Here is a 72,089-nt window from a genome sequence, read left to right on the forward strand (position 1 = left end):
TTTTTTTTTTAAGAAAAAGAGGTCCTGTGTTGCTTTTCTGATCTGGAGGGGCGGTGATGTCATTGGCTGGTGGAAGCCATGGGAAGCTGACCTCTCGAGCCCGGGGCTTGAAGTGGCCCCCTGGCACAGCACCTTCCGCACGCAAAGCCAACCAGTGCTAGACCAGTGGTTTTGAACATGGCTTTTTTCCAAGCCAGGAAATCATTTCGTTAAATAAAACATTGCCCAGGTGCCCAGAAACTGCAAAGAACTGGAGAAAAAGGAGCTACAGGCACCTTTTAAAGGTGTCGCAGGCACCTCTAAAAACTCCTGGAGGTCCTCAGAGCACAGTTTTAGAGACAACAAAACCTGCAGGAAAGCTTCACCGTATTGTGAGAGAGGCAGGGAAAGAAGGACAGGGCAGAGAGGAGATGGAAGAGAATGGAGGAGGAAGAAGAAAGCAGAATTTAGAGTTGGTAATGGGACAAGCTGACACAGAATTGGTGACTATAGGAACAGGGAGGTGAGCAGGTGACCCGAAGCACCCAGCTCAGGGGCTGAGGCTCCTCGCTCCAGCTTAAGACCCCCAAGGCCAAGGCTGTGTTTATCAGCTGCTATTTATTGAACATGTACTATGTGCTTCAGTTCAGTTTAGTCACTTAGTCGTGTCTGACTCTTTGCGACCCCATGGACTGCAGCATGCCAGGCCTCCCTGTCCATCCATCACCAACGCCTAGAGCTTGCTCAAACTCATGTCCATTGAGTCGGTGATGCCATCCAACCATCTCATCCTCTGTCGCCCCCTTTTCCCCTGCCTTCAATCTTTCCCAGCATCAGGGTCTTTTCCAATGAGTCTTTTCAATGTGCTTAGCTGCCCCTAATACATCAGAGTGCCCTCACAGTAACCCCGAGGGCTACAGAGGAGGAATCTGTAATGCTGAGAAGCTAAGTTTCTTCTGCGCTCCTGGGGTCATTGAGCACCACGTGGTGGGATCCCAGGAGCCTGATTCCAGAGCACCACGGTACAGTGGTGTCCATAGCGGTCACCCAGATCACTGAGCTGGCTGGTTTATTCACGTTCCATTTCTTTAAAAGAGACACCTGCATGACCCAGTTCAGAAATCTTGGCCTCAGATATTGTTTGACATGAAGAATAAAGTTGTAGAAGGGATCAGTGCGCCTCGGAGCTGGATGGGGCCTGACGGGCATGCACGCCAGGGCCTTTGGGTTGAGCCTCCTCAGGCAGGGTTGCGGCTTCGTCTGCAGTGCTGTTGCTGTGGTTACTGTCTAGTTGCCAAGTCACGTCTGACTGTTTGCGACCCCATGCTTAAAGCTAGAGCCCTGGGTTCTAGTTCCGATGCTCCAAGTATGCTGTTTGATCTTGAGCAAGTCACCCTGCCGTTCTGAATTTCCATGCTCTCATCTCAAGACCTAAGGATGTGGATGTCATCTTGGCCAAAGTGGTTTGGTTTCGGTCACAATCAGCCAAATAAAGTGACAGAAAGGATGGTAGGGGGATAGTATAGATTGGAAGTCTTCAGAAAATTCCCCTTGGGGTTGGAATATGGGGATGAGCATCTCGGTACTCTGACATATTCATATTATCTGGAATTGAGACCTTTAGATGTAGCAGATGGTAACTTTTTTAGATGCTGCTTCCTGATACCTAAAACAAATATTAAAAGCTGCTGTTTAAAAGGGCAATTTAAAAGAGTGTCAAATCACTGTAGAAGTTGACTGTCTTGGAGAATAGTTCCTATCCTAAAAAGTTATGGCTTTAAGGATCGTCCTTTTCTCCTTTTTCCTGCATAATAGTAAGTTTTCTCCCCACTGTGAAGTGATAGAATTACACTGGACTCTGACATATAGGAAGTATCTGTAGTGGGCCCCACTGAATCATTGGTGCCCCCAGTCATTCATAATGAAGGGTGACTGCAGGCATCTCGTTCCATCGGTGCCCACTGTGTGCTTTTCAAATAGAACCTCATCCAGTGATGGATCTGCATGCTGCCTTCGTGGGTGTGACGCACGTGACTCTTACCTGGAAGAGTGATAACATCACGGACACCTGCTGGATGCTCCTTGAAGGAAGCCAGGAGTCAACTGAAAACTTAATGGTCAATATTTCTGACCTGAAGCTGGGGAGTCAGTACACGGTCACCCTGTATCCTTTAGGATCAAATGAAACACAGGGAAGCCCCCTGTCGACAGAAAATGGCTTGGGTGAGTCACAGAGGTGGGCTTCTGACCCACAAGGCCTTGAAGGAAGAGTTGAGGTGACTCTGGTCTCTCTTCCTGCTTCTTTTAACCGGCCTTCCCCCTGGTCCAGCAGTTCTGCCTTTTACCCTCTCTCCGCAGGGATCTGGTCCAGGGAAAGAATGCCTTGAGTGGGGCTCTGCTTAGCCCAGTATGAATCATAGGGTTGTCCCTGGAAATCCATGTTTGGAGTTGGGTGGGAGAAGATGGGTTCTTGGAAGAAGTTGGAGGGCAATGCAAGTAGCTGCTTTGGAGAGAAAAGCACGTGTATCTGTGGTGCTACCTGGTCTTCCCTGGTGGCTCAGATGATAGAGTCTGCCTGCAATGCAGGAGAAGACCCGGGTTCAATCCCTGGGTTGGGACGATCCCCTGGAGAAGGAAATGGAAACCCACTCTTGCCCGGAGAATCCCATAGACAGAGGAGCCTGGTGGGCTACAGTCCATAGAGTCACAAAGACACAAGTGAGTGACTTAACACACCTGTGCTAAAAGTACAATGCAAAATACCTGCCAAAAAACGAGGCTCCTGGGACTGCCCCGGCAGGTCAGTGGTTAAGAAGCCACCTTGCAACCCTGGGGAGCGTGGGTTCAGTTCCTGACCGTTAAACTAGGATCTCACGTGTGTCACACAATCAATGAATCAGTCAGTACACACATACACACCCCCCTAATCCATTGCTTAAAAATATCAGGCTTCTTCCAGGAGCGTGGATCTCTTTCTGGGGAGAAAGGGAACAGGTGTTCGTGGAATGCCAGCTGTGGGCCCTGTCTAATGTGGCATCCTTCGCTGGGGAGGGCAGCGGCGCCAAAAGCAGGCAGGATGCACTCTGTCTCAGGTCGTGTCTTCACCTTTTGTGTTTCAAACAGATGCCGGCAACACAGACAGCTTGCCTGGGGGTCCCGCGACCCCTGGGTCCAAATACCGACTGGAACTTGCAGGCCCGTCCTCTGACCCTTCTCTGGCCCAGGACACCGTGAAAGTCTTGCTTCTCAGGTTAAAGCCTGACACACAGTACAAGGCCACGGTCTATCCCCGAGCTGTTAACGGTGCCGAAGGACAGCCCCAGGCTACAGAGTTCAAAACAAGTATGTGGAGTTTTGTGAAATGGCTTCAGCCAGAGTTTCCTAGCGCAAAGTCTGTCTCCTGTGATTCTGGTCCTGAGTTCTCTTGCTTCATAAGTCAGTTTGTGGTTGGCGAGAATTTTCTGGAAGAGATTTTGGACAGAGCAGGTCACTGGAGTTTCTTCTGAGCTCTGTGGCCGAGGCTCTACTTTCCTTGACCTCATCACAGCGTATTGAGCAGCTACTGTGTGCGGATGTGAGGGGCTCCCTTGCTCATTCTTTTATAGCTCTGCATACTGGCCAGGGAAGCACACTGGCGTAAGGTTTTTCTCTTGAAAGTTGTTATTCATTTTGTCCATGTTGGTTAAGTATTTTCACCCTGAGAGGAGAAAATGAGTTTTCTTTTTTGACCTAAACTTGAAAGGCATGCTGACCTTCCTGTGTCACTTGCTGACATGCACGCTGCTGCTTTTTTAACCTAGAATCTGTCAGCATTCTTACTCTGTAAATTGAACAGTTTTGGAGACTTTTTGGATTAGCGCGAATGAGGGCATAAAGAAATGCATGGTTCCCAGGCTCAGGAAATTTCAGAACAGAAGGGGAGTTGAGGTAAAATACATGGAAAATCACACAGCCATGCTCAGTGGGTTCAGAAACGAATGCTGTAGCCTGTAGCCTTCGGGGGCTTGCTTGCAGGCGATACAGACCGATTTGGGTTATCTTATCAAAAAATATATCTATTTTGCATGGCAGTCTCTCTGCTGCACAGCAGAAACTAACACGTTATAGATCAAATATATTCCAATAAAAACTAAAACAAACAAACACACACCCCCTCTCCTCCAGATATATCTATTCTGGAAGGCTGTCATAGATCCGTAGAACAGAGGGAGGAGGGTGGAGGCTGGAGGACCAAGGTCAGAACACCGAGTAGCAGGCAGGAAACTGGTGGGCTGGACCACGCTGGACCTGGTGACCCGGAACAGGAGGTGGTCAGGAGAAGGCTCCAGTGGCTTTCTCCTTCAGCCCCCACTAGCCTGCCCGTTTCACTCACTGGTGGAACCTGGCTCCAGCTCGCCCGGCAGAGTGCCCCAGTGATGCAGTGTGTGTGGGTCAGCATTGCGGGGACACAGAGCAGGCGGGAGAAGCCCAGAGGGTGGATCGGGAGGGTGGGGCAGATAACGGACGAATGGCTAGCGCTCCTGTGTTTTCTTTCCTGGAGTTACGGCTGTTATCTTGATTTTTTTTAATAGATGAGGAAACTGAGCTCAGTGATTTTCCTCAGATCTACTAGGCTCTTCAGTAGAGCTCACCTTGAAACCCAAACCTGCCTCGTGCGAAAGTCTGTGATCTTTACTTGATTGTGTAGATAGTGTTAATTCTTGGATGGATCTGTGCCTGAGAACTTTTGGGGCCACCCAGCACTTAGACGGGCACGTGTAGAGTCCGTATTGTGGTCTGAGGCATCTATTGCATCTCTAGGATTAGTCAGCTTAACAGGGAGAATGAAGGGTAAATCAAATATGCAGTTGCAATTAGCCAGGCTGTTTCTTCACTGAAGATGCTGTCTGACTTTTGCTGGGACCCTGTCTACACTTGGGTCTGCTGTGTTAAATGGTGTCGAACAGGAAGAAGAATTGCTGAGAGTGTTTCTTGGATGAGATGCCTTGATGACAGCATCTCTCTCTCTGACTTGGCCACCCTGGTGGTGGTGAACCCCTCTTGTGTCTTCACAGATCCCAGTCAGGTTTTTGACATCAAATTTGTGAACATCAGTGCCACCAGCTCGACCATGACCTGGAAGATCAATGATAACGAGTCATCTTCAGTCTACACCTACAAGATACAAGTTGTGGGCGAGACAGATTCCTTCAGTCTCACAGTCAATGAGACTTACGCCGTCATCACTGAGCTCAGCTCAGGCACCTTGTACAACATCACGGTGTACCCTTTCCTCGATGACGGTTCCGAGGGCACACCAGGCTTCATCCAGGTTTACACCCGTGAGTCCACTCATGGCTTTGCTAACCTTTCTTCCTGCCGGCCATGTGCCCGGCCCAGATACGAGACAAACCCCGATCCTTTTTCGAGGAACGCACAGTGCAGCGTGTGGGTCCACAGGGACTCTTAGCACCTTCAAGATTTTCAGTCCTACAATGGTGACTGTTGACTGACCCTGCCCACACGCCCAGCATCGTGTGACATGTCTTCCTTTAATGTTCACACATCTGTGACGTGGTTGGCATTGGCCTCATTTTGTGGATGAGGAATTCCAGGCTGAGAGAGATGCTGTGGGCAGGTATCACATCTTGTAAGTGTCTGAGGTGGGATCAGACAGCTGGGCTCTCTGAGCCCCAGTCTGTGCTGGTGGCAACCATCCTAGCAAGGTGGAGACGGGGAGCAAATTGGTATGTGGAGATGAAAAGAACCTGGCTGTTCACATGCCTTTGTCCTTTGAATGTTGACAAAATAATGAAGCAGGAAGCAGCTATCTCTCTTTTTTTTTTTCTTCTCATTCGAATCTCTCTTAAAGATAAGGTGATTGGCAGCAATGAAAACCTTTCTGTTCCAAAGAAGGGCCAATAATTAAAACAAAAATGGTCTGCCAGTAATGTAATAATACAGTGTATTAATATTACACAATGGTATTGGTGTCACATTGTGCCAGGAGCTTTGCATATATCACAGGGGTCTTCATGGTAGCTGTTAGGATCCCTGTTTTTTTTTTAAATTTAATTTAATTTTTTAACTTTTTATTTTGTATTGGGGTATAGCTGATTGGAAATGGCAACCCACTCCAGTGTTCTTGCCTGGAGAATCCCAGGGACGGGAGAGCCTGGTGGGCAGCCGTCTTATGGGGTCGCACAGAGTGGGACACGACTGAAGCGACTTAGCAGCAGAGCTGATTAACAATGCTCTGATTGTTTCAGGTGAACAGCGAAGGGACTCAGCCATACCTATATGTGCATCCATTCTTCCCCAAACAGGATCCCTGTTTTACAGATGAAAAACCTGCAGCCCAACATGGCTGAAGAACTTGCCTAAGACCAGAGAGCTGGCAAGCGGCAGGGCAGGGACTTGAATCCAGGGGTGCCTGGCTCTGGACCCAGGGCTCATCCCATCAGAATGCGTTATTCGCGTGTCTGATGCTTCCTGCAAGGCACCTTAGGCATTCTTACAAATGTCTTCTGACTGGGTCTTTGGACTAAATGAAATCTGCTTCCTTTTTTTTCACCTTCTACTTTTTAAAAAAAATATTTAATCTCTCTGTTAAGATTAGGTTCACTGTAAGTAACAAACTCCCCAAGTATCTGAGACAGGAGTTTGTTTCTCTCTCACTGTAAAAGAAGCCCAGTGCTAAGCCCAGGGCTAAGGATGGGATGGTAGAGTCTTAGCTACGGCTCAGAGCAAGAAACAGGAACCGTGAGCTCACTGCAGTGTTTTTGTTTTTTATTTTAACTTGTGGAAAATTGCTTTCCAGTGTTGCGTTGGTTTCTGCCGTACGACGACAAGAGTCAGTCGTAGTTCTCTATATATATCCCTTACCTCTTGAGCCCCCCTCTCCTCCCCTCATCGCACCCTTCTAGGCCATCCCTGAGTGCCAGGCTGGCTGGGCTCCCTGTGTCATATAACGGTTCCCCACTAACTGTTTTACACCTGATAGTATATATATGGCAACGCTACTTTCTCAGTCTGTCCCAGCCTCACCTCCCCCACTGTGCACACAAGCCCGTTTCTACTGGGTTCATCAGTGCCGTTTCTCTAGAGGCCATATACATGTGTTAACGTATGATCCTTGCTTTCCTGACTTCACTTCAGCCTATATAACAGACTCTAGGTTCCCTCACAGCACTACAACTGACTCAAATTCATTCCTTTTTGTGGCTGAGAGACTGTGAGCTATTTGAGGCTGAGAAGGATCTAATCTTGGGAATTGAGAGTTTATAGAATCATTGGAAGGGCTGATGTGTTAATTTGCTAGGGCTGCCGTAACAAGCACCACAGATTGGGAGGCTTTAGCAGCAGAAATCTGCTCTCTCACAGTCTGGAGGCAAATAGTCTGAGATCAAGTGATTCAGGGCTGGTTTCTTCCGAGATCTGCCTTCTTGGTTTTGTAATGGCCAGCTCCTCCCTGTGTCTTCACATGACTGCCCTTTTGTCTGTGCGTGCCTGTGTCCCAATCACCTCTTTATTTTATTTTACTGAAACACTGTTGATTTACCATGTTGTATTTCTGCTGTATAGCAAAGTGACTCAGTTAAACATATTTATATTCCTTTCCATTATGGTTTATCACAGGATATTGAATATAGTCCCTTCCAATTTCTTCTTATAAGGATACTAATTGTTGTGATTTAGGACCTACCTTAATGGCCTCATTTTACCTTAAACACTTCTTTAAAAACCTTATCTCCAAGTATAGTCAGATTCTGAGGTGCTATAGGTTGGGACTTTAATATAAGAATTTTGAGGGGACATAATTCAGCTCATAACACGTGAGGTGCAGGGTCTAGCCTGGGACCCAGAAGTGACCCCCAGTCTAAGGGTGCAGAACTCCCCACCCAGGGAGTCCCCAGCAGTGTCACAGTCAGTACCAGGCTGTAGTTGTTGGCTCTTAGAATGTATACATTTGCTTGCTGGGCATCACGAGGCTGCAGCCACTGCCACGTTGTTGGTTCTAGAGCCAGGTAGCCTGAGTCCAGGGATCACACCCACAGTTCAGCTACAAGGAGGAGAAAGGATAGAAAATAGTGCTCCCCCCTTTAAGGTTGCTTCTTAGGAGCCATATTGTTCTTATACTCACATCCCATTGGCCAAAACTTAGTCAACATGGCTAGTTTCAAGGGAGGCCGGGAAATGTAGTTTTTTAAATCTCCAAGAGTCATGTGCTGCTGCTGCTGCTGCTAAGTCACTTCAGTCGTGTCCGACTCTGTGCGACCCCATAGACGGCAGCCCACCAGGCTCCTCTGTCCCTGGGATTCTCCAGGCAAGAATATTGGAGTGGGTTGCCATGTCCTTCTCCAATGCATGAAAGTGAAGAGTGAAAGTGAAGTCGCTCAGTCATGTTGGACTCTTAGCGACCCCATGGTCTGCAGCCTATCAGGCTCTTCCACCCATGGGATTTTTCCAGGCAAGAATACTGGAGTGGGTCGCCATTGCCTTCCCCGCCAAGAGTCATGTACATTGCTAAAAATCTGGGAGTGTATGTTTAAAGAAAATGGAGGGGGATGAATTTTGGGAGTCAACAGCACCTTCTGCTCTACATCGTTAAAAAAAGACTCTGGGCGGCTAAGTGTTGTATGCAAGATAAAACTGCTGGCAGTGGCCAAGGACCCACTCCAGGGTCCGAGCCCCGAACCCTCGGGAATTCACGCCTCTTCTCATTTCCTTTGAATGACTTTGTACAACTTAACTGGTGTCTGAACTCCTGTGGCCAATTGTTCTCCTGATGGTTAGAAACATGAGTTCCTAAGGGGCTTATGTTGCAGATGATGATAAAAAGAAGAGAAAAAGAGAGGTCAGGTGTTACCAAGTGTACATTTAATCTCTGTGTAAATATTTTGTGAGATTCAGTCACCCTTGTCTTCTGGAGAAATAGATTCTTAATCTAGTCATTTGCTTTCTGCACACAGCCCCCCGTCCAGTTTCTGACTTTAGAGTGACAAGCGTCAGCACAAAGGAAGTTGGCTTAGCATGGAACAGCAATGACTCTCATTCTTTTGAGATACATATCACACCTCATGAAGCTGGAAAACCTCAAATCATCACCACCACCAAACAAAGTATTGTCATTGTTGACTTATACCCTGGAACCAAGTATCATTTTGACATATATCCACAAGGACCAAATGGGACTAAAGGGGATTCCCAAACAGTTTCCACTACAACTGGTAAGCAAATAGGCTGTATTTTCTGTGAATTAGTTATGTTTCTCAAGGGAAATCAGTATTAACCTTACATGTCAAAATTTCCAAATGCTGCTCTTCGTTTAATTATCTAAGAAAGACCTTTTAAAAAATTGTTAATGACAGCAATGCATATTCATTATCTAAAATACAGATAAACAAAAAGAAAAATCGCCTGTAAACCAACAGCCAGAAATAATCACTAACAGCTTTTGATGCATGATGTTTTAGAACAGGGGTCCCCATCCCCCGGGCCACAGACTGGTACTGATCTGTGTCCTGTTAGGAACCAGGCTGCACAGCAGCAGGTGAGTGGTGGGTGAAGGAGTCACTCCCCATCGCTCGCATTTACTGCCTGACCTCCACCTCCTGTCAGATCGGCCATGGCATTAGATTCTCATAGGAGTGTGAACCCTCGTGTGAACTGCGCACGCGAGGGGTGTACGTTGTGTGCTCTTTATGAAAATCATCCCCAAACCACCCCTCTATGGAAAGCACCCCTGTCTGTGGAAAAATGTCTTCCATGAAACCAGTCCATGGTGCCAAAAAGGCTGTGGACTGCTCTTCTAGAATGTTAAGATATATAAAGGTGTATGTATGTATGTGTGCGTGTGTGTTTTACAAGTATTAAAATCCTCTACACGTGTTTTTTAAAATCTGCTTTTTTTTCTATTCAAGTTTATTATGACTGTTCTTCCCTATCAGCATAAATATTCCTGCAGATTAATGTTAATATCTGCCTGACATTCCATTGTCCAAATCAGGAGTCAGCAGACAATAGTGGTCCATGGGTCAAATCTGGCTCACTGCCTGTTTTTTTTTATATGGTGAAGTCGCTCAGTCATGTCCGACTCTTTGCGACCCCATGGACTATAGCCTACCAGGCCCTTCCATGGGATTTTCCAGGCAATAGTCCTGGAGTGGATTGCCATTTCCTTCCCGACCCAGGGATGGAACCCAGGCCTTCTGCATTGTAGACAGACACTTTACCATCTGAGCCACCAGGGAAGTCATGAGCATGAAGCCATAGTCACTTCTTTATATAAAGTCTCTGACTTATTTCATGCTAGAAACGAATAGTCGCAACAGAGAATACATGGCCTGCAAAGCCTAGGATATTTGTTCTGTGGTCCATATAGAAAAAGTTTGCTGACCCTTGGTTAGATCAGTGGTTCTCAAAGTGTGGTCTGGGGACCTCTGGGGTGGTCCCCTAGACTCTTTCAAGGGGGTCTGTGAAGTATTAGTATTATCATAATACTACTAGAATACTCTGTGGCTTTTTCACTCTCATTCTCTCATGATAAGTGTACAGTGGAATTTTCCAGATGGAGTGTGACATGGGATGGCATCATCCTTCTGTTGGCTCATGGAATGTATGATTTGTATTCTTACATTTTAAGCATTTCCTCATTAAAGATGTTCTGTTATAGCATACATAAATATAACCTAAATAAATAAAAATTCTCTGAGAGCCTCAATATTTTTTCAGAAGGTGAAGAGGTTCAGACTGCTGGTCTGGATGTATTATAAATTGCTTGACCATTTGCCTGTTGTTGGACAGGCAGATCATTACAGTCTTTTATGAACAATATTGTGATGCAGTGGTCTTGTTAGTTTTATGAGGCTGATTGATGTTGATAAAAGTATTTCATGAAACCAATTCATTGTTCATTATTGTTACCTTTGAAATTTGAAATGAAATTTTTGGGGAAAGCTTAGAGAACATCCAGTATGCTTGCTCTTTGATTGAAGGGACTTGAAATCCTTTCTACAGAAGGAAAGAGTAAAGAAATGGGGCTGATTCCTTGAGCCATGTGTGAAGTCAGTTGGGCTCTTGAGATTCTCCTTGTGTGGGTTTTCTCAACTCTGTTGGTTGGATTAAGCATTGATGGTTATTTGGAAGATCTGCTTCCAAAATAAGGGAACTGCTAAAATGCATGCCTCAGATGAAGTGCATAATTCCTTTTCAAGTCTGATTTTCAGATTAGACTTTTGAGATCAGGTTATAGTATCAACATATATATTTTTTCTCTCTTTTTGAGAATGTAGTTGATGGTAAGGGGATCACAATTTGGGTCCCTTTGATGTTGTGTGACTTGCCAATTCCCAGGGTTTAATCCAATAATAACATTATGTAGTGGGGGTCTACAAAGTGCTGGGCTCTCAGCCTTTGTATTTAAACATTTTGAACACAACTCTATGAGGTAGGTACTATTATCATCTCTATTTTATAGAGTAGGAAACGGGAGTCTGTGAACTTAAGTAACTGACCCAGGGTGACAAGGGAGTGAACTGGCCTCTGTCTGACTTTGAAGACTGAGGTCTTAACCATGGTGTGGACTGCACTTCGATATGGAGCAACTGCAGAAGTAATTTAGGACTATTTGTAAGGAGAAGGCATCTCTTGTACTATTGCTTATAATCGTCCCAATGAATGGAAATCAAGAGCTGTTACTGGGGGAGAATCAATGTAACAGCATTAAAGGTGATCTTGAAAAAGGGAAGCAAGTACTGGATGACCCAGCAATTCCACTCTTACATGTATACATATTTCTAAAAGAATTGAAATCAGGGACTTGAACCTATTTCTCTACACCAACATTCATAGTAGCATGATTCACAATAGCTAAAAGGTGGAGGCAGCCAAGTGTCCATCAGCAGATGAAATGTGTTATATCCATATAATAGAATAGTTGTTGTTATTTAGTTGCTAAGTCGTGCCTGACTCGTGAGCCCTGTGGACTGTAGTCCACCAGCCTCCTCTGTCCATGGGATTCTGCAGGCAAGAATCCTACAGTGGGTTGCCCTTTCCTCCCGCAGGGTAGCTTCCAGTCCGAGGGACTGAACCCGTGTCTCCTGCATTGCAGGTGGATTCTTTACCATTGAGCCACCAGGGAAGCCCCACAATAGAATGTTATTTAGCCACACAGGAATGATGTACCAAGACATGCTACAGTGGCAATAAGCCTTGAAAGCATTATGCTAGGCGAAAAAAGCCCGACGTGGAAAAACAACTACCACGTAAATCCACTTATGTGAGGCGCCTGGAACTGGCACATTCATGGAGACGGAAGATAGAGGAGCGGGGAGAAGGGAGGAACGAGTTCTTATTTCATGGGAACAGAGTTTGTGTTGGGCATCATGAAACGCTTTGTGTTTAGACAGTGATGATGGTGTTACCACACTGTGAATGTATTTAACGCTGCTGAGTTGTACACTTACAAATGGTTCAGATGCTAACTATTGCACCCTTTTTATTTTACTACCACAAAATTCAATAAAGACTTTAAAGATGGTCCTTGTTAAAAAAAAATCTTAAAAAAAAAGATTCTGTGCAATTATATTGCGGCTGGTTCAGTGTGTAGAGGTGAGACGGTGAGTGCAGAGCCCAGAGCACTCTGGGTAGTTTCGCTTCTGACTCCCTGCTGTGAGGATGCGGCCCCGTGGCTTCTCCGCCTTCCGCACTCCAGCCTCAACTGATCCCACACAGTGTCAACTCTCCATTTCAGTTTTTCTCTTCAGTATGCCTGCCTATGTTATAGAAAGATGTTTTCTTCCGAGGGAGTGGTTTTTAAAAAACTTTGCTGAGATATAATACACACTTTGAAACGCACACACATCCTAAGTGCATAATTTGATGCATCTTTACAAACCGAACCCATCTGGTCACTAGCACTCAGATTAAGAAAAACTGAGCATGGTTTCCACTCTAGAAGACCCCCTCCCAACCACCCCCAAACCAAGGGGATGTCTCTATGACAAAAGCAAAAGGCCAGAGAACTGATAGGATAGGTTGGTAAATTCATTGGTGTTGCAGAAGAGCCAAGATTCTTGAAAGAAACTGTTTCTCGCCTAAGTGTTAAGAGGTTGCCCTTTGTGAACTCATTTGATGACAGAAGAGCAGGTTCTCTGGGCAGATACTTTAGAATAAAGCTGGACATTACGATGGTCATTGACAGACTTCCCTTTTTCTTCCTTTCCTCTGCCCAGACCCCAGTGCAGTGTTTGACATCCGTGTTGTTAACGTCACCACAACCGACATGCAGCTGCAGTGGCAGAACACAGACAACGCTACCGGGTACATCTACAGCGTAGAAATATGGTCTGAACACGGCTCTGATTTGAAAAACAGTTCTCACACAGGGATCACCTTCCACGGCCTGACCCCGGGCACCTTATATACAATCACAGTCACCCCCAAGATGAACTTGGTCCAGGGGGTGGCCAACTCCACTCTGCAGTACACACGTGAGTGTTTTAGGACACCCTCCTGAGGAAGCATTTTCCCAGCCTTTCACCTGGAGGAGGGGAAATAAGCACAGGTTCAGTGATGAGGCAAGAGGCCCTTATGTTTCTGGGCTCCAGGTACAGTGTGAAACCAAGTAAGCTGAAGACATTGGGCTCAGCCAACGTTCTGCCCTGCCCTGGCGGCACTGGTGCTAAGCCATGTGAACTTGGAATTGTCTTCCGAAGCAGAGGGGCATCCCATAAGCATGGGAAGCATCACTATTCATTCATTCCTTGGGAATACAGACTGGAGGAGGGGTCACCCGGTCATGTTGGCATGGAAGATGCTGCCCAAAGGAAGCAGTTTCGCATGCACCAGTGAGGGACATGCTTTGCTAATATTTGACCTAAATATATGGTAGAGATGGAAGTTGATAATGTCTTTTTTGTATATTTTTGTTTCATTAATCATATTTTAAAAACAAGTGGGAAATTACATCTTGAAAATAGATTTCAGATAAAGTATTAAAAGAAGTTTGAAAAGCTTCAGTTCTTTTGAGATTTAATCTGCATAATTATTTTCTAAATGTCTTTTTGGGGAAGCCTCCTCTTTTTTGATCCCAGCAAGTATTAGCTTTATTTATTCTTTACCCAAAGGACCAGTCTATTTTTATTTTAAATTTAATGAAAAAAAAAAGAAAAAAAATTTCCAGGCTATTTTTAGATGCAGTCAATAAAATGGCTCAAGTTAATCCATCCTTTTTTTTTTTCCCCTAAAACTTAAGGGCCCAACAAGGTGTCCAGCATTGAGATAATGACCAATACCACAGCAGCAACCTTAAACTGGCAGAATGTTGATAAAGCCTCTTCAAACTACACCTACTGCCTTCTTATTGGGCAGAATGGAAGTTCCAGCAATGCCACGCCAGTAGTCACAGGCATCGGCGTTACCCATGCTACAGTCACCAAGTTAATACCTGGTTCCTCCTACACCGTAGAGATCTTCACGCAGGTGGGGGATGTCAAGTCACCTGCACCCGGCAGGCAGTCATTCTGTACAGGTGAGTAGTCCTCAGGGGCCTCTTGGATTCCTTCTTGTATCATGCTGACCTTGCACATAGGTCCTTGCAATAAACTCTAGTTGATTAGTTTTCTTGCCGACCACCATGGCATCTTAGTTTTCCAACCAGGGGTAGAACCTTCACCCCGCTGCAGTGGCCCACCAGGGAAGCCCCTCGAGTTCGTTAGCTTCTGTGGGGTGTGTGAGCATCCTATTATCTCATTAGTGCTGTCTTGCTGCCCTCGTTGTTCATTCATTCAGCAGATATGTCCTGAGCATTTACTGTGTGTCAGGTACTGTCAAAGGTCACAGATGAGTCCCTGCCTTTCTGAAATTTTCATTCTGGTGGCAGAAGACCTAATAAGCGAGAAACGTAGGTTATTAGGTGACGATTACTGCTGAGGAAAGAGAAGTAGAAAGGATAGGAGAAATGAGATGTTTATCTTGGGGAAGGCTTTGTCGAAAAGGTGACTTTTGAGCAAAGACTTGCAGGAAGTGAAGCCAGTCACGTGGACGGGAGAGACGGGCAGCCCCAGTGCGGAGGTCCTGGGCCTGGAGTGTGCCTGCTGTGCTGGAGGAAGAGCAGGAGGTCAGGATGGCAGAGGTGGAGCCACGGCAGCAAGAGGGGGAGGTGGAGGAGGTGAGGCCCACGGGGTGAGGGGCCAGGGCACAGCTGATGTCAGGCCTTGCAGCTGAATAGTTTGGCTTTTACCCTGAAGAAGACAGAAAGGATATAGTTAAAAAGGGATGCTCAGAGTCTTCACTTTTCTTGATCCTTATCTCTCAATGCAAAAAGTGTGATTGTTTGAAGAGAAGAGCCCTGTGTTTAACTGAAGGAGCTTTCAGAGAGTGAGTGGCGGGATTTTTGGTGAACGGCTGTGAGTCCTGCTCACAGTTCTGATGGCGGGACCTTTACCCCTCTGGACCTGTGGGCCATCTTATCCCCTACCCACTTTGCACTTGCTGCCTTTCTTCCTTAGACTAAGCCCTTCAGGTGTCTTCAGGCTGATCTGGAAGTGGGGCAGGGATCTCAGCAGATCAGCCTCCCTGGTAGTGTAGGGGCTGGGACCTCGATGACCTCTGACCTTTCACGTGGAGTGGCATGAGATGCTGGCAGCTCTGAGCCCCCTGTGTTAACTCGAACTCTGTTCACTGGGTCTAGACTCTGACCTTCGGCGTGTGGGTGGCTTCCACTGCTAATATTTATCATAGCTGCAGTCATGGTTCCCTGTAGCAAGAGAAAGATATCTGTGAGCATTTATGAGTCGGGGGGTGGATGGACAGGACTGTGGGAGGGGGATTGTATTGGGCAGGTGGTCCTTCCAGGCCTCAGGTGGAGAATGTGGGCGCTGTGCTTGGGTGACGCTTTAAAACTTTTTCTGCTTTAAAACACTGCAATGTTCAAGTCGTGATAATATCCCCACCCCCAGTACATTAACACAGAGTTTTCCATTTATTTATTTTTGGAGACACCACTGGGATCTGAAAGAGTTTTCCATTTATGTCAGCTTTCTGTGGATACTTAATAAAATCCTGATGCTGCTGCTTAGCGGAGTCGGTCGTGTCTGAGTCTGAGACCCCATGGACTGGAGCCCGCCAGGCTCCTCTGTCCCTGGGGTTCTCTTGGCAAGGGTACTGGAGCGGGTGGCCATGTCCTCCTCCGGGGGATCTTCCTGGCCCTGGGATTGAACCTGGGTCTCCTGCGTTGCAGGCAGATTCTTCACCGCAGAGCCACCAGGGAAGCCGTTCAAATGGATAGAGACAAATAACACCCCATGTTAAAGATGAAGAAACGGGTGCCGTTTACCATTGATTATTCAGCCTGTTGTGTATGTAGAAAACACCCTGGACTTGGATTTAGAAAAGCCAAGATCTGTTTTGGCTTTGCCACTGGCCAGCCATGTCATTTGAGCAAATTACTTAATCTAAGTCTCAGTTGATTCAGCTGCAAAATGGGACAGTATTAACCGTGCCTGTTCCAGAACGATGGTCAAGAGGGTGCCCAGATGAGGGGACGCAGGTGGAGAAATTGCTACCACTCCCAGCGTAAGGTAGCTACGTCTCATGGGCCCTTGTGCTCTCCCAGCCTGGAGCCTGATGGCCACCGTTTCATTTAATCCTCAGATAGTCCTGCAGCTGGGGCTGACCCAAGGTCACAAAGTTCAGTAAGGCCTGATTCAAGGTCAGTCTCTGCCTCTTCTGCCTTTCCCCACTGCTGTCTCCTCATCACCAACGGGCCAGGCATCCCAAGCTTAAGTGTTTGCAAAGGCAAACGTCCAAGAATCTCATGATGTGCTGTGCTTGCCTTGCAGACCCTGAGCCGGTAGCCTCCTTCGAGTGTGAAGCAGTCCCCAAGAAGGCCACTTTGGTCCTTAGGTGGGCCTGCCCTTTAGGCACCAACACAGGCTTTGAGCTGGAGGTCAGCCATGGATACTGGAAAAATACAACAACCGTGGAGGGCTGCTCCTCAAAGAACGGCTCTGAGTTCACGATGGAAGTCACGCATTTGAATTTTTCTACCTTGTACGACATCAGCATTGCTACCTGGTCCTGTAACAAGAAGGCACCGCCCGCCCGAAACACCTGCCTCTCTGGCATCACAGGTGGGCTTCCCGGAGGGCAGGGTAGCCAGCAGGTCATTTGATTACTCCTGGAAAGCTGACCCAGAGGCTCTGCCAAGTGTTGTTGGAAACCTGTTTCTAAAAAAAATTTATCCAAAATATTTGTTTTTGTTAACCCAGTTCTGTAGAAATCTAGTCTATATAGTCTACAGAAACTATAGTGAGTGAGTGAAAGTTGCTCAGTCGTGTCCGATTCTTTGCGACCCCATGGACTATACAGTCCATAGAATTCTCCAGGCCACAATACTGGAGTGGGTAGCCTTTCCCTTCTCCAGAGGATCTTCCCAACCCCGAGATCGAACTCAGGTCTCCCACATTAAAGGCCGATTCTTTACCAGCCTAATCACAAGGGAGGCATAGAAACTATAATCTATAGAAATTTAGTGAGAATTATCTTTTACATTCCAAAAGTTGCCTTTGTTTTATGCAACAATTTGTTGCCACATATTCTTTTAAGTGGTAAGTTCCTCTACTGCATTAAAACAAAGAATTTTTATAGAAATGTTCAAATAGACACGAAAGCACAGGACAGTGTAATGGGACCCATGTACCATCATCACTCAGTTGACCATTTGTGGGCATTTGACCAATCTTGTTTCATTTATATCCCCTCCACTCTTATTGGATCTCTTTGAGACCAGTCCTGGTTATTCTATAATTTTATTTGTATATTTTCCACATGTATTGATGCAACAGAGGGACTCCTTTCCGCCCCTTTTCAAACATAACTACATTACTATTCAGTTCAGTTCAGTTGCTCAGTTGTGTCTGACTCTTTGTGACCCCATGGACTACAGCACGCCAGGCCTCCCTGTCCATCACCAACTCCCGGAGTTTACCCAAACTCATGTCCATTGAGTCAGTGATGCCATCCAACCATCTCATCCTCTGTTGTCCCCTTCTCCTCCTGCCTTCAATCTTTCCCAGCATCATGGTCTTTTCCAATGAGTCAGTTCTTCGCATCAGGTGGCCAAAGTACTGGAGTTTCAGCCTCAGTCCTTCCAATGAATATTCAGGACTGACTTCCTTTAGGATGAGCTGGTTGGATCTCCTTGCTGTCCCAGGGACTCTCAGGAGTCTTCTCCAACACCACAGCTCAAAAGCATCAATTCTTTGGCATTCCTATTACCATTACATTAAAAAATTTAACAATCCTTTTTTTTTTGGGCCAAGCTGCACAACTTGTGGGATCTCAGTTCCCTGACTAAGATTTGAACCCCGGTTACAGCAGCGAAAGCACTAAATCCTAACCACTAGGTCACCAGGGAACTCCCAACAATCTTTTTTTTTTTTTAAACTATTATGAGAAACTCAGTCAAGATTCATATTTCGCTAGAATCTGGGTCAACAAATTCCCCAGCTGTTTTGGGGTCATTCACAAGAGATTCCTCCTAGTGAATGTTCTCATGTTGCTGCTTAGTTGCTCAGTCGCGTCTGACTCTTTTGCAGCCCCCTGGACCGTAGCGCTACAGGCTTCTCTGTCCATGGGATTTCCCAGGCAAGAATCCTGGAGTGGGTTGTCATGTCCTTCTCCAGGGGATTTTCCCAGTGCAGGCAGGCAGGGCCCCTTGAGTGTAGGACTGAGAAAGGCATTGAGAAGGAAAGAATTTCCAGGCTTGGAGGTGAATGCTGTCTTGGGGCAGGGAGCTGGGGACTCCCAGCTGGCGGGCTAGAAGGCAAAGAGCTACCGGGGGTGTGGGAGTGGGTGTTGCAGTGTCTGATGAGGCAGTTGACACCAAGACGTGGGAACAGCGCCTCCAAGTTGCCACTGCTGTCAGTTACTTGAGAGGTTGCCAGAGGATGGTTTAGAGCTGTGCCTTCCAGTAGTAAATCATATGAGCCTCTTGTATAATAAAAAATTTCCTAGGCACCACATTAGGCAACTGAAAAGAGCAGCTGAAATGAAGTGTTTATTTCTTTTTTCTGCTCTATGTGGCATATGGGGTCTTAGTTCCCCGACCAGGGATTGAACCCTTGCATTGGAAGTGTGGACCACTGGACTGCCAGGGAAGTCTCTGAAATGAGTTTTGAGCATATTTTATTTAACCCAGTATATTAAAAATGTTATCATTTCAGCATTTAATTTCATTTAATTTGTATAATGTAAGTTATTAATGGGGCTTCCCTGGTAGCTCAGCTGGTAAAGAAGCTACCTGCAATGCAGGAGACCCAGGTTTGATCCCTGGGTTGGGAAAGATCCCCTGGAGGAGGGCATGGCAACCCAGTCCAGTATTCTTGCCTAGAGAATCCCCATGGACAGAAGACCCTGGTGGGCTACAGTCCATGGGGTTGCAGAGTTGGACATGAGTGAGCGTGCATACACACACACACACACACGTTATTAATGAGATACTCTACGTCCAGAGTTGGACTAGTTACTTTTCAGAGTGATTTATTGTTGCTTAGTTGCTCAGTCACGTCCGACTCTTGCCACCCCGTGGACTGTAGTCTGCCCGGCTCCCCTGCCTATGGGATTTCCCCAGCAAGAATACTGGACAGCATGTGTTTGGAGAATTGGGCTGTGGGCTTTGTCTTTTTGGAGTTCACTTTTCTGAGTCTCTCTTGATTATAATAGCGAAGACACTCACACTGTACATGGGAGACAAGTTAGGTAGAGTGTGTATGAGGAGAGGGATCATCTTTATTCAGCTTTTCTTTCCTTTTGTGTCTTAAGTGGCTTAAGGCCACTCAGAATGTTTCTGTGTGGGCTCTTCTGATTTCCAGGAAGAGGGTCAGCTGGGTTTCTCTAGCGGAGTTTTAGACCATCCCTAGCGAACAAATGATGGAGAAGGCGACGGCACCCCACTCCAGTGCTCTTGCCTGGAAAATCCCAGGGACGGAGGAGCCTGGTGGGCTGCAGTCCATGGGATTGCTAAGTCAGACACTACTGAGCGACTTCACTTTCACTTTTCACTGTCATGCATTGGAGAAGAAAATGGCAACCCACTCCAGTGTTCTTGCCTGGAGAATCCCAGGGATGGGGGAGCCTGGTGAGCAGCCATCTATGGGGTTGCACAGAGTTGGAGACGACTGAAGCGGCTTAGCAGCAGCAGGGAACAATCAGGACTTTGGTATGAAGGGCAGAGTAGGACTGCAGTCAGGTCTCAGGAGGAAGTGTGTTCTCTCCACGTGGTCCTTGCTTCCCTCTGGGTACCTGCTCCGTCATTGTTCTCAGCTGACCGACCAGTCCTGGGGCCAAGTCCAGCTCCCAGGTCCCCAACTGGACGTTCCACCTACACAGCCTCTGTCTCGCTCTCCTCCTTCTGCCCCCCTTCTCAGGGTAAGCAACCTGGCCTTTCTGGGTCAGGAAGGACCAGCGGAAAACAGGAAAGACACATTACCTTCTAGAAACGAGGTTGCCAGGAGGCCCCCTTGGGAATGTGGCTGGACCCACTGAAGGGGTGCTTGTCAGCTAGGCAGGCTCCCCGAGGACCCCCCACCTCTGTCCCCACCAGTTCGCTCCCTCGCCCTTCGCTTCTGGATTTGCTTTGTGTGAGCCCAACACACAGCATGCAGAACCAGGGGGGATCTTGAGGGGGGCACTACAGCAAATCCTCTCCTGAATACTTTTGTTCCTTCTTTGGTTTTAAGTGTTTTGTGTTGTTCTGTTTCAGACCCCCCTCTTCCAGATGGGTCCCCCAATATCACATCTGTCAGTCACAATTCAGTGAAGGTCAAGTTCACCGGGTTTGAAGCCAGCCATGGACCTATCAAAGCCTACGCGCTTGTTCTCACCAGTGTGGATGGTAAGGAGGGGTCCTGATGGGTTCTGTAGCTGGTGGGTGATGGCGTGACCAGGCGCCACTTCATGCTCACCGAGGCACATTAGTGAGACCGACACATGTCGGGTTTGACACCGCGGCCCACACTTTGGCACTCACCCGGGGATGAGTGGGTGTAATTCTGACGAGTGCAGTCAGAGGTTGATAGACTTCCTGCGAAGGGCCAGACGGCAAACCGTTTTAAACTTCGCAGGCTCTGCAGTCTTCTCAGCTGCTCAACTTTGCGGCTGTCGCGTGAAAGAAACAATAGAAGATACAGAAAGAGTGAGAGTGACTATTCCAGAATTGACCAAAAATGGGTGGCTGGCTGGCTGTGGCCCTTGGATTTGAATTGCTTACCTCTAAGCTAGGTTTTTCATCTCTTTTGCAACACAGAGTCTTTTAGGTAGCAGATTAGTAGCTTTAACCAACTTTGTCTCTTGCACATGTGCATACATATGCACGCATGCACACACACACACACACGCACACACACGCCCAAATGATCCTCAAAGGGTGACTTTTTCTTGGGAGAAAACAACAAAAAAATTGCATTTGCAGTGGGAACTGGCAAAGAGCATCGCCACAGCTGAGAGAGGAGGTGGATTAAATGCCGCCTGTCCTTCAAGGGCGCTGTTACATTCCTTGGAAGTAAGAAGGGAAGGCTTCAAGGCTGGGTGGGTGGGACTAGGTGCTTTGTTCAAGGCTTGGTTCAAGGCTCTGAGTTTTGGAACTTCCCTGAGGGTCCAGCGGTTAGGACTCTGAGCTTTCAAGGCCATGTACCTGGGTTCAATCCTGGTTAGGGAACTAAGCTCCGCAAATTACGTGGCATGGCCAAAACACAAAAAAGGGCCGGGCTTTGCTTTTTGGTGATTCTTTAACTGTGAACAATGCCGTGCCGTCCCTGCCCAGCCGTGCGGCCTGTGATTCCGTCCTCATCTCCCTGAGGAAGACAGAGATCAAACCCACTGTCAGGGCAGTGCACATCCAGGAAGACAAGGAATTCGCTGGTGTCGTCAACCTGTGGCTTAATTTCAAAAAGAGACGTTGAGATCTCGGTCGCTCTCTTTCTTTCTGTCTTTTGTTTTGACTGTTTCAGACACCTGGTCATTTTGCTGTGAAGGTTTTCAGCAAATCCCAAGCTCAGATCTTTGCTGAATGGGGGAGATGAGGTTGCATACTGACCAGCCTGATCAGGACCAGTCTGGGATGGGTGAGGTCACACACACTCCCCGTCGGATGGTCTGGGTTAGAAATACAACTCCACCACCTTTGGGCCCAGGTCTCTTTTAGCCTACATGGCCTTGAAAGCTCAGAGTCCTAACCACTGGACCCCCAGGGAAGTTCCAAAGCTCAGACCTTCTTACTGTACAGATGTATCCCCGTCTGCACAGTGGGGATAGTCAGCCTGTGCAATGAGATTATTGTGGGGATTAAATAGGTAAGTAAAGCTCTTAGAACTTAATAGAAGGAAAACCTGGCAGAGAGAGCATACGTAAGAGATGGCAGGGGTCACCACCAACATTCACTGTCAAGGTCATTGTTTAGAAACGCTGGAGACACAGTGAACCTCTGGGAACCTCACTTTCTTTCTCTTTAAAAAAGATGTATACAGTGTTTAAAGGTTACACTCCGTTTACAGCTGTTACACAGTACTGGGTGCATCCTCTGTGCTGTATAAGGCATCCCGGAGCCTGTCTTACACCAGCAGTTTGTACCCGCCTCCCCACCCGACGTGCGATCCCTTTCTCACTTTCTTATGCCTTCCCTTCTGTGTGCCTTTCTTAGCTGTTGCGCCATCGGCAGATATTTTGAGATTCACATATGATGACTTCAAAAGGAGGGCCTCGAATACATATGTGACGTACCTCATAATGACAGAAGCAAAGAGACGTGCTCAGGGCTTGTCTGAAGTCTTGAAATACGAAGTTGATGTTGGCAACGAGTCCATCACACACGGCTACTACAACGGGAAGCTGGAACCCCTGGGCTCCTATCGGTAATGCCTCGTGGTTCTTTCTCCGCGGGCCGGGCCTCTGAGTGCGGAGCTCTCTGTGCCTGGGACGGCAGGCCCTCTCTGTGCCTGGGCCTCTGAGCGCGGAGCTCTCTGTGCCTGGGACGTCACGTCTCAGTCACCTCTTTTTTTCCCTTGTCACTCCACAGGGCTTGTGTGGCCGGATTCACCAGTATTGCCTTCAGCCCTCACAGCAAGAGACTCATAGACGGGAACGAGAGCTACGTGTCCTTCGGTCCCTGGTCAGAGGCCGTTTTCTTGCCCCAGGATCCAGGTAGAGGGGCAAGAATGCTGTTAGCAATTCACTGAGGCTTTGCTTCCAGTATCCACAGAAGGACGGGCATCTGCACCCCTCCCTGGGTCCCCAGGAGGCTTGGAAAGCCTGGTCTCTTTTCGCAGAAGCTGAGATGTCACTTGGCCATCAGGACCCAGCTCAGCTTCCTCTTCTGGGGTCCCCCCAGCCCCTGCTGGCCACGTCCCTCCTCCGAAGGCCCGTTGCACTTCCAGTCGGCACGCTCTATTTGCTCCTTTCTCTCCAGTGCAGTGGTTTGTGTGCCCGTGTGCCAGACACACGTGCCCCTTGCAGTGAATGGAACTCTTGACTATTAGGATCAGAAGGAGCCATGGAAATCATCTTGTCGGATGCGCATTTTATTTTTAAAAAGTTTTATTGAAGTACAGTTGATGTACAATGTTGTGTTGTCTCTGGAGTATGGCAGAGTGATTCAGACACACACACAGACGCACACACACATACTCTTTCTTACGTTCTTTTCCTTTACGGTTTATCACAGGGTGGGGATGCAGCTCCCCGTGCCGTGTGCAGTAGGCCTTGCTGTTCATCCGCCCTGGACATGATACTCTGCCTCTGCTGGTCCCAAACTCAGTCCTTTCCTCCCCCCCGCCCGCCATCCCCTTGGCAACCGGAAGTCTGCTCTCTATCTGTGTAATCCCCGCTTTAGAAATGAGGGTGTTAAGGCCCAGAGAGGGGCAGTGACTGGCCCCAGGTTGCACGGTGCCTTTGGGGGCCGGCCCGACATTCTGGGCTTGGACTCCCTGTCGAGTGCTCCTGTCCTTTATCACAGAGTGAAGTGACTTAGGAGCTTCAAGGGCTGAAGCGGGCAGGGTGCATCCCCTCTGCTCAGGCCAGAGGCCGACTGGCCAGCCAGTTTATTTGTCTGGTCTCTGTACTTGGTAGCCGTTGGCTTCAGCAAAGAAGCCCAGGAGCCAAGTTCAGGGATCCCCAAAGCCTCCCCCGCAAGCACACGGGTTTGATGTCACCCAGGCGTGTGGGCGTTCGTGTCGAAAAGTCAACGGTGGAACTGCGTGTCCAGGAATTTTCAAACTGTGGCTGCTCCCGCACCCCCACACCCCCCACAGCCCATTCCCTGGGAGCTCCCGCCCGGCTCCGAGCTCACCAAGAGCATCTCTGCCCGCTTGGCATCGTGCATGTGGGGGCTGCACACCCCTCTGTGGGAGGGAAGGAAGTGGCAGGTGAGGACCCCCCGAAAGCCGCCGGTGGCTGAGCTGCCTCAGTCGCAGGTGGAGGGAGTAGCGCCTTTCCCAGAGCAGCCAGGCAGCCGCGGCCGGGAGCCCAGGACTGCTCCCAGACACCTAGGCTAGGTCACATCCAGAGCTGCCTACCTGCCCTGTGCCACACACACACACACGCACACACACACGTGCACACACAGACACAGACAGACACACAGACACCGCACAGACCGCACACACACAGACAGACACAGACACACACATAGACACCACACACACACAGAGACACACACACGTGCATACACAGACACAGACAGACACACAGACACCACATACACACACACACAGACACAGACACACACAAAGACACACACATAGACACCACACACACACAGACACACAGACACACAGATACACACAACACACGCAGACGCACACCATGGACACACAGACCATACACACACAGATACACGCAGACACACACAGACACACATACAGACAGACACACACACAGGTGCACACATAGACACAGACACAGACATACACATAGATATACCACACGCAGACACAAACCACAGACACACACAGAGACACATACACAGACACACACAGAGACACAGACACACACATAGATACACACACCACATACACACACACACGCACACACATAGACACACACAAGACACCACATACACACACAGACACAGACAGATACACACACACACACCACACACAGGCAGGATACACACAGACATACATAGACATACTACACACAAACACACATCACACACATAGACACACACACCACACACACACAGTCATACCCGTTTTGTGCCCAGAGCTATTTACCTGTCCTCTGCCACACACACACACACCGACACACACACCACACACACACACACACACTACACACACACACACTACACAGACATACACACAGACATACCACACACATACACACCCCTAACACACACACACAGACACACACACGTTTTATGTCCAGAGCTATTACCCGCCCTCTGCCACCCCCCCCCCCCCCCCCCCCCGCCACACGAGCTGTCTGTGAGCACCTCCCGACGTGCCTCCCGTGTGGACTCTCCCCAGGCGTCATCTGTGGAGCCGTGTTCGGATGTATCTTTGGTGCCCTGGTTATCGTGGCTGTGGGAGGCTTCATCTTCTGGAGGAAGAAAAGGTGACCGCTGCTTATGCTAATCATGATATGCTACACGTATTATCAGTTGATTGAGCAAGAGCCTGCGTGAGTGCGTTGCGGTGCGTCTGTGCCCTGGGCTTCCTCCTGGCCCGGAACTTCTGATGCGTCCTGTACCTGGTTTTCTCTGACGCCCTGCCCTCCTGGGTTGATAGGCAGTGCCTCTGGTCTAGCTTTTTGCATTAGATTCTATTTTTTTTTTTTTTTTGAGGGTGAGGTCAAAAACAGCTTTATCATTTCTTGTTAAAGTAAACTTATACATACCTATGACAAAAGCAACAATAAAAAACAGAAAGACAAGAAATAGCCCATACTTACACGGTGGAAAACTGCTCTTAACATGGATGTGACTACAAAACTCATAAATACACATACCCACAAACAATCATATTATACATGTTATTTTCTGGCTTGCTTTTGTTCTTAAGACATTGTGGACAGCTCCAGGTCTTCATTTTAAGTGGCTATCGAGTGTTCAGCTATATGGAAATTATTCAACCAATTTTCTGATGTTTTTGTGTCGTTATTTGCCACTGTTACTTATCCTTGTGTGTAAATCTGGCACAATCGTAGTTATTCCCTTAGGCCAAATTCCAAGCTGGGTAATTGCTGGGCCAGTAGGTATGCATATTTTAAATTTTAATACATACTGCAAAATTGCCTTCCAGAGTTTTATCTTTTTTTTAAAAAAATACCAGTATGGAGCTTAGTCAGCAATACAGAAGAGCTCCAGGTCCCTCCCTCCAGCCCCCCCACCCCCCCTGGTCCCTGGTCCCTCACCAACACTGGTTATGTTCTCTGGTTTATTACAGTAACTTTTTCAGAAAGGCTCACTCAAAAAACAAAACAAAAACGAAAATCAGAGCACGAACTAGTGAGCTTGACTGTATAATAGGGTGATGCTGCTGATCTGTATTTACTCAGAGAAATTCCTACAAGTTGCTTGAGCAGGATCCTGTGATACTTTTAGATGGTATAAAAGCGAGTAACTTCACGGGTTTAGACCGTTAAGCTTCAGTGTTTGTGAACAGGATCTGACGTGCTGTATAATCTAAGGCTAGGGAAGAAGCGTCTTGGAGATACACGCAGGGAACAAAGCACAGTATTGAGCCGTTTTGATCTAATGAGTCTGTTTTTCTTTCAAAATAGGAAAGATGCAAAGAACAATGAGGTGACCTTTTCTCAAATTAAGTAAGTCTCTACATTTATGAGCCTTAAGACATTTAACCCCCCAATCTGTTCAGTGACTATTTTGAGATTTTTTTTTTTTGATGGGAACCGCTGCCATTTTTCCAGATTGACACGTTTGGACCTGATCGTGCAGAAGTTCTTATTAGCGTTGTTATCCTGCAAGGACCCATGTTTACTTGTCTCCCGAAGCTGGCTTCCTTGCCACGTTCTACCATGCCAAGTAGAACTATACTTGCCGTATTCTACCAATAAATATATATTTTGTGATTAAAAACATGGTTATTCAAGGTCTAGGAGGAGAGAACTTGCTCAGAGTCAGGAAGCCACTCAGTTATATAACAGGGTCTAGAAGTCAGATTTCCTGATTCACATTTCAGTGTTTTGTGAATTACGTGACAGTGAACCTCCCCCAAACACCCCCTGCCCTTATCCTATAGGTTTTCTTCTTTGGGGAAAATCTCTGGAGTTATGGTTGAGTCATTTTTTTTTTTTCCTAATTGTCTTTTTTTTTTTTTTTTCCTTTGCTTTTCTACGGTGAAGACCTAAAAGGTGAGTACACAGTTTGCTTTTTAAAAAATAAGTTGCACGTTTCTATCTTGAGTGTGAACTTGATTGAATGCAGCCAATTCTGACACGTTGCTTTTTCCCCTAGATCCAAGTTAATCAAAGTGGAGAATTTTGAGGCCTACTTCAAGAAACAGCAAGCTGACTCCAACTGTGGGTTTGCAGAAGAATATGAAGTATGTGCCTGTTGAGTGTCGTAGTTTTATTTGCTTTATGTTTTTCCTGAAAGTTGGGAAGCTGCCTGTTTCTGTTTTATGGTGGAGCTTTGGGTAAGAGGTAGCCCTCTTCGAGGAAAGAGAGAAGGTTTTTTTTTTTTGCCATGCTGCATGGCATACGGGACCTTAGTTCCCCAATCAGGGATTGAACCCATGGCTCCTGCAGTGGAAGCGCCGGAGTCTTAACCACTGGACTGCCGGGGAAGTCTCCTGCCTCCATCTTTACGTGTCTTCCTTATGTGACTCTATCTCAGTGTCTTTTCTCTTCTTATAAAGGTATCAGGGATTTCCCTGGTGGTCCAGTGGCTAGGACTCTGTTCTCCCGGTGCGGGGGGCCCAGGTTCAATCCCTGAGCAGGGAAGTGGGTCCCACATGCTGCCGCTAGGAGTTTACATGCCGCAACTAAAGATCCTTCATGCCGCAAATAAAAACAGACCCTGCGTGCTGCAACTAAGACCTGGAATAACCAAAAAAAAAAAAAAAAAAAAAAAGACATCAGTGATACTGGATTAAGGGCCCCGCTCTCTACAGTATGACCTCATCTTATCTTGATTTACATCCACAAAAGCTGTAATTTCCAGCCAGGCTGTGTTCACAGGTACCAGGGCTGAGAGCTGCTATGTCTTTCTGGGGATGCAGTGTTACCCGTAACATCTCTGCATCCCTGCTTTATTCTGCTCTGCTCTTTGTGCTGTGTGAGTACTGTCTGGACACGGAGTGAATGAGCGGTTCTTATGGTCTGCCTTCAGGATCTGAAGCTTGTTGGAATTAACCTGCCTAAGTATGCAGCTGAACTGGCTGAGAACAGAGGAAAGAATCGCTATAACAACGTTCTGCCCTGTAAGTTGTGTTTCCCACATCTTCCCTTTTTCACCCTATCTTAGACATCACGTCTCTTAAGAGCAGGGGGCAGAGGAGTCAGGATACTAACCAGCCACTCCCACAGCCATCCATCAGTCACCTACTGTGTGCTCAGCACCGTGTTTAGGGGTAAGCCGTTGGATTCAGCCTCACAATAGCCTTACAGAATAGGTAGTAAGATAGTCTGCAAAAAAAAAAAAAAAAAAAAGCAGCACAGAGTGGCTGAGTGATTTGTCTGAAGTCCCACTGAGAGCCATGGTGGGACCAGACTTGGACTGGATCTGGCCGTTTCCTGCAGGGAAAGGGCCACACTCCGTGCTTTGAGCCCCTTTGCTCTCAGAGCTCGTCTATGCCCCTTTATTCCGACATAAACACAGTTCTGGAACCAAAGGGGAGCCGGTGGAGGACAAGCGGGGAGCGACACTTTCTGCTTGTCCAGACATGTCTCTGGCTGGCTGAGTACACTCCGTGGCTAGATGTGAATTATATTTGGATTCATCCCTGTTTTTGAGGATTGACAATGTCTGTAGCCTCACAGGAACAACAACACATCAGTTTACTCTGTGAGTTTGTTTCTGTTTTGTAAATAAGTTCATTTGCGTCATATTTGAGATTCCACACATACCACTTATAGTAGTCTTAGGCACTCAATTTATTTTTGCATTTGGGACTATCTTTTTATAACAACTTTTAAATGAGAATAGGGAAAGCGTGAAAGGCTTAACTTTCTACCCTGAGGATCTACCCTGCCGTAGTGGAAAGGGCACTGGATTTGAATTCTGGCTGCCACTCACCAGATGAAAGAGCTTGGAAAAAAAATCACTTAACCTCTCTGACCTCAGTTTTCTCATCTGTAAAATGGGCACAGAAGCTCATAGGATGGTTATGAGGGATAAATAACTATGCAGGGCCTTCCCTGGCTTGTGGCATACACCCAAGGAAGAAAGTAGTTGGTTTCATCTAGAAGGTGGTCTGGAGTGGTTCAGAGCTTGGGCGGTGCCAGACTGTCAAGGTTAGAACCCTGGCTCTGACACTTACTAGCTCTGCCCAGGAATCATGCAACTTCTCTGTGCCACGGTCATATCTGCTGACGGCGGGAATGCAGTAAGGCTGTGGATCTAAAATGCTGAGCCACGTAGCGTCAAGGTGTGATGGAGCCCCTGCGTTGCCGTTTTGCACTTGTTTCTCGGTTCTGAGATGAAATATTCTCTTCCGTATCCTAACGTGGAAATCTTCTCTTTGAATGTCACAGATGACATTTCCCGCGTCAAACTTTCAGTTCAGACCCATTCGACTGACGACTACATCAACGCCAACTACATGCCTGTGAGTGGGGAGCGGGGCTCGCGTGCTGGAGGAGGTCCTCGGGCTCCTCCTCCATCTCTTTGAGATCGACCCTGTGCTGCTCTCCGTTTTCTAGGGCTACCATTCCAAAGAAGATTTCATCGCCACGCAAGGACCTCTGCCCAACACTCTGAAAGATTTTTGGCGTATGGTTTGGGAGAAAAATGTCTATGCCATTGTCATGCTGACCAAATGTGTTGAACAGGGAAGGGTACGTAATTTTTGCTGTGATTCAGCTCAGTTCATTCATTCATAGTTACTGTGGTGGAGGGTGTTTTAAAACCTATTTTTTAAAAAAAGACACTCCCCCAAGCATTAGCACTTCTATTCTTAGAAATGTGTTTTTTGTCTTTTTTTCCTCTAAAAGTTTTAAAAAAAGGCTAAAAAAAAAATCTGTGTTATTGTTACCTTCTGTATGGAGAGAAGAATGTTCTCTATACATTAAGTCATTGCTGCTGGAGTTAATAGACATCAAGATTTGGGTTAGTGCCGCAAAAGAACTTTGTGCGACTCCATCCTTCATCAGCTCCGTGTTAATGCATTGTTTTGGTCATGCCCCGTGGCTTGTGGCATCTTAGTTCCCTGACCAGGGATTGAACCCATGCCTCCTGCATTGGAAGCACAGCGGCATAACCCCTGTGCCACAGGGAAGTCCCCATCAGCTCTGTGAATGGGTGCAAGCCTGTCTTGTCCCCGAGCAACCAGCTGCACCTGTGAGATGACCAATATGAATGATTCAGTGATTTTCAAACTGAGTTTTTAACATCGGAACCCTTTCTTTCTGCAAAATTTCCAACTTATCTCCCGATAAGTCTCAGCAGTTCCCTCTCCCCTGTGTTGGCCTGGAATCCCCCCATCAAACACAAGATTTCTTCTAGTGATAAAATCCCTCGGCTTCCCTAGTGGCTCAGATGGTGAAGAATCTGCCTGAAATGCAGCGGACCTAGGTTCAATTCCTGGATTGGGAAGACTCCCTGGAGAAGGGCATGGCAACCTACTCCAGTATCCTCCTTGGAAAATCCCATGGATAGAGGAGCCTGGCAGGCTGCAGTCCATGGGGTTGCAAAGAGTCGGACACCACTGAATGACTTTCACTTTCACCTTTCCACAAATAAACCAAGGGGAATTGAAAACCTTGGGCTAAATTCAGAAAAGTCCGTGCCTGAGGAATAGGACCTCGTGTGCTCTGTGAGTCTTTTCATGTAGGTCTGTTACTTGAAGAATAGGGTGGGAGTCAAGTCCCTAAGCCCATGGTTCCCATTAACGTGCCTCGGAGTCACCTGGAGGGTTTCCAGGTTTCCTGGAGGGTTTCCGCCTGCAGTGTCTCTGGTGGACCCCAGAGCTGCGTTTCTGCCAGTTCCTGGTGCTCCTGCTCCAGGGTGCTCGCACTATCCTGGGGAGAGTGGGAACCTGACAGGCATCATTTCTCTCCGTGTTCTTTTCTTTCACTTTAATTGAGCAGATGTGTGTCCGGCCCCAAGTGTGTATGTAAGGCTCTGTGCTGGGGGTTGGGGATGGAGGAGGCAGAGGTAACAAAGAGCAATTAGAGATAGTTCCCACCTTCGCTTTATTTGTGATGCAGAAGGTTGGGTTCTGTACCTGCTTCTGACGTTAGAGCAGGTTATTATGCAAATGAAAGGCCACTGCTTATTTGTGTGCAAATAAGCTTTATGGTGCTGTTGAACCCAAGGCTTCACACGTGGAACATTCTCCTAAATATCTGTTGGATAAATGAAAACAGCATAGTTAATGGAGAGCAAGACAAATTTAAATGGGCCCTTGTTCATTTTTAAAGAAAAAATTAATTAACTTTTGTCTGTGCTGGGTCTTCGTTGTGGCTCATGGGCTCAGTCGTTGCGGCTCGAGGGCCCCCGTTCATCTTACATTGGGAGGGAAGTGGATGTTAATGACTAAGTGAGAGAAGGGAGCCTATATTATTGTTGTTCAGATGCTAGGTTGTGCCTGACTCTTTGCGACCCCATGAACTGCAGCACGCCTGGCTTCCCCTGTCCTTCACTATCTCCCAGAGTTTGCTCAAATTCATGCCCATTGAGTCGGTGTGTGAAAAGTGTGAAAGTGAAAGTCGCTCAGTTGTGTCCGACTCTTTGGCAACCGCATGGACTGTAGCCCACCAGGCTCCTCTGTGGATGGAATTCTCCAGCCCAGAATGCTAGAGAGAGTAGCCTCTCCCTTTTCCAAGGGATCTTCCCAACCCACGAATTGAACTGGGGTCTCCTGCACTGCAGGTGAATTCTTTACCAGCTGAACGAGTTGATGATACCATCCAACCATCTCATCCTCTCTCGCCCACTCTCTTCCTGTTCTCAATCTTTCCCAGCGTTAGGGTCTTTTCCAGTGAGTTGGCTCTTCACATTAGGTGGCCAAAGTTTTGGAGCTTCAGCATCAGTCCTTCCAGTGAATATTCAGGGTTGATTTCCTTTAGAAATGACTGGTACTAGATTCTCCATATATGTTATTTTTCCCTCTAACAACCCTGGGAGATGTTACTATTTTATAGACGGGGAAACTAAAGCTTAGAGTTTAAGAACTTGCCCACAAGTTAGCAATGTAAATCTAGCTGGAAAGAGACCAACTTAGGCAAAAACTCCACGCCAGTGTATTCCCCAGTCCCGTGTTCTTTCTTGGAGCAGTGGTCCAGAAGCCGGGATTTTTTTTTTGGCATCAACCAATAAAATTTATTTAGTGTATCATTTGGCAAAGTTACTAATATCATGAACAACTTAAATTATTGGTTTTCAATTGGTTTCAACAAAGAGAAAAATTACATCAAAATCAATATGTCTTTTAACATGAATTAACTCAAAAAATGTCAGCAGTGAACCTTACTCTTTCATGAAGAAAATGAAATGGCATAGTTTAGTGTTTCCTTCTCAGCTTTCACCAAGTGCTGACATCAGGTACCATTTAAGTCAGTTTCTTATCTGAGTATGAGGTGTTATGTACTGTGCTTAGTTGCTCAGTCGTGTCCGACTCTGTGTGACCCCGTGGACTGCAGCCCGCTAGGCTCCTCTGGGGGGATTCTCCAGGCAAGAACACTGGAGTGGGTTGCCATGCCCTCCTCCAGGGGATCTTTCCGGCCCAGAGATCGAACCCAGGTCTCCTGCATTGCAGGCGGATGTTTTACTGTCTGAGCCAGCAGGGAAGCCCATGAGGTATTTCTGATTTTCTACAAATTAAGCGTTTTTAAAAAGCAGAAGCTGGGATTGTTTAATAAATACAGACCTCTGGGCCAGAGTTAGCATCTCTGGAGTTGAGAAGCAGGCATCAGGTTTTAAAGCAAAACAAACCTCTCATTTAAAAAAAAGTCAGTTACCAAGTAGGGATTCAGATACTTTCAGAGAGTGGTTGTTTCTTGATTTTTATTTCTGTTCACATTTTGACAGCCAGTGGACTGTCAAAGACCCCAGAATGATTTAATTTGATTTTTTTTTTTTTTTGGTGTCCATATTTGTGTTGGAGTTAGTGTATATCTAAAAGTCTTGAGAAAAGCTCTCATTTCTTCTGCATGTGGAGAAGTTTAGTTTAGTGAACAGCTGGTGGAAGGGCTGCTGTAGGGCTGGGGAACCAGGGGGGCACAGGGTGCCCTGTGAAGGAACAGTGGCTGCTCAGCTGTAAGTCAGTTTCTGTGTAGAAACGGGGGCTCAGTGTTGGCTAGGTCTTCTGATTTCTCAAGAGAGACCAGAAATCTAGATTTTTATAGGAAGACTCCCAAATTTATAAAGTTGGTAGGAATTGAAAACTAAAATACAAAATTTCAAGGGTCAGGCAGAACCCGCAAAAGGCTTGGATTCAGACTCTGATGCCTGGTTTTAATATCTCATCTCCTGTGAGGTTTCAGTGATGGCAGACAGTGTGATCTGAGTGTTTGCATTTTATTCTAGACCAAATGTGAGGAGTACTGGCCCTCCAAGCAGGCTCAGGATTACGGGGACATAGCTGTGGCAATGACGTCTGAAATTGTTCTTCCAGAATGGACCGTCAGAGACTTCACAGTGAAAAATGTAAGTAAGAAGTCAAGACGCATAGATCTCATATAAAATTAGTATAAATTACTTTTGGGGTGACACTTTTAGGTTGATATTGATATAAATCTTTTTTTTTTAATGCATCAGGAGAATATTTTCGCTTTCTTCTTTATAGAATGTAACAATCTGTATCTGCATACTCTAATGCAACCTGTTGGCTTTGCTTGGTTGAGAGTTTCGTAAATTATTCTTTTTTTTAATTTAAATTTTATTTTTTTACTTTACAATACTGTATTGGTTTTGCCATACATTGACATGAATCCACCACAGGTGTAAATTATTCTTAAATGAATCTTAGGAGCATGGCTCAGCATCTTTAACTTCTCTTCTTCCCCTTCCAGGTGACCTGCTTATAGAGTTTTTCTTACAGATCAAGGCCCTTTTGGATTGTTTGGTCGGAAATTTGACATCAGGAGTGTCCATTTGGTGTTGAAATAGTTTATGATGACAGTTACGTTAAGAGGAGTTCAGGACATGTCCATATGGTCTCCTTTCCCCTCAAAAGTTATGAAAACACATGCAATTAAATTGTGTAGGCATTCTAAGAAGTCAGTATATGTCCTTTTTATTTTTAAACGGTATTTAAAAATTGGATCACTGTCATGGGTGAGTCTGATATCTTTTGATGGCTGTGTAAATCAGTATAGCCCTCTATAGTTTATATCAAAGGCATAAAAATATCTGTTCCCCTTTGATCTGCTGGTTTCAAGCTTGAGAATCTGTCCTCGAGAAATAATCTGAAATCTAGGAGAAGCATTCTTCTTCTTTTTTTAAACATTTATTTATTTATGCGGCCGCACTGGGTCTGAGTTGCAGAATGCGGGATCTAGTTCCCTGACCAGGGGTCGAAACCCAGGCCCACTGCATTGGAAGCGTGGAGTCTTAGCCACTGAAGCACCAGGGAGTCCCTGATATATATCTATATTAAAAAAGAAAATAAATATGCTTCAAAGTGTAGTTGTCATTGAGCAAATGCCTGCCGTCCAGATGTAGTACACACAGATGAGGTCAGTCCCCAGGTGTAGGCATAGTGAGTACAGTTGACTCAGGAACGGGAATGGTTCAGCCAGGGCAGAGTTCTGATAATTAAAGGTATGTGCTTTGGTCCACTGTGGGAAGGCAGTCTGTGTCATAACTAACTCTGTTACAATGAGCTTCACTTTCTATTGTCTATCTGAAGTTGAAATAGATGTCTTTTTTGGGAGGGAGTCCTTCCTCAAACCCCTACAGTTCTAAATATTTACTTGATGCTTGCTGTTTGCTTATCACTTTATTAAATTCTTTGGAAAGTGAAAGTTGCTCAGTCACTTCCAACTCTTGGCAACCCCATGGACTGTACAGTCCATGGAATTCTCCAAGCCGGAGTACTGGAGTGGGTAGGTTTTCCTTCCTCCAGAGGATCTTCCCAACCCAGGGATAGAATCCAGGTCTCCCACATTGCAAGTGGATTCTTTACCATCTGAGCCACAGGGGAAGCCCAGGAATACTGGAGTGGGTAGCCTATCCCTTTCTCCAGCGGATCTTCCTGACTCAGGAATTGAACCAGGGTCTCCTGCATTGCCCCTGGAGAAGGAAATGGCAACCCACTCCAGTACTCTTGCTTGGAGAATTCCATAGACAGAGGAGCCTGGTGGGCTCAGTTCATGGGATCGCAAAGAGTTGGACACGACTGTGTGACTAACTTTCAACTTTCTCCTGCATTGCAGGCAGATTCTTCACCAACTGAGCTATCAGGGAAGCCTAAATTCTTTGGAAGACATGTGAATTATGAGACAGTTCTTGCCCTGAAGGCACTGGTTATCATAGTTACATTTGCATAAATTTATTTCTGGCTGGTGACCTTCCCCCTGGGGCTCAGGGATGGCGGTTTATGAAGCTCTGAGGAGGTGTAGGTGTAAGAGTGTGAGTGCACTATTGGCACAGGACTGTGGTAAAAAGGGAAGATTCTGAACTCAAAACTGAAGGATATGAGATTTCTGCCTCTGAGCTGAGTGTCAGCGATTGTCACTTCACAATTTGGAAAGTCTGTTTCCCCTTCTTAGAAGGGAGATAATAAGCCCTCCTGCTTGGCATGTTATTTGGATTTGCAGTCCGTGCAAGCACTTATTAGCTATTTTACCAGCGTACAATTCTAATTTGTAGTCACAACCACGTCTGAGCTGCTTTTCAGCTGCACCACGCAGTTCCGCCTTCAGGTGTGGCTCGATCTAGCTCGCCTTTCTCTCTGGCTCTAACCTCGTTTCTTGGTGTTTAGACTCCGACAAGTGAGAGTCACCCTCTGCGTCAGTTCCACTTCACCTCCTGGCCTGACCACGGTGTTCCTGACGCCACCGATCTGCTCATCAACTTCCGCTACCTTGTTCGTGACTACATGAAGCAGAGTCCTCCTGAGTCGCCAGTACTGGTGCATTGCAGGTATGCATGTGTGACAGATTTCAAAAGTAATCATAAATACGGACACTTCGGAAAAAAGAAGAAAGCCTGAGAGGGATGCAGTAGGTATTTATAAGTTCAAGAAGGTTTGGATATGGGACAATGGATTTATTCCCTAAACCTTGAGACTTTAGAACGGGGATTGGCAAACGATGGCCTATGGGTCAGATTTGGTCAGCTAACTGTATTTTAAAAAGCATTGTAACGTATTTTATTTCCTATTTATAATATTTCCCTTTGAGATATTTCAACCTTACAAAAATGCAGAAAATAATTTAACAAAGCTCAGCATGACACCATATATGTTTCTTTTTGTTAATAATGCATTACAGGTATAATTAAAATCTCTACTTACTAGCCTCCTATCCCACTCTCCTTCTTACACAGGTGAACATTTGGTCCTAAAGTTGCTCTGTATTATTCCCTTGCATGCTTTTATATTTTATTGCATGTGTAGGTAACTCTATTGTTTTATATAGTTTTAAACTTTTACTAGATTTTATAATGTATAAATTATTCTGCAGCCTGTTTTCTTTAGCATTTTGGTTTGCTGTTTAACGGTGTTGAGATACATAATTCTAGTTCATTTTATTTACTTAAAAATATGTTTTCCACATATAAAAACTGTCCGTAAATGAATGTATACAACCTGATAAGTTTGGAGATGAGTATACGTCCATGAAGCCATCACCACAATCTATTTGGCTGCCTGTTTTCATCAATAAAGTTTTATTGGAACACAGCCATGTCCCTTTGGTTACATAGTTTCTATGGTTACTTTCACGCTGCAGTGGCAGGAGGAGTCTGCAAAGCTGATGATGTTTTACTTTCTGGTCCTTAAGAGAAAACTTTGCCACCCCCTCCTGCAGAACAACAATAGATTAGCTTTGGAGCTAAAGGAATTGATTCTGGGACAGAAGACGGGGGGACTTTGTTACCCTTTGAGAGTAACATTGAAATGGATGAAACTTGCCATCCTAGATACAGTGGCAACTTCAATGGGACTGAGATTAAAGACCTCTAACAAGGTGTTTTATTTGTGGCATCTGATTTGAAAGTAACTTTAGGACTTGGGTCCCAGTTCCAAGCTAGTATAGTCAGACTTGCTGAGGTTTTAATTAAGCCAGTGGCTAATGGTCCTGGCCTTGACCCTCAAAGCCTGATAGCTGGGGAGAGCAAGACACATGCGCAAATGGGGAAGTGGGAGTTTTACAGCAGAGGTGACCCATGCTCGGTGGTGCTAGTGGTTAAGAACCTGCCTTCCAACTCAGGAGGTACAGGAGACTCAGGTTCGATCCCTGGGTCAGGAAGATTCCCTGGAGGAGGGCATGGCAAGCCACTCCAGTATTCTTGCCTGGAGAATACCATGGACAGAGGAGCCTGGTGGGCTACAGTCCACGGGATCACAAAGAGTCAGACACGACTGGAGAGACTTAGCACACTCAACCCGTGCTGACCTGCTACTTTCCCCTTTTTTTCAGTGCTGGGGTGGGAAGGACGGGCACTTTCATTGCCATCGATCGTCTTATCCATCAGATAGAGAATGAGAGCACTGTGGACGTGTACGGCATCGTGTACGACCTTCGCATGCACAGGCCTTTAATGGTGCAAACAGAGGTGAGGCCCTTCCTGCCCGTGTTTTTTTTTTTTTTTTAAATTTATTTTTTTTTAATTTTAAAATCTTTAATTCTTACATGTGTTCCCAAACATGAACCCCCCTCCCACCTCCCTCCCCATAACATCTCTGTGGGTCATCCCCATGCACCAGCCCCAAGCATGCTGTATCCTGCGTCAGACATAGACTGGCGATTCAATTCTTACATGATAGTATACATGATAGAATGCCATTCTCCGAAATCATCCCACCCTCTCCCTCTCCCTCTGAGTCCAAAAGTCCGTTATACACAGCTGTGTCTTTTTTCCTGTCTTGCATACAGGGTCGTCATTGCCATCTTTCTAAATTCCATATATATGTGTTAGTATACTATATTGGTGTTTTTCTTTCTGGCTTACTTCACTCTGTATAATCGGCTCCAGTTTCATCCATCTCATCAGAACTGATTCAAATGAATTCTTTTTAACGGCTGAGTAATACTCCATTGTGTACATGTACCACAGCTTTCTTATCCATTCATCTGCTGATGGACATCTGGGTTGTTTCCATGTCCTGGCTATTATAAACAGTGCTGCGATGAACATTGGGGTACATGTGTCTCTTTCAATTCTGGTTTCCTCGGTGTGTATGCCCAGCAGTGGGATTGCTGGGTCATAAGGTAGTTCTATTTGCAATTTTTTAAGGAATCTCCACACTGTTCTCCATAGTGGCTGTACTAGTTTGCATTCCCACCAACAGTGTAGGAGGGTTCCCTTTTCTCCACACCCTCTCCAGCATTTATTGCTTGCAGATTTTTGGATCGCAGCCATTCTGACTGGTGTGAAGTGGTACCTCATTGTGGTTTTGATTTGCATTTCTCCAACAATGAGTGATGTTGAGCATCTTTTCATGTGTTTGTTAGCCATCCGTATGTCTTCTTTGGAGAAATGTCTATTTAGTTCTTTGGCCCATTTTTTGATTGGGTCGTTTATTTTTCTGGAGTTGAGCTGCATAAGTTGCTTGTATATTTTTGAGATTAGTTGTTTGTCAGTTGCTTCATTTGCTATTATTTTCTCCCATTCCGAAGGCTGTCTTTTCACCTTGCTTGTATTTTCCTTTGTTGTGCAGAAGCTTTTAATTTTAATTAGATCCCATTTGTTTATTTTTGCTTTTATTTCCAGAATTCTAGGAGGTGGATCGTAGAGGATCCTGCTGTGATTTATGTCTGAGAGTGTTTTGCCTATGTTCTCCTCTAGGAGTTTTACAGTTTCTGGTCTTACATTTAGATCTTTAATCCATTTTGAGTTTATTTTTGTGTGCGGTGTTAGAAAGTGATCTAGTTTCATTCTTTTACAAGTGGTTGACCAGTTTTCCCAGCACCACTTGTTAAAGAGATTGTCTTTACTCCATTGTATATTCTTGCCTCCTTTGTCAAAGATAAGGTGTCCATATGTGTGTGGATTTATCTCTGGGCTTTCTATTTTGTTCCGTTGATCTATATGTCTGTCTTTGTGCCAGTACCATACTGTTTTGATGACTGTGGCTTTGTAGTAGAGCCTGAAGTCAGGCAAGTTGATTCCTCCAGTTCCATTCTTCTTTCTCAAGATTGCTTTGGCAATTCGAGGTTTTTTGTATTTCTATACAAATCTTGAAATTATTTGTTCTAGTTCTGTGAGAAATATGGCTGGTAGCTTGATAGGGATTGCATTGAATTTGTAAATAGCTTTGGGTAGTATACTCATTTTCACTATATTGATTCTTCCAATCCATGAACATGGTATATTTCTCCATCTATTAGTGTCCTCTTTGATTTCTTTCCGTGTTTTTTTTAAAATAAAAATTTAATTAATTTATTTAAATTGGAGTATAATTGCTTTACAGTGTAAGTTTCTGGTGTACGATAATGTGAATCAGCTCTATGTATTCCCTGAAATGTTCCAGATAAACAGCATGCTCAAGGCGTGTTCTCAACAAGGGAATTGGGACATAGCCCTCCTCAAAGCTGTCAGGGTGAAGGCATCCTGACCAGGATAGAGCAGAATACTAATCTGGTGTCAGGCCGTCACCCTGAACCAGTTTAGAACTCTGGGAAGAGGTGCTGTGTTTCTGAGTCCAGCAGAGAATGTTCTAGAGGCCTTGGGTACATTGTGTGCTGTGGGGTGAGCAGGTGGCTGGGGTGGAAAGAGTGGAGTCGCCTCCTGTGTTGGTTGGTAGAGAGATCTTCTTTTTTCTGCTCTAATTATATGGAGTCATAGTTCTTCATCTTTTAGATTTTGGGAAGCACAGAAATCTTATGCCCGTTTACAGATGTTCTCATCCCTTTTTAAAATATTTTGAAAATTGCATAAATTTGTTCATATCAAAAAACTTAGTGCAGGATTATATAGAGGACATATTTCTTTTTTGCCTTTTCTTTTCCATTTCCGGGCCCTAGAGGTAGTTAGTGTTTACAGTCTGCATAGCTCCAGTACTTTGGCCAGCTGATGTGAAAAGCTGACTCACTGGAAAAGACCCTGATGCTGGGAAAGATTGAAGGTGGGAGGAGAAGGGGATGACAGAGGATGAGATGGTTGGATGGCGTCACTGACTCAATGGACATGAGTTTGAGCGACTTGTGTTAGTGACTTGGTTATTTCATTTAGTATAATGTCCTCAAGTTCATTCATGTTTTAGCATATTGCAAATGTTTCTTCCTAGAGCATGTTTGAAAAACTGGAAACTATTTTATATATAATGCTGTCCCATGATTTTTTTCCCTCTTAAAGTTTGTGGCTGTCTTTCAGCAAACACCTCTTCTTCTTTTTAATGGCTACCGGCAGATTTTGATGTGCTTGTCTGAAGGGTGGGGATCCTGATCATAGCCCCAATCTCTACACCACCACCCCCCCACCATCGAAGGGTAGGAGCCCCCGGCTCAACCCTGATCAGCCACTTTTATTTCACCCCTTTCGTTGAGAATCACAGTTTACTCCATATTCTTCACATCCTCCGTAGCAACTGTTGGGCATTTTGGTGAATGAATATGCACGTGTCTTAGCTCCTCCACATATTGTCTTTGCCCTTCCTTAAGATTCTGGTACTTCTTGAGGAGCCGAGCTGTGTGTGGGGTGCACCCCTCTGGTTGATACTCGTTAGTGACGAGAGCCTTGCTACCTCTAGTTTCAGATTTCCCCACTATGTAATTACTCCTTGACCACGTGAACTTGGAGTGTCCGCTTGCGGGGTGGTGAGTGGGGTTGGAGGGTGGGAATCTGAGAAAACCTTGGATGCTAATCTTTGGTGCTCCTTTTTTTTTTCCTCTTTCTTTTTCTAACAGGACCAGTATGTTTTCCTCAATCAGTGTGTTTTGGATATTATCAGATCCCAGAAGGACTCAAAAGTGGATCTTATCTACCAGAACACAACTGCGATGACAATCTATGAGAACCTTGCGCCCATAACCACGTTTGGAAAGACAAATGGTTACATCGCCTGATTCCAAAGGAAACCCTTTCTGGAGTTAACCAGACCGTCACACCCACAGCAGAGGAAAATGCCCCGATGTTGACATGTTTTTATATGTCTAATATCCTAATTCTTTGTTCTGTTTTGTTAGAACTAATTTGAGAGTGTGAAGCTGCACGTGTAAAGCGTGACAGATGAGAGGCTGGGGCTGTCAGGGGCTGTGGATGGCGGGTGAGCAAATCAACTACATTCCTGATTACCAATGGGCTGAGTTCACTTTTTGTTTTTGTTTTTTTTTTCTCTTGAGAATTACAGAATACCAGGAAAAGTGAGCTATGATTTTTTTTTTTTCCTTTTACAAGACATTCTTTTTTAAAAAGACTATTTTCTATGATTCACACTCTAAAGCCAGGATTGTGTTGGGTTGAATATATTTTAAGTATCAGAGGTCTATTTTTACCTACTGTATCTTGGAATCTAGCTGATGGAAAATACATAATTGTGGATGATTATCACGTAGGGAGGGGTATGTGGTACCTCTTCCGCCTGTGTTTTCTATTTGAACATGTGCCTTTTCTGAATTATGCTTCCACAGGCAAAACTCAGTAGATATCTCTATTTTTGTACTGAATCTCATAATTGGACTATGTGGAATATTTAAACAGTAGTTTAGTATTGGAGGTTCAGCCTTCTCAGTAACATTCCGGTTCTCATTTGATTAGAGATCTCGCCTCCACCCCCCACTTCCCCGTCTCCTGTTTTGTGCTCCATTCTTTCGTTCCTTTTCCCCAAAGATGTTTCTGATGACCACATGTTCTGCCCACTGGTTGAGCAAGAGTGGAAACTACATTATCATCTTGAAAATTTCGGGGGTGGGAGTCGGGTGAGCAGAGGAACCCTTCAGTGACACAGTAATCTTTTATTGTCCCTGTTTTATCCCCCGCCTCATTTCTGTATTTGGTAAGAAGGATTATTTAAAGGTGCAATATGTGACTTAGTGACTCATGATGCTCTAGGTTTTTAGTAACGTTTTACTCAGGTTGGCATTTTATGTGTCTCTGTGTGTCCGTGCACGTGTGTGTGTGTGTGTGTTTCTAAAACGTGTGGCAGTCTGTGAACACGTCCGTGTGAAAACGGTGTCAGATGAATCCCTTCTTAAAGTCTACTGGCTTTAGTCTGTATCTGCAGTGATACATACCCATATCTACTGTATATATATATACTAAACTCTTAAAACAGTCATTCCTTGGAATTGAGGTGTAAAAAGTTTGAATTTGTATCAAAGATGTAATTATTATTTTTAAAACCTCTTTTTCACTATACTGCTGCTGTAATTACTTTGATTTTTTTTTTTTAAATGTAGATTAATTTTTGTTTATTGTTATGTGGCTTTCAGGTGTGTATCCACCGAGAGTTTCCAAATCTATGTGGATTTATTTTATTGGTACATAATCTGTAAACTTCTCAAGGCATTAATTAACACGAAAGGATTTGTTTCTTGTTTTGTTTTATTTTATATTGTGGCTCAGGTTCTATTCTGAAGATGTATTAAGTTTCTCCTCCAATAAGCAATGAAGTATTCAAGGTCTTAGGAAGGATCGGTCAAGTCCCCAAGTCCTGTGGCTGTTCCCACAGTGACAAATCCTGCTGTAAGTGTAGGACGACGTGTCCTGTTGGAAATGGGAGTGGGGTCTGCTCTGAGAGCCCCGGTCACCCTGGGCCGCGCCCCGGTCACCCTGGGCCGCGGGAGCCCGGCTCCTGGCCCTGCGCCCTGGCTCGCTGGCACTTTGAGCACTGATGGGGCGCTCCGGAGGGGGACCACAGCGTACGGAGAGCCCTTGGGTCAGTGCCGGGCTCGAGGGCCACACGTCTTTTGTCTCCCTTTCCCTCTGAGGTACTGCAAGGAAGAGAGGAGAGGGCAGATGGTGTTGTGTTTTGGGAGAACCTTCCTTCCCAAGTGGAAATTGCACTTTTGGCTCTGTCCTTTGCTCTCTCTGTGGTGGAAAGCAGTTCATTCCGTGTCAGGCCCTTCGAGGAGCGGGCTGGCCAGGCGGGGCCGGGTCCTCTTTGTTCCTGTATCAGGGAAGCCCCGCCATCCTGGGCTGCTGAGTAAAGCTGGGTTTGGGGGATGGCTTCCAAGTCTTTCGCGCGGGTCCGCCCCTCTCGCGCCGATCTTGGAGAGCTCCCTAACTTCTTCAGGGCTCGCGGTCCCGGCGGCAGTTCCGGGGTCCCACCCCTTCCCACTCCAGTTTGCCAGGAAGCCACGCTGGTGGGTGGCGAGGTATCGTCAGGCCCCACGTAGGCATGCACCCTGCCCGCGTCACTGCTGCTGCCCTGGAGAAGTCGGGGGGAAGGACTTGACTCCAGAAATTCCTTTAAAAGATGAAACAACAATAATCAGAAACATATGGGGGTAAAAAATGCAAAGATCAGAAACCCTCCTCCCTTCCGCCTGAGATGAGCTTGGGAAATGGGCCGTAGCCCGGTCAGCCTCCCTCAGACGTCACCCCCGGTCCCGGGAGGAAGGCTTGCGGTGGCCAGGTCTGGCTTCCAAGTGGGCAGGTCACACGAAGGTCATTCACGATGCTTCTCCGCATCCTGAAGAGGCCTGGCGAAGGGCCAGGGGGCGGGGTGGGGGTGGTGGTGAGGGTATTTATAGCACAGTGATTGAAAAGGGAAGATTACCGTGTAAATATAGAGGACAGGCGGGCTGAGGGCTGGTCACAGAAGAGAGAAGGTTCTTTTGAGCTCCTGCCCCAAACCGTCCCAGGAGCGATGAGCTAAAATTGGAGTCCAGTGGAGTCACGGGGATGGCGTGATAACCCCTGCTTAGTATTTGACAAGTTTAGAAGTACGCCAGCCAGCGTGGGTTGAGCTGGTTTGAGGAATTTTGGCCTCTAAAATCTTCTTCCAAGAGCAAGGATGTTTTTGTCTGCAAAGTTAAATCTAGGGGTGGTTGGCAGCAGTGTGAAATGAGATGCAGGTCGGTTCCCTGTGGCCACGTGACAACCACCAGCTAGATTTTGGCATACTTGACCACTGGACGTGGGCATCACAGAGTTGGAGGCTCCTGGGGCTTGGGCCCGACTATGCAGCTGATTCACGTTTGCTTTTCATCTGGGGGTGGAAAAGCCTGGTTTCCTTTTGAAATGCTTGATTGCACTTGCTGAGCTAAACAGGCCTTGGTGACTGATGTTGATTTGCCTCCAAAGTCCAAGTTCTGAACTTTCAGAGTCTGTGTAGCAGTCGAGTATTCAATATACTGTAGCTTTCTATCCCCTCGGGGGCACCTGTGAATAGGATGTGTTAATGTGGACTCTAAAACTGTAATTTTCTTGTAACTATTTTGGAATGATGCATATTTCTAATGTTTGTTATACTTGTACAGAGTATTGCTGTTGGTTGCTTTTTCCCCCCTCTTTGGTTTGTTTTTTAAGGAAAAACATGGCCTGAAAAAAATTTTTTTAAAAAGACTTATAAATACCAAATATAAAAAATTGTCAACACATTGTGCCTCTGTTTGCTTGTCTTTCTGCCTCCTTACTTTACATCCACATCATATCATTTACCCAGCTGTTTATTGGCCTCTGTTCAGCTGGAGGATCCTTAACAAAAGCATGTTTCCCTTGGGATTTTTCCACATTGTTTTGGGGTGCTAGGGGCTGCTGTAACAAAGTACAGGATGCTGTGGGGCTTACATATTAAAAAAGGATCATCTTCCAGTCCTGGAGGCTAGACGTTCGAGATTGAGGTGTCAGCAGGTTGGTTTCCTCTGAGGCCACCCTGGCTGGTGGACGACCGTCTTCTCCCCGTGGGTTCTAATCTCCTCTTCTTACAAGGACACCAGGCACTGGGGATCACAGCCCATGCTAATGACCTCAGATGACCTGAATTACCTCTGAAGACTCTTATCTCCAAATAGAGTTGCATTGGGAGGCACTGGAGGTTAGGACTTTAGCATGTAAACTTTGGGGTCACATAAGTCAGCACAAAGGGCTTCCCTGGTGGCTCAGTGGTAAAGAATCCCCCTGCAATGCAGGAGATGTGGGTTCAGTCCCTGGGTCAGGAAGATCCCCTGGAGGAGGAAATGGCAACACACTCCTGTATTCTTGCCTGGGAAACCCCATGGAGAGAGGAGTCTGGTGGGCTACAGTCCATGGGGTCACAAAAGAGTTGGATCACGACTTAGCAACTAAGCAACAACAGCAGCAACAGCAAAAGTCAGCCCAGAACACACACGGACGGTGATTAAGTGGGGGCCTGGGGGAGTGAGCGGGCCTCTAAAGTGTGGTGGCATATTCCCAGAGGGCGGGAGGCAGGGGTCTGCAGGTGGACAGACACCCACTTGGGGGCAGCTCACATGCCTTAGGCAAGCCTCCAGGATCTTTAGAGGCTTTCTGGTTGAGGGGTTTGGGGAATCTCAAAATTTCCCCAGGGGACGGTAGCAGTTTGGTTTTTTTTTTCTTTCATCTCACTCCCTTATGCCTTGATGCAAACTCTTAAGTAGACTGAGATGATTTTCAGATGCCTCTTGCTCCTCTTTCCTGAAATAAATCAATCCATTCACCAGTGATGTGTTGAGCACATACTGTCCACCAGCAACTATACCTCGGTGACTGAAGGCTCAACTGTGAACAAAAGAGAAATCGCTGCCCTCGTGGAAAGTGAAAGTCACTCAGTCATGTCCGGACTCTTTGCAACCCTGTGGGTGTACAGTTCATGGAATTCTCCAGGCCAGAATACTGGAGTGGGTAGCCATTCCCTTCTCCAAGGGATCTTCCCAACCCAGGGATCGAGCCCAGGTCTCCGGCACTGCAAGCAGATTCTTTACCAGTAAAGTGAGAGGAGGTGGGCAAACGTATGTAAATTAAATCCTTAGTATGTTAGTATCTCGCAGAGGATGAACATGTGGAGAAAAATAGTGTCTCACACCCGGATGCACGAGCTCATTTTCACTAAGGCAGTGCAGCCACAGTGTGTCAAGGAGAAAGTGTCGCTACCCGCTCATCACTCAACCCCCGCTTCAAGCCTGTCAGGAAGATAAAGGTGAACACCGCCCAAGTCCTGTCTGGAGGAAGTGGACAGTCCAGAGGGCCAGGGGCATGAGCGGTGCAAATGCAAAATGAACCCGAAAAATACCAGAAGCGATTTAAAGGAGCAGGGGACAGAAATCCCAGGAGCGTAAGAGAGGGGATGGCAGGTGAGCTGAATCCTGAGCAGGATTTTAGGAGGAGGACACATGGGGGGAGGCAGAGGGTGAATGTGCCCACGTGGAGGCTGGTGAGACGTGAGCTTGCAGGGAGGGTGGGGTAAGGTGAGGCGAGGTGCTGGCTGATGACCCTGGCAGGGAAGAACCCTGGGATTGTAAGCCTGGTTGATGAAAATGGCCTCACCTCTAAGATGCTGACCAGTCCTGTGTGTGTGTATGTACTGTGTATACACATAAATAAGTTAACTTACTGAGACATATGGGCTTCCCAGGTGGCTCAGACGGTAAAGAATCTGCCCGCAGTGTGTGGGACACCTGGGTGAGAATGGCAACCCATTCCAGTATTCTTGCCTGGAGAATCCCATGGATGGAGGAGTCTGGCAGGCTTCAGCCCAGGTTGCAAAGGATCGGGCTCGACTAAACGACTAACACACACACACACACACACACACATACACACACACACACACACACACACATTTTGTCCTCACTATTTTCTTTGCACGGAAAGCGCATGGTGATCACAGAGGCGAGTAACCGCAGTAAGATTGAGGCAGGGGCCACACCAGACTCTTGGCTGGCTAGTGGGAGTGAATGGTGTGCTTTCCCGCACAGAACAGACCACCTGGAGCACGTTCACCCGGAGCCTCCAGGTCCCACGAGGTCCTCCGTGGTCATCGCTGTTGACAGAGCAGGCAGGGGTCCTAGCAGACCTTTCGTTTGCTTTGCTGATCGCCTCCCCTCAATCCTTTTCTCTTTCCCCACTTCCCTTTCTCTATTTCTCATCTTCCTCGCCTGTGCCAGCCATCTGGAGACAACAGCTAAATGCTGGCCTTCTTGCCAAGTCAAAATAATACTGGGAGTTCCAGCACATTCCTGAGTTGTTTGTTTGAAATACTGGGTGAAATCAGGTCAGTTTTCCAGGCATGGATTCCTGTAGTATGTCCAGGTCTGCCCGAAGTCTGTTGCTGTAATTACTTTTCTGATTAGGCAGAGAGCACAGATCTGGAACATATGACAATGTAATTGTTCCAGACGTGATTACTAGCCTCGGTGAGGATAGAAAATCTTTTGCTTTTAAAAAGATGCTTCCAGATGTACGGTGGTAAGAAGGAAGTTGCGGGTCCAAAGTTCAGAGGCCTGATCACAGAGTTCCCTGTGCTACATGGGAGATCCTTGTTGGGTATCCGTTTTCAGTGCAGCAGTATGTACTCGTCAGGGGGACTTCCAAGTTGACTCAGCGGTAAGGAATCTGCCTGCCAGTCTATGAGACACAAGAGACGAGGGTTTGATCCCTGGGTCACGATGATGGCCTGGAGGAGGAAATGGCAACCCACTCCAGTATTCTTGTCTGGAAAATCCCATGGACAGAGGAACCTGGTGGGCTATGTATATATAGTCCATGGGGTTGCAAAGAGACCTGACTGAACACACACTCACACCCACCCACTCTTTCTCTCTCTCTCTCTCTCTCTCTCACACACACACACACACACACATGTAAATACCAAACTCCCTAACTATCCCTCCTCTGAAATGCTTACTCTCTGGTAACCATCAGTTTCTTCTCTTAAAAAAAGATGGGAAGCAGTACGTGGCAGAGAGCTGAAGTTTGCCTGGGGAGTTTGGAGAGCAACATCTGTGGCTTGTTGAGTCCACAGCCTCGAGGGCCCGAGTGGACGTGGGCCCAGGTGGGCGTCTTCTTATTAAATCCGAAGCGGTCTAGAGACTCAGTTTCTTCGGAGGGCATCGTCCTGCCTGTATTTTGAATCCATCCGCGTGTCTTGAATGGTCCCCTGACCATTACTCCTTCAACTGGGAAGCTTCCAGGGCCTACCTTCATGCCCCAGCAGAGAGGGGCCTTGAGGGTTAGTTCAGAAAGAAGACGGAGGAGTGTGGTCACGTGCCGAGACACTCAGCGTGTTGCCTAGGACAGCTGAAACACCAGGTAGGTGCAGCTGTTTTTTTAATCAACTTAAATTTGTTTTGATCAAGTATTGTGGGCTGGCAGTGGGCCCTTGGTATGTACCTTTATGGGGAAAAAAAAGGCATGATCACTGCCCTTGTGGAATTTAAGGGCCTACAGACAGGCAGGAAGTGAAGAAGGAATTGAAGACATATCTGTTGATCCCTTCCGGCTGGAATGAGAGAGCTAGCCCCGAGGGAGTGGGCAGGGGGGCAGCCTGGGACAAACTCTGTGGCAGGAGTAAGTTTGGCATTTGAAGAGCAGTGTGGTCTTTGCAGCCTTGCTGGTAAAGGAGCTAAGGCATGATATGAAGCCAGAGAGGCAGTCAGGGCCATCGAGGGGAGCTTCGTGAGCTGAGGTCTGGAGAGGGGAAGTTAGTCTGGGAGGCCATCAGAGTTTCCAGAGCAGAGAGTCCTGACACGCTGGTCCCTGCATGGAGCTCGGGCTGCCGGGAGCCTGGAAGCAGGGAAGCCTGTTAGAGCCTCTGGTTTAGCAATGGTTTTGGAAACAGATGAATCTATAGCCCGTGAGGCCTTCCCTTGTGGCTCAGACGGTAAAGAATCCACCTGCAGTGAGGGAGTCGTGGGTTCGATCCCTGGGTTGGGAAGATCCCCTGGAGAAGGGAATGGCTGCCCACTCCAGGATTCTTGCCTGGAGAACCCCAGGGAAGGAGGAGCCTGGCGGCCTACAGTCCACGTGGTTGCAATAGAGTCGGTTATGACTTTCACTTCGACTTCACAGCCCTTGAGGAGGACTAAATGTTCTTGGCTTTAAAGGCTAAACTGCTAATCTTTTGTCCGTTTGGCTGCTTCTCTTCTGCGTCCTCTCACTTCTCTGATTAAATGTACCCTGTTTCTGGCCTTGTTGGGTCTTACTGCTGCGTGGAGGCTTTCTCTAGTTGCGGCGATCGGGGGCCGCTCTCCTGTGGTGGAGCGTGGGCCCCCAGGTGTACAGCCTTCACTGGTTGGAGCCTCCAGGCTCTATGGTTGTGGCGTCTGGGTTTAGTTGCTCCATGGCGTGTGGGATCTTCCCAGACCTGGGCGGAACAGGAATCCCCTGCCTTGGCAGGAGGATTCTTAACCACTGGACCACCGTGGAAGTCCCTAGGTTTATTTTTCGGCTAAAATTTTTCTGCAGACAAGAGGCAGGCAGAAGACACGGTGGGGAGGGTGGGGGAGGTCTGTCCTGGGAAGGGCCCAGTGGGTCCAGCTCGGTTACAACGGGAAATAAAAATCAAGTGATCACCGGGGCTCTTATAACGTGTAAAGCTGAAGTGAGAAAAGGAGTTTATAGAACTATAAGAAAATAATTCCAGGAAGCAGTTAGGTAAGCACATAAGAAGACAAGAAAGACAACACCACAGTGAAGTAATGGTGGGGTTATAATTTAAAAAAAAAAGTATTTATTTTTGGTTGTGCTGGTCTTCGTTGCTCTGAGGACTCTTCTCTAGGTGCGGTGAGCGGGGCCTGCTCTCTAGCTGCAGGGAGCAGGCTTCCCACCTCAGCGGCCTCTCCTGGTGCAGAGCCCAGGCTGTCGGGCCAGGGGGCTCAGTGTTGAGGTTCTGTGGCTCTAGAGCACAGGCTCTGTAGTTGGGACACATGGTCTTAGTTGCTCTGTGGCCTGTGGGATCTTCCCAGACCAGGGATTGAACCCATGTCATATGCATTGGTGGGCGGATTCTGTACCACTGAGCCTCCAGGGAAGCTCCCAATGGTGGGGGGTTATGAGTGGCTTTTATTTTTACTTTCCTAAATTTTATAATTTTCCCCAGAGTATGGAGTTCTTGTTGAGACTAATTTAAAACTTTAGCATTTTTTTTCTTGACTCAGAAAAGTAAGCTATAACATATTTCAAGATATATTTGTCCAAATTTACCAAGTTCTTCAAAATGAGTGTGAATCCAAGGCTTTTTTGAGTACCTCCAGCTGCAAGGAGTTTGTTAAAAAGTGAAAGTTAAATTTACAGTATTAGATTCTGAGCTGTTAAGCTGGAGGGAACGGGGCCCACGTTCTTGCTCCTGGTTGAGTGTGTGTCTCCCAAGGTGGAGGGCCTGGTGGGCCCCTGGGGGGCTGGGGGAGGAGATGGGGAAAAGGAGGATGAGCCCTGCTCCTCAAAATTCTTACAGCTCTCCCACCCCATCTGGGGTTCCACAGCTCCCTTCCTAGATGGTCCCTGTGCCCTCGGAAGAAAAACAGGAGGGCCTAGGCCTTACTCTATAAATGGTGTGTGTGCTCAGTCATCGTGTTCAACTCTTTGCCGCTCTGTCCACGCAATTGCTATTTCCTACACCAGGGGATCTTCCCGACTTAGGGATTTCCCAGCATCTGTAGACACAGCCTGACTTACTTTCTTGCAGGCAGGTGAGGCCCGGCAGCGATTCTGCATATCGCCACTAGATGGCACCAAAGGACTGAGCTGAGAAAGCAATTCAGGTTGTCAGCCAGCAACGGAGGAAAACAGGTTTGCAAAAAAGGAAGTCAGAGAGCTGGCTGGCTTTGAAGTGAGCACGCGTCATATTGTCCCCGAGGGTGTACAAGCAACTACCACCTTGGTGGGAGGTAGGGGTGGAGGTGGAGGAGCTGGAGTCAGGGCCAGGAATTTCACCCCTCTCCTGGGAGCGTGGACAGGGCCCGAGGTGTAGGAGCAGAAACCCTGAGGATCAGGTCTGAGCTGGTTCATGGATCCCTTCCAGGCGAGCGCGCATTCCTCAGCCGCAGCCCTTCTTCCTAGTCGAGAACAGAACCAGGAGCAAGAGCGGCTGCAGTGGCCTCTCTGTGTGGGTGGGGTGCGTACTGGGGCAGCACTGAGAACCCAGTCAGAGCCCCAGGCAGTTTTCAGCCTCTTTCTCTACGCTCTTTCCAGGAATAAGCAAGCATACGTGTACAATCTTCACAAGTGAAGTCACACTCTTCACAAGTGGAGTCTTGGTTACCTTTAGACCTCCTGTATGTCTCTGGTTTTAGAACCAGCTAAGGGGACTCTTGTAACGGGAAAAGTAAAACCCAGCTCCACGTTGGATCTGTTTCTTTGACTTTAACCTTTGCTTTTCATTGCTTTTGTTATTATAATTGGTAACGGGATGTTGTCTATAGCTGTGGCACCCCACTCTAGTACTCTTGCATGGAAAATCCCATAGACAGAGGAGCCTGGAAGGCTGCAATCCATGGGGTCGCGAAGAGTCGGACATGACTGAGCGACTTCCCTTTCACTTTTCACTTTCAGGCATTGGAGAAGGAAATGGCAATCCACTGCAGTGTTCTTGCCTGGAGAATCCCAGGGATGGGGGAGCCTGGTGGGCTGCCGTCTATGGCGTTACACAGAGTAGGACACGACTGAAGTGACTTCGCAGCAGCAGCAGTTCAGTTGCTCAGTTGTGTCCGACTCTTTGCGACCCCATGGACTGCAGCACACCAGGCCTCCCTGTCCATCACCAACTCCCAAAGCTTGCTCAAACTCATGTCCACTGAGTCAGTGATGCCATCCAACCATCTCGTCCTCTGTTGTCCCCTTCTCCTCCTGCCTTCAATCTTTCCCAGCATCAGGGTCTTTTCCAGTGAGTCAGTTCTTTGCATCACGTGGCCAAGGTTGGAGTTTCAGCTTCAGCATCAGTCTTTCCAAAGAATACTCAGGACTGATTTCCTTTAGGATGGACTGGTCTATAGCTGTAAGCATATATAATGGCCTGCCTCTGGGAACCTGCCCCTCTGTCAGAATGTCAAACTAAAGTGCCTTTGTTCAACTCTCAGGGAGACCTTCTGACCCTGCCCACCTGCGAATGGCGGCAGGGAAGAGGAAATTAATATATTCCACCCCTGCACTACCCCATGCTGGCCAAGCCAAGAGATGTTTTGCAAGATTGATTCCCCGTTTGGGCTTCCCAGGTGGTGCTAGAGGTAAAGAACCTGCCTGCCAATGGAGGAGATATAAAGAATTGCAGGTTCAATCCCTGGGCCAGGAAGACCCCCTGGAGAAGGAAATGGCAACCCACTCCAGTGTTCTTGCTTGGACAAGCCCTTGGATAGAGGAGCCTGGTGGGCTACAGTCCATGGGGTGGCAAAGAGTTTTTTAGTGACTAAACAGCAACAACAGCCTTTTCACTTCCTGCCCTCCTCCTCCCCTCTCTGTTCTATAAAAGAAACTGGCCTCCAGACCCCAGAAGATGTGCTCTATGGCACTAGCCTGCCATCAGACACCAGGCCTCAACACCTCCTCTCTTGATTACTGGCCTGTCCTGCAGCCAGCAGACTGAGCTTCGATTTGGAAACAGTCTTCCCAGTGTCTACTGGGGGGGTGGCACCCAGTAGAAATAGTAACAGACTTTATTTTCTTGGGCTCCACAGTCACTATGGACAGTGGCTGCAAGCCATGAAATTAAAGACACTTGTTCCTTGGAAGGAAAGCTGTGACAAACCTAGACTGTGTATTAAAAAACAGAGACATTACTTTGCTGACAAAGGTCCATAAAATCAAGCTGTGGTCTTCCTAGGAGTCATGTACAGATGTGAGCGTTGGACCATAAAGAAGGCTGAGTGCTGAAGAATTGATGCTTTTGAACTGTGGGGCTGCAGAAGACTTTTGAGAGTCCCTTGGACTGCAAGGAGATCAAACAAGTCAATCCTAAAGGAAATCTACTCTGACTATTCATTGGAAGGACTGATGCTGAGGCCGAAGTTCCAATGCTTTGGCCACCTGATGCAAAGAGCTGATTCACTGGAAAAGACCCTGATGCTGGGAAAGCCTGAGGACAGGAGGAGAAGGGGACGACAGAGGATGAGATGGTTGGATGGCATTGCTGACTGATGAGTCAGAGTTTGAGCAAACTCTGGGAAATTGTGAAGGACAGGGAAGCCTGGTGTGCTGCAGCTCATGGGGTCTCAAAGAGTTGGAGACAACTTAGCAACTGAACAACAACTGCTTCACTCCAGGAGGATCCACGAAACTATGATAGCCCCTCCTCTTCTGTGCATGCTCCGCTAAGGCATGGTTCTGAGCTGATCACTTCATCTCATCCCCAATTCATTATCAACCTCTCTTTACAGTCTTGTAATTATTGTTAATATTCCCTTGTGAAATCTGTGACAAGGTTGGTTGAAAGTGTCATTTTGATAATCAAAGAGATTTGGTGAAAGGAAGATAGTTTAGCTGTTTATTTTCTAGCATCTTTTGGTCTTTATCTTTCAATGATGACCAAAGTTAGATCTCATCAATCTGTGGTTTGTCAAGGGACATAATTTAAAAACAAATAAAAGTTATTGATGATGATGATAAAAAAAAGAAAAGGAACTCAGAAGTTGATGTTCTGAGCAGAGACAGTATCCATCATTATGTGAGAGATAAAGGACTTCTGCTATTAAGGCAGAGGTGGCCTTGAGCCATTAGTTGGGTAAATAAACGATGTGATTTAATTTGTGAAATGAAAAATGGTGAAATAGATTGAATGGTGAGATTTCACCAGATGCTGAAATAGATTGAATGAGTTAGCTAAACTAACTGGTTTTATAAGGGATAACTCCCAGATCTCAGTGGTTTGATGCCTATGTCACAGTTTAATGTGGCTGGCACTGTTCAAGGACGTAGACTGGTACAGGCCTCCCAGCTTTAACCCAAGCTTGTCGAGGTCATGCAGGGGTCACCATGCAGCTGGCGGATGAGCAAGAGAACTCAGGAGTCAGTGCGAGGGAGGTTTCTATGGGCCAGGTTTGTGAGTGACGTGTACCACTTCATCCACCTTCCATCGGTGGGGAACAGCATCTGACCGGGTACCCTGGAAAAAGAGAGCCGTGGGTCCTGGTGACCGTGTGTGCCCTGTGCCACTCACGTCAGGCCAGTGGGTACAGTGCTCAGCACCCATGTCAGACCAGTGGGTACAGCGCTCAGCACAGTGCCTGGCACCTCGCAGGGATTCCACAAATGGTGGTCTTCTCCTCCCTTCCAGAGCCACCTGTCTGGGGAAGAAGTAGATGGGAAAGAAACGGCTTCTGTTCTGTGTTGGCATGGCAACCCAGATGCTTCTAAAATGTATGGTTTGTGGACCTAATGGACTGGGAAATGCTGTGTCCTGGTGGAGGTCCACAGCACGCTTACAGGTGTCGGGGAGTGTGAGCTCGTTAGTGACTTGCACATTCAGTGGGGATGTGCTCTTGAAGCTTCCAACCATGCCTTTAATTACTTACATGAAGCTCCTGGGGATCTCAAGGAGGCAAAGAAACTTCTTCATTCTGAAGAACCCCCAAGGGATGGCTTTAATTTGCTCCTTCGCAAACTTTTCCTAACTCTTTGCCTTAGCTCCTGAGGGTGTAATTAATTGCCTGAAGTTGTCATCATGCCAGAAAACCTGAGTGTGGCCTCCAGAAAGTGGAGGAGTAACTGATCACTGTAGTCACAGAGCAGAAAAGTAATTGGCTCTTTTTCTTCCCTTGATGATCCTTGTAGCAGCAGAGAACTTTTTCTATTAAATGCGAAGAGGCTAACATCTGAGTTGTGGACTGTTAGTGGAAACCGCTGAGAATACATGGATTTGATCAACAATTTTCTTTTCTACATTTACATTGTATTACACATACGTTTTCTCAACTTTTAAAAGAGTTTTGTAATACATTTTGGAGCTCTTTCAATATCAGTGTATGTAGGTATGCTTACCTGTATTAGGCCTAGTTGCCATAGCAAAATATCAGCTGGGGTGGCGTAAGCAGCGGGAATGTAGTTCTCATAGTTCTGGAGACCAGTAGCCCAAGATCAAGGTGCTGGTGGACTTGGTCCCTTGGTAAGGACATGCTTCCTGGCTTGCAGAGTCTCCCAGCTGTGTCCTGACGTGGCAGAGAGAGAGAGAGAGAACGGGTTCTTCTGCTAATTCCATCATCAAGGTTCCACCCTCATTGCCTCCTCTAACTCTAATTACTTCCCAAAGACTCCATCTCAAATACCATCACAATAAGGGTTAGAACTTCAACACATTTGGCAGACACAGTTAGTCCATGGGCTTCCTTCATAGCTCAGATGGTAAAGAATCTGCTTGCAATGCAGGAGACCCGGGTTCGATCCCTGGTTTGGGAAGATCCCTGGAGAAGGAAATGGCAACCTTCTCTAGTGTTCTTGCCTAGAGAATCCCATGGACAGAGGAGCCTGGTGGGCTACAGTCCATGGGGTCTCACAAGAGTCAGACGCGACTGAGTGACGAAAGCACCACTACCAGTTAGTCCATAGCACCGGTCTTTATTTTCTATTTTTTATTTTATTTATTTATTTTAATTGGAGGCTAATTACTTTACAATATTGTATTGGTTTTGCCGTACATCAACATAAATCTGCCACGGGTATACACGTGTTCCCCATCCTGAGCCCCCTCCCACCTCCCTCCCCGTACCATCCCTCTGTTTTTATTTTATTTTTAATTTCAGCTTTGCTGAGGGATTGACAAATGAAATCATGAGGAAGTTAAAGTATCTGTGGTAGTGATTTGATATATCTATATACACACATACATTGTAAAAGGACTCCCCCGTCTCATCATGGCACATCCATCCCTCTGCAAACTCACATATTTATCTTTTTTGGTGAGAATATCTAAGGTTTACTCTTTTAGTGAATTTTGATTATACAGTATGGTGTTGCCAACTTTAGTCACCATGCTGTACATTAAATCCTCTGACCTTATTCAGCCTGTAGCTGAAAGTTTGTACCCTTTCACCAACTTTCCCTATTTCCCCCACCCTCCAGTGCCTAGAAACTACTTTTCTACTCTCTATTTCTGAGTTTGACCTTTTATTTTAGACTCTGCGTATTAACCTCTTTATTACTATCATGATGTGCTTTTTCTCTTGTTACACTCTTTTTTAAACAATCTGTTTATTTATTTGGCTGCGACAGGCCGTAGTTGCAGCCTGTGGGGTCGCTCAGCAGTTGCGGTGTATGGGCTTAGTTGCTTGGGGGCATGTGGGATCTTAGGTCCTTGACCAGGGATCGAACCTGAGTCCCTTGCTTCAGAAGGCAGATTCTTAACCACTGGGCCACCAGGGAAGTCCCTCTTATTATATTCTTTGATGAAAAGTCTATTTTTTTCTCATATAAGAGCAGCAACTCCTGCTCCCTTTTGGTTTCTATTTGCATGGAATATCCTTCTTCATTACTTCACTTTCTGTTTATGCCTTAAAGTTGAAGGGGTTATAGGCAGCATATAGTTGTATTTTATCTTTTTAGTTCATGAGACACTCTGTGTCTTTTGATTGGGGAATTTGTTCATTCACATTTAAAGTAATTGTTAATTGGTATGGACTTACTTGGAGAAGGCAATGACACCCCGCTCCAGTACCCTTGCCTGGAAAATCCCATGGAGGGAGGAGCCTGGTAGGCTGCAGTCCATGGGGTCGCGAAGAGTCGGACACGACTGAGCAACTTCACTTTCACTTTTCACTTTCATGCATTGGAGAAGGAAATGGCAACCCACTCCAGTATTCTTGCCTGGAGAATCCCAGGGATGGGGGAGCCTGGTGAGCTGCCGTCTATGGGGTTGCACAGAGTCGGACACGACTGAAGCGACTTAGCAGCAGCAGCATGGACTTACTATTGCCATTTTAATTTAATTGTTTTCCAGCTGTTTTATAATTCCTTTGTTTCTTTCTTCCTCTTGGTCTCTTCCTTTGTGATTTGATGATTTTCTGTAGTAATATGCCTAGATTCCTTTCTTTTTTTATCTTTTGGGCATCTACTCAGAGAAGGTAATGGCGACCCACTCCAGTACTCTTGCCTGGAAAATCCCATGGATGGAGGAGCCTGGTAGGCTGCAGTCCATGGTTTCGTTGAGTCAGACACGACTGAGCAACTTCACTTTCACTTTTCACTTTCATGCACTGGAGAAGGAAATGGCAACCCACTATGGCTTTTTGTTTGTGTTTACCTTGAGGCTTACGTGAAATATATTTATAATAGTCTCTTTTAAGCTGATGACAACTGAAGTTCAAATGCATACTAAAGCTCCACATTTTTACTACCCCAAACGTTTATGTTTTTGATGTCACAATTTATGTCTTTTTACTATGTGTGTCTGTTAACAAACTATTGTAGTTACAGTTATTTTTATACTTTTAATGTTTAGCCATAAAGCTAGAGCTTTAAGTCATTTACTCACCACTGTCACAACACTGGAATATTTTGAATTCAACTATATATTTAACTTTATCAGTGAAATTTATATTTTCATATGTTTTACTGTTACTAATTAGAGTCCTTTCATTTTAGCTTGAACAATTTCCTTTAACACGTCTTATAGGACTGCTCCAGTGGTGATCGATTCCTTCACCTTTTGCTTGTCTGGGAAACTCTTGCTCTCGCCTTTAGTTCTGGAGGACAGCTTTGCTGGGTAGGGTGTGCTTGGGCAGCGCTTCCCCCTTTGCACTTTGTCTTCTCTGGGCCACAAAGCTTCTGCTGAGGAAGCTGCTGATAGTCTTATGGGGGTTCCCTTTTGCATAAAAAGTTGTTTTTCTCTTACTGCTTTTAAAGATTCTCTCCTTGGCTTTAACTTGACCAGTTGAATGGTAATATGTCTTGGTGTGAGGCTCTTTGTACTCATCTTATGTGTAACTTCCTGGGCTTCTGGGATATGAACATCTGTTTCTTTCTCCAGGTCAGGGAAATTTTCAGCTGTCATTTCTTTTTCATAAATTTAATTCTAACTGTAAAATGAAGACCAAATAATATTTCTGTGAATTTAAGTGCTTTTGTGAACATCATTTTGACAATTAAGAAATAAAAATCTTAACTAAACCAACCTGTAAAAAAAAATTGTTTATTTATTTATTGGCTATTCAGGACCTGGGTGTTCATTGGAAGGACTGATGTTGAAGCTGAAACTCCAATACTTTGGCCCCCTGATGTGAAGAGCTCATTTGAAAAGACCCTGATGCTGGGAAAGATTGAGGGCAGGAGGAGAAGGGGATGGCAGAGGATGAGATGGTTGGATGGCATCACCGACTCAATGGACATGGGTTTGGGTGGACTCTGGGAGTTGGTGATGGACAGGGAGGCCTGGCGTGCTGCAGTTCATGAGGTTGCAAAGAGTCAGACTCGACTGAGTGACTGAACTGAACTGAACAGGACCTCAGTGGATTGGATGTTATATTGTCATTGGGGAGGGAAATATGCTTTACTCAATCTACTGAGTCAAATGCTAATCTTTTCCAGAAACATCTTCATGGGCACACCCAGAAATAATGTTTAACCAGATATTTGGCATTGTGTGGCCCAGTCAAGTTGACACATACAATTAATCATCATAGACATCTACTGAGACTCAGTATTATCTGCATCCAGGCAGTGGCAGAACAAAGAGTGTGGAGCATGTTCATGGGAGGCATCCTGTGGTCAGGGCTGAAAGTGGTCCATGTCACTCCTCACCTTCTACTGGAGAGATCTTATTTATGTTCACTCCTGACTACAGCAGTGGTTAGCAGTGTGAGCTAGCTGTGTGCCTATGGGAGGAAAGAGCAGATCAATGAGAGATATTTCCTATTGATGAGATATTATATAGTATGAGTAGTGATTTCTCACTCTCCTTTGCGGCTTTGAGCTCATCTTGGCTCATCTGAATCTCAGCCATCTCCTCCAGATGGCCTCTGTGTTAGGTTATTGGTCCTGCAGCCTCTGTTGTAGGGATATCTCCTCATTGAAGCCCCCAAAGAGGATCCCCTGACTTCCAGCCACCTTTCACCTCCTTCATATGATTTTCACACCACACAAAAGATCTATCCATTAAAATTTTTATTTTGCTGTACTTTATGCTTATCCATGTACCAAAGATTTCCTAATTTAAAGTTTCAGTATGTTTTGATATTTGTGTATAATGTTTAACCACTAAAACTAAGGTTTGTGAAGGTGTGATTTTCAGAATAGATGATTAGTTCAGTTCAGTTCAGTCACTCAGTTGTGTCCGACTCTTTGCAACCCCATGAATCACAGCACGCCAGGCCTCCCTGTCCATCACCAACTCCTGGAGTTCACTCAGATTCACATTCATCGAGTCAGTGATGGCATCCAGCCATCTCTTCCTCTGTTGTCCCCTTCTCCTCCTGCCCCCAATCCCTCCCAGCATCAAAGTCTTTTCCAATGAGTCAACTCTTCTCATGAGGTGGCCCGAGTATTGGAGTTTCAGCCTCAGCATCATTCCTTCCAAAGAAATCCCAGGGCTGATCTCCTTCAGAATGGACTGGTTGGATTTAAGCAGCTCACAAAACCTATCCAAGAAGCAACAACAAAACTGGACAAAACTGTCAAAAATAATGATTAAAACCCCTGGATATTGACCAGAAGCATGCAACAAACTGGGAAGTGCTTATTCAAGGAAACTTACCCAACCTTGGAAAGAAGAGCAGGAATCTTTGGGCATTTTATTTTGAGGCTGTCCCCATCCACTCACCTACTAGTTACATGGTGTAGACATTCTACTGGGGCAGAGCATCAGTCTGCAAGGACAGGGATCTATGCTTCTAGAGAGGGTTGACTATTTATTTGGAGCAGAGTGAAGACAATTTCATGTCCAGGGTCATTGTTGAAAGAGATAGTGATCTCAGTGACTAAAAATCAGAGACACTCAACATCACATCTCTCCTGAGGTCTTGAGACTTTTTTGAGGCAAGTGACAGTTTGGCAGAGAAATGAAAAATGTGGCAGGAAGATCTGGGGAGTTACATCTCTTCTCAGTTTTCTTTTTATTTATTACAGTACAAAAACTCACTGAAGCAGTCCATGAAGGTAACTGCAGAGCACCATCATTGCATAGTGAAGCAGAGTGGAGAGTGGTTCTGGAGCAAAAACAGAAGGGTTTGGGAGTCCGCCGTTAGGGCTCTCAGCATCTGCTCTCAACCTCATTTGGTCTATAGTTTATGTTCTCTACAAAGGAAATTAATCATAGTTCTGTGGGATGCTGTCAGTTCAATCATAATCTCATCCGAATTCTAAAATGTTAGCTACTACTGTGCTCTTGATATAAGGTAGGGGAAAAAAGGAAGGATAGCATACAACAATTGGAGAAGGAAATGGCAACCCACTCTGCCGGGAGCCAGCACGGGAGATCCCACCCATGACAAGGTCATGTGAAGGAGACCTGACAAGCAAGGCTTCAGGACTCGAGGGACTCCCTGTGCTGATCCCACCCATGACAAGGTCATGTGGAAGAGACCTGATGAGCAAGGCAGATCAGGACTCAAGGGACCCCCTGGACCTGCTCGAGCATCTACCCCCAAACCAGAATCTGTATGTCTTACTATTTTATGCCTTTCACCAACTCTTTTGACATTAACAGGGGGCTATCCATCACCACCTTTCTCTGGAAAAGGTCAACTTAGGGCTCTAGCTAATAAGTCTCCTGGGCATGATAGGAGTGTTTAAATTTAAACCCCTCTGATGGCTTTCTAGCTTGCCTGACAGGTTTATCCAGACTTTTGCAGCTATGCATGTGATTGTTCACAGCCTCCCAACCATGAGAGGCGCGGGAAGCCTAAAACATTCTAAAAATATAGAGCCTTTCGAGGAGTTAAAAAACTATTAAAATAATACTGGTGAAGGGTTTAATTGTTGAGCCAATGCTTGCTGCCAAGTTTCCATATCTTTTACTCGTTGTGTGCCTGGGAGTGCATTAATTAATATAACTGGTATATAGAAAAAATAAGCAGTAGCCTTGGCGTAAGCAACAGTAGACCTTGAGTTAATAAGTTCTTTCTTTGATGTAACCCACTGTACCTTTGACCCATAAGAATGTAACTCTGTTTAGTACTTTGAGGGTGATGCAGATTAGAAATATAAAGAAAAAACCACTTCAAGGGAAAACAAGTTTTTTGGCTGATCAACATTTATCAAGGAAAGAGCCATAAAATGTTAACAGGCCTCCTGGCCGGAAGATAATGTACATAACATGAGACCCTTGTTTATGGAAAGGCATACAGAAAAAATCCTGGTTTTGATAAGGGCAAAACTGCTGGAGTGTTTGGGCTGATTCTGCATGAACTTGCATCCTTCATTTCCCTCTACGTACAAGTCAGGGTATAAAAGCTCCTTTTGAAAATAAAGTTATGGGCCTTGCTCACCGAAGCTTGGTCTCCCCGTGTCACTCTCCCTCTCTTTTCGCCAACGGCGTCCATCCTGAGGGTACCCGTGGATCCTGCTGGGGCTGGACCCCGGCACCACTCCAGTGTTCTTGCCTAGAGAATCCCAGGGACAGGGGAGCCTGGTGGACTGCCGTCTATGGGGTTGCACAGAGTTGGACACGACTGAAGCGACCTAGCAGCAGCAGCATACAGCAATTACTACATGCATACATACAACAATTAGCACACAACTGCTATAGTTTCTGCTTCTGCAGCCAGTCAATAGTCAGCAACCGGCCTATAGCCTGTACTGCCCTTAGACACAGGAGTGTGGGATCCTGACACGAGGTGCTATGCCCCAGGAGGTCAGCTTTTCAGAGCACCTTTCTCGAAATTTTAAAAGTCTCCATTTAGTGCTCAAAGGATAGCACTAAATGGAAAATTATCCGGGATAAGGATACTTCCTTATCCCGCAGGAGATTTTTTAATCTCCTAAAAGATAAAGAAGCTCACTACTCAGAACTGTTCAAACTTCTTGGGTTTCAGTGATGAGAGGTTGGAGGTACTAGGCCATCATGTAAAAATCACGTGCTGTTTATTGCACTGCTGCTGCTGCTGCTAAGTCGCTTCGGTCGTGTCCAACTCTGTGCGACCCCATAGACAGCAGCCCATCAGGCTCCCCCGTCCCTGGGATTCTCCAGGCAAGAACACTGCAGTGGGTTGCCATTTCCTTCTCCAATGTATGAAAGTGAAAAGTGAAAGCGAAGTTGCTCAGTCATGTCCGACTCTTCGCGACCCCATGGACTGCAGCCTACCAGGCTCCTCTGTTCATGGGATTTTCCAGGCAAGAGTACTGGAGTGGGGTGCCATTGCCTTCTCTGATTGCACTACTACAAGATTTAAGCTGTACATTTTTATCTGTTCTGGCTATTGTTTAAACAATTAGTAAACCTGCTCAGAAAGTAGAACTCTCTTCTCTTCAAGACATGCAAACTGAATTTAAATTATTTTTAATATTTGTGTATATTTCCCCCTTTTACTGTAAACCTATGTCAATGGTTGAACTCCCTAGGCAACATGTCTCAGGTTGAGTTTGTGTGTAAACATTTATTGGGAAGTTCTCCCAGTATTAACTTCTGTATAACAATGAAGAGGGCAGAATTGGGCAGAGGGGGAAGTCAAGCCATGATATAGGGACAAAAAGATCTGGGAGGGTCCCCCAAGGAGACTTAGAGCTGCGATGGCCCTTTGGAGTTGTCTCAAGTTGAGGCAGGAGGCCCAGGTCTTCTCACCATCCACTGACCATTCTTACATGCAGCCTGTGGAGGACGAGGATGTGATTCTGGTGCTGCTCTGGGGATGGCAGTGTCTAGAGAGGAATGAGGACTCAGACATGGGCAGCCATCCCTCCGGGCAGCTGAGGGAATGAAGGGGACTGTGCGTGGCTCACCACAGCATCTGCTAAAATCCCTTTCCTTGACTCAGATAGTCCAATGGTGAGCATGTTTTTAAACATTCTGAATCCAGCATCACTTGTACTGTAGCATCCACAGAAACAATTCCCATCAATGAACTGTTTAAAGAAAGCTATGTGAGAGAAACTCCTTAACCTCAAATTAAATTCTTAAAACGAGAGTTGCCTAGGTGTCTGGAGTTGCCAAGTTAATGGTAAGAACAATAAGGTCCACGAATGCAGCTCTTATCACAGAAAAATTGCTTTCACCTGCAGTTCCATCTCATTTGGTTCTCTGTGTAACCCTGAGAAGTGGTTGGAACAGTAACGTCAATCCAGTTAACAAATTGAGAAACATCCAAGGCAAAGGAGAGTGAAATCCACTTCAGCTTTGGTTTTGCTATTATCCCTTTATTAGAAAACCTAGACAGTGCATTAAAAAGCAGAGAGATTCCTTTGCCGACAAAGGTCCATCTAGTCAAGGCTATGGTTTTTCCAGTAGTCATGTATGGATGTGAGAGTTGGACCATTGATGCTTTTGAACTGTGATGTTGGAGGAGACTCTTGTGAGTCCCTTGGAGTGCAAGGAGATTCAACCAGTCCATCCTAAAGGAAATCAGTCCTGAATATTTATTGGAAGGACTGATGCTGAAGCTGAAACTCCAATACTTTGGCCACCTGATGTGAAGAACTGATTCATTTGAAAGGACCCTGATGCTGGGAAAGATTGAAGGCAGGAGGAGAAGGGGACAGAGGATGAGATGGTTGGATGGCATCACTAACTCGATGGATATGAATCTGAGCAAGCTCTGGGAATTGGTGGTGGTCAGGGAAGCCTGGTGAGCTGCAGTCCATGGGGTTGCAAAGAGTCGGACATGACTGAATGACTGAACTATATACCTGACATCAGTTCAGTTCAGTTCAATCACTCAGTCGTGTCTGACTCTTTGTGACTCCATGGACTGCAGCACACCAGGCTCCCTTGTCCATCACCAGCTCCCCGAGCTTGCTCAGAGCTGACATACCTGACATGTCTCATGACTTAGAGGCATTGCCCAGAGACAACAATCCCATCTTCTATGAAACAGACTGTATTTGGTGTCAGAATTCTCTGTACAAATGTTTAATCCACTCAGGGCTCCCAGTAGGAAATCTCTCTCTCTTTTTTGAATATAAATTTATTTATTTTAATTGGAGGCTAATTACTTTACAATGTTGTATTGGTTTTGCCATAGATCAACATGAATCCACCATGGGTGTACACGAATATCTCTTATCAGATATTTGAATATCACTGAAGTCAAACAACTAGTGACTAGTAAGGTAGGTCCTCCAAATTAGGTCTTTAGACTTCAAATCCAAGACTCTTTATATTGGATTAATATTAAATTGCTTATCTGTGTGATGAGATTAAGGGCTGATTACTGAATATTCTCAGTAACCTTTTTTGGAAACTGGTACAACTGAGGCTGTTCCAGTACCACTGAGCTTCCTATCAGAGTCTCTCCTATTTCTGCCAAACAACCTCTTGATCCACAGTCTCATCATGGCATTTTCCACATCCATGTTTCTCAGGGTGTAGGTCAAAGGGTTCAACTTGGGTGTGATGATGGTGTAAAATACAGCCACTACCTTGTTCTCAGGGAAAGTGGTGGAAGGTCTCAGGCACATGAAGAGGCGGGGGAAGAAAAGCAAGATGGCGGCAATGATATGGGAAGCATATGACAGGGCCTCGTGCCTCCCCTCTGATGAGCAGGTCTTGAAAGAAAGCAAGAGGACAATGTAAGAACTGACAAGTATGACAGAGGAGCTCAGTGGAATCACGCCACTGTTGGCCACCATAACGAGCCCCAGCACATACGAGTCTGTGCAAGCCAGCTTCAGTAAAGGGTGGACGTCACGGAAGTAGTGGTCGTTCAGGTTTGGGCCACAGGAAGGCAGTTGTTCAGTGAGCATGGTCTGGACCAGAGTATGCACAAACCCTCCTAACCAGCAGAACACCAGCAAGATGGAGCAGAATTTCCAGTCCATGATAGTCAAATAGTGCAGAGGCTTTCAGATGGCCACGTACCTGTCATAGGCCATCACTGCGAGGATAAAGATCTCTGTGCAGCCAAACAGGTGGGAGAAAAAGAGCTGGAGCATACAGCCAACAAAAGACCCAGAGGGATGGTATGGGGAGGGAGGAGGGAGGGGGGTTCAGGATTGGGAACACGTGTACACCCGTGGCAGATTCATGTTGATGTATGGCAAAACCAACACACTATTGTAAAGTAATTAGCCTCCAATTAAATAAATTTAAATAAAAAAAAATGAGATTCTTTTGTCCTTGACTTGAAAATCAATAATCAGCCTGGGGGCTGCGACAGAGGAATAGCAGGTGTCAACAAAGGATAGGAAGCTGAGGAAGAAGAACATCAGAGAGCTGATATTTGGGCTCCTTAGAACAGTCATTATAATGAAAAAATTTCCCGTCATGAGGATTATATAAAAGAGTAGGGACAAAATGAAGCATAGTTGCTGTGCTTCCTTATTCTGGGAAGGACCCATGAGGATCAATTCAGTAACATTATTTTCCATGAAACCTGGAAGCTCACAAGAGAGAAATGCTTTGTGATTTACCTGTTGGAAAAAGGATAAAGGACAATTAGATTGGGGCACATGATATAGCATTATTGTTATTATTATTATTTTTTTTACCAGTTATTCACAAAGCTCCTCCCTTAAAGGTTTTGGTTTCATTATACTATGTTTCTTAAAATTACATGAGACTAAGGGTAGGATAGAGGGAGCAAGAGGAGAGAAAAGAAAAACTGATGGGTTTTAAATATATTTAGGCATGGAGTCTAGGTTCTCCACTTGTCAGTTGTCCAAATCATAGTTGCTTGATAATTTAAATTATATCTTCTTTTTAAATCAAGTTTCCAAGTGATAAAGTCCACTCTCCTGTTCCAAGATGCTTTCCCCCTATGTTCCAGTTGATATGTGGAATGTGAAGTGAAGTGAAATTTGCTCAGTCGTATCCGACTCTTTGCAACCCCATGGACTATATAGTCCATGGAATTCTCTAGGCCAGAACACTGGAGTGGGTAACCTTTTTCTTCTCCAGGGGATCCTCCCAGCTCAGGGATTGAACCCAGGTCCCCTGCATTGCAGGTGGATTCTTTACCAGCTGAGCCACAAGGGAAATATGGAATCTATGTAAATATACACACACATTTGTGAGCATAAGTACTGATACACGTCTTCATATGTACAATTTTGAGCCAGACCTGGGATGTAACGAGCCTTCTATGTAGCTCATTGGCCTCCCAAATTACTTTCAACCTGATTGTCTTCATCACATTCAGTTCAGTTCAGTTATGTCTGACTCTCTGTGACCCCATGGACTGCAGCACACCAGGCTTCCCTGTCCATCACCAACTCCCAGAGCTTACTCAAACTCATGTCCATTGAGTCGGTGATGCCATCCAACCATCCCATCCTCTGTCATCCCCTTCTCCTCCTGCCTTCAATCTTTTCCAGCATCAGGGTCTTTTCAAATGAGTCAGTTATTCGCATCAAGTGGCCGAAGTATTGGAATTTCAGCTTCATCGTCATCAGTCCTTCCAATGAATATTCAGGACTGATTTCCTTTAGGATGAACTGATTAGACTTCCTTGCAGTCCAATGGACTCTCGAGAGTCTTCTTCAACACCACAGTTCAAAAGTATCAATTATTCAACCCTCAGCTTTCTTTATGGTCCAACTCTCACATCCATACATGACTACTAGAAAAACCATAGCTTTGACTAGATGGACCTTTGTCAGCAAAGTAATGTCTCTGCTTTATAATATGCTGTCTAGGTTGGTCATATCTTTTCTTCCAAGGAGCAAGCGTCTTTTAATTTCATGGCTGCAACCACCATCTGCAGTGATTTTGGAGCCCAAGAAAATGAAGTCTATCACTGTTTCCATTGTTTCCCCATCTATTTGCCATGAAGGGATGGGACTGGATGCCATCACCTCAGTTTCCTGAATGCTGAGTTTTAAGCTGGCCAGCTTTTTGAATGATGAGTTTTTATCACATTAGATTATTATATTATTCTGGGACTTCACTTTTTGTCTCTTCTCATCTGTTTAGAAGTTGGAGAAAGTGCATAGAGGCTTCACAAAATGGAAATACCATTTGCAAGATACTCAAATCTTCAGATTCCACTTGACGTTAATTGTTACAGGATTTGGGGAGGTACCAGTTCTCAATTAGGTTTAGTAGTGCCTGACAATGCCCAACTGTGAGATCTGGGAAAAGTTATTTGTCTTCACTGAGACCTAATTTCTTTGGTCAAAGGACTGACTCTAGAAGGTCAATCCCTCTAGAGAACACCAAGGTCTCCTCCAGGTAATGTTATATCATGAAATTTAGGGTTATTTCTCCAATACAAAGAATCACTGTCATTGAATATGGTTTCTTTCTTTTACTGTTTTTGTGTCCCTTTGAACCAAAGATGAATAAAGGTGGGGACAATGTGTATTTATTTTGGTGTTGGTTTATTAGTTTGGCAAGTCATTTAAGCATTTTTAAACTTCATCTTTCAAATGGGAAGCTACTGACTACTTCAGAGAATTGTTTCAAGTACCAAACCTAGTCCAGCATATTGGAAGTGCTCACTGAATTATGCCTTTTGATTTTCCAACTCGACTTCCATTACATTTTGTTATGAAGCTTTTCAAATATACACAGAACAGAGATAACAAGTGCTCATATACTTGCTGTTTAGTCGCTAGGTCATGTCTGACTCTTTGTAACCCCATGAGCTGCAGCACCCCAGGTTTCCCTGTTCTTCAGCATCTCTCAGAGCTTTGCTCAGTCTCATGGCCACTGAGTCAGTGATGCTATCTAACCATCTCATTACTCACATTAAAAAATGATTTTGCCATTTTTACCACAATAATTCTGTGGTAAAATTATTTTACCACATTTGCTTCATGGGTCTCTCTTTTTCCTTACTTTTTTGTTCCAAAGTATTTTAGTGGAAGTCTATCATCACGTCATTTCAGCTTCAGTATCCATGTCTCTGGAATTAAGGCATTAAAAAAACGAGCATGAGGCCTTAACCACATCTAATAATATTGCCAGTAGTTCCCGGGATCTGGTCTGCGGCAGCCGTGTTCTCTTCCCACTGCTCCTTATAGTAATTAGCTGAGCACCTACTTTGCCTGCTGTGTGGAATAGGGTCACTCACTATGAGTAACTGAATAGCTGCCGTATGGACAGTGTGATTAAAACACTGAACTTTCAATTTTATTTAAATTTAATTTAAAAAAGTCATATAAAATGTTTGACATCATAAAAATTTGTATAATTGAGTTAAACAAGATTTTAATATTACAAAAATCAGTTCAGTATAGTTCGGTCACTCAGTCATGTCCGACTCTTTGCAACTCCATGGACTGCAGCATGCCAGGCCTCCCTGTCCATCACCAACTCCCAGAGCTTCAGTTCAGTTCAGTCACTCAGTTGTGTCTGACTCAAACTCATCTGCATTGAGTTGGTGATGCCATCCAACCATCTCATCCTCTGTCATCCCCTTCTCCTCCTGCCTTTAATCTTTCCCAGCATCAGGATCTTTTCCAGTGAGTCAGTTCTTCACATCAGGTGGCCAAGGTTTTGGAGTTTCAGTTTTAGCATCAGTCCTTCCAATGAATATTCCAGACCAATTTCCTTTAGTATGGACTGGTTGGATCTCCTTGCAGTCCAAGGGACTCTCAAGAGTCTTCTCCAACACCACAGTTAAAAAGCATCAGTTCTTCGGCACTCAGCTTTCTTTATGGCTCAACTCTCACATCCATACATGACTACTGGAAAAACCATAGCTTTGACTAGATGGACCTTTGTCGGCAAAGTAATGTCTCTGCTTTTTAATATGCTGTCTAGGTTGGTCATATCTTTTCTTCCAAGGAGTAAGCATCTTTTAATTTCATGGCTGCAGTCACCATATGCAGTGATTTTTAAGCCCAAGAAAATGAATTCTGCCACTGTTTCCACATCTATTTGCCATGAAGGGATGGGACCGGACGCCATGATCTCAGTTTTTTGAATGTTGAGTTTTAAGCCAGCTTTTTTACTCTCGCCTTTCAGTTTTATCAAGAGGCTCTTTAGTTCTTCAATTTTTGCCATAAGGGTGGTGTCATCTGCATATCTGATGTTATTGATATTTCTCCCGGCAATCTTGATTCCAGCTTATGCTTCATCCAGTCCAGCATTTTGCATGATGTGCTCTGCATATAAGTTAAATAAGCAGGGTGACAATATATAGCCTCGATGTACTCCTTTCCCACTTTGGAACCAGTCTGTTGTTCCATGTCTGGTTCTAACTGTTGTTTCTTCACCTGTGTACAGGTTTCTCAAGAGGCAGATGAGATGGCCTGGTATTCCCATCTCTTTAAGAATTTTCTACAGTTTGTTGTGATCCACACAGTCAAAGGCTTTGGCATAGTCAATAAACCAGAGTAGATGCTTTTCTGGAACTCTCTTGCTTTTTCTATGATCCAACGGATGTTGGTAATTTGATTTCTGGTTCCTCTGACTTTCCTAAATCCAGCTTGAACATCTGGAAGTTCTCAGTTCATGTACTGTTGAAGCCTTGCTTGGACAATTTTAAGTATTACTTTGCTAGCATTGTGTGATGAGTGCAATTATGCGGTAGTTTGAACATCCTTTGTCATTGCCTTACTTTGGGACTGGAATGAAAACTTAACCTTTTTCAGTCCTGTGCCCACTGCTGAGTTTTCCAAATTTGCTGGCTTATTGAGTGCAGCACTTTAAAAACATTATCTTTGAGGACTTGAAATAGCTCAGCTGGAATTCCATCACCTCCACTAGCTTTGTGATGCTATTGATGCTTCCTAAGGCCCACTTGACTTTGCACTTCAGGTTGTCTGGATCTAGGTGAGTGATACCATCATGGATATCTGGGTCATTAAGATCTTTTTTGTATAGTTCTTCTGTATATTCTTGCCACTTTTTCTTAATATCTTCTGCTTCTGTTAGTTCTATACAATTTCTGTCCGTTATTGAGTCCATCTTTGCATGAAATGGTCCCTTGACATCTCTAATTTTCTTGAAGAGATCTCTAGTCTTTCCTATTCTATTGGTTTCCTCTATTTCTTTGCACTGATCACTAAAGAAGGCTTTCTTTTCTCTCCTTGCTATTTGTTGGAACTCTGCATTCAGATGGGTATATATTTCCTTTTCTCCTTTGTCTTTCACTTCTTTTCTTTTCTCAGCTATTTGTAAGGCCTCCTCAGACAACCATTTTGCTTTTTTGCATTTCTTTTTCTTTGAGATGGCCTTGATCACTTCCTCCTGTACAATATCATGAACCTTTGTCCATAGTTCTTCAGGCACTCTATCAAATTACAAAAATAAATTCTATCTATTTCTTTTGCTTTTATTATGTGGTTACGAAAATATTTAAAATGACAATGTGGCTTGTATTCTGTTTCTTTTCCACAGTGCTGTACTGAGGATTAGGCTCTGGTCTCAGTGTGTGACCATAATATCTAATTTAGTTGTAACACTCTGAAGTATGCTGCTGCTGCTGCTGCTGCTAAGTCATTTCAGTTGTGTCTGACTCTGTGCGACCCCACAGATGGCAGCCCACCAGGGTCCCCCGTCCCTGGGATTCTCCAGGCAAGAACACTGGAGTGGGTTGCCATTTCCTTCTCCAATGAATGAAAGTGAAAATAGGTTTGAGGTCTTCTTAATAGGGAGGTTCATATTTTTTAAAGGCCAATGGAAATTTTACATTTAAGTGATATAATATAGCACAGGCTAAGACAATATTTTTTTAAATTTAAATTTATTTGTTTTAACTGGAGGCTAATTACTTTACAATATTGTATTGGCCAATTGAATCTTTGTTCTACCAATGACTAGCTATGACTGTGGATAAACTTAGTTTTCCTTACTGGGCTTTATTTGTTATGCAAATAGTGGAACTAATTCTACATTCTCCACAGTGTCGCTACAATTAAATTAGATATTATGGTCATGTTTGAGGGCTTCTTGGGGTTCCCTGGTAGCCAGCTTGGTAAAGAAGCCACCTGCAATGCAGAAGACCCCAGTTTGATTCCTGGGTCGGGAAGATCTGCTGGAGAAGGGATAGGCTACCCACCCCAGTAATCTTGGGCTTCCCTGGTGGCTCAGCTGGTAAAGAATCTGTCTGCCATGTGAGACCTGGGTTTGATCCCTGGGTCAGGAAGGTCCCCTGGAGAAGGGAAAGGCTACCCACCCCAGCATTTTTACCTGGAGAATTCCATGGACTGTATAGTCCATGGAGTCTCAAAGAGTCAGACATGACTGGGGCGACTCTAACCCACTCCAGTATTCTTGCCTGGAGAATCCCATGGACGGAGGCGCTTGGTGGGCTACAGTCCATGGGTTGCAAAGAGTTGGACATGACTTCACTTTCACTTTCACTTATTCTTCTAGGGTCTCTGGGAGAGAACTGCCACTTTAATTAACTTAAATAATGTAATTAACCAAGATGGACACCAGTACTCTGTGATAAGTTAGTGGATTCCTGATATCTGTGCCCTCGGTAGACCCACCAGCCTATAACTACACAGTCGTTCTGACTGTAGGGCAGGAAGTCTTAGAAAAGGGTTCTGATCATGGAGAAGCATTATTCACACTCTCCCATTATCCTGCCAGAGTCTGGGGCTCAGCAAGATTCTTTCACCCTTCTTGCCTCCCCGACCGTTACCTGCCATGTGGTGCTGCAACTAGGTGTGGAGTTTCCCACATATGCCAGAAGCTTTCAATCAGTAGCTGAACGTGGGTCGAGGCAAAATTTAACAGATGAGACTTCAGGCTTCTCCAAATGCTGAACTCCACTGCCTGACTGGATGTCAGTCCTTGAGAAAATCTATCATCACACTTGTCCCAAAAGAAGTGGCTTTCCAAAAGTCTGGTGTAGATGCATGTTTGACCCCTTTAGGTATCTTCTGTTTATTTTGATCTTAATGTATAAAGCCATCATCTTTGAGATTACTTGGTGTCTCCTGAAAAATAGTCCCCCATTTATTCCTTAGAATTGCTGCCTTGGTCACAAAGCAAGGT

At 45.7% G+C, this 72,089-nt stretch overlaps 1 protein-coding gene and 1 pseudogene across 1 annotated transcript; one reads left to right on the top strand and one right to left on the bottom strand.

Annotated features, from left to right (window-relative positions):
* Positions 1-3,197: 3,197 nt before the first annotated feature.
* Positions 3,198-44,761, top strand: PTPRJ (protein tyrosine phosphatase receptor type J; the record flags this gene model as incomplete). The annotated part of the gene is made up of 20 exons (XM_068988055.1): positions 3,198-3,321; positions 5,034-5,300; positions 8,931-9,188; positions 13,194-13,451; positions 14,216-14,491; positions 16,803-17,093; positions 20,726-20,857; positions 22,661-22,871; positions 23,036-23,160; positions 25,485-25,572; positions 26,740-26,781; positions 27,322-27,330; positions 27,434-27,521; positions 28,310-28,400; positions 29,674-29,747; positions 29,842-29,976; positions 33,668-33,787; positions 36,066-36,226; positions 37,726-37,861; positions 41,155-44,761. Coding segments are annotated over 20 exons (3,045 nt in total), but the record flags the coding sequence as incomplete, so codon positions are not given.
* A 19,656-nt stretch (positions 44,762-64,417) lies between these two features.
* LOC138092239 (olfactory receptor 4S2-like) lies at positions 64,418-65,563 on the bottom strand (annotated as a pseudogene).
* Positions 65,564-72,089: the final 6,526 nt, after the last annotated feature.

This window comes from Capricornis sumatraensis, chromosome 16, assembly GCF_032405125.1.
Source record: "Capricornis sumatraensis isolate serow.1 chromosome 16, serow.2, whole genome shotgun sequence".
Taxonomy (NCBI): Eukaryota; Metazoa; Chordata; class Mammalia; order Artiodactyla; family Bovidae; genus Capricornis; species Capricornis sumatraensis.